The 72,089-nt window shown below is 40.1% G+C and overlaps 1 protein-coding gene and 1 long non-coding RNA gene across 3 annotated transcripts; one reads left to right on the top strand and one right to left on the bottom strand.

Moving 5' to 3' along the window:
* The first annotated feature begins 26,345 nt into the window (after window positions 1-26,345).
* Window positions 26,346-54,358, top strand: TMEM41B (transmembrane protein 41B). Of its 2 annotated transcripts, XM_082683123.1 has the most exons (8): window positions 26,346-26,512; window positions 26,631-26,756; window positions 39,992-40,109; window positions 42,399-42,527; window positions 47,539-47,632; window positions 48,288-48,392; window positions 50,177-50,315; window positions 52,461-54,358. In XM_082683123.1, the coding sequence occupies exons 2-8, from the start codon at window positions 26,636-26,638 to the stop codon at window positions 52,628-52,630; spliced, it is 876 nt and encodes a 291-aa protein (XP_082539249.1). In that variant the 5' UTR covers window positions 26,346-26,512; window positions 26,631-26,635; the 3' UTR covers window positions 52,631-54,358. The 2 variants fall into 2 exon arrangements, with proteins under 2 accessions (XP_082539249.1, XP_082539248.1); XM_082683122.1 differs by having other exon boundaries at window positions 26,346-26,756.
* LOC309840740 lies at window positions 46,129-61,694 on the bottom strand. The gene is made up of 3 exons (XR_014298767.1): window positions 61,669-61,694; window positions 49,079-49,188; window positions 46,129-46,513 (listed from the first exon to the last, which is right to left on the bottom strand). It is a non-coding gene; the product is annotated as an uncharacterized lncRNA (long non-coding RNA).
* Between the last annotated feature and the right edge of the window lie 10,395 nt (window positions 61,695-72,089).

Here is a 72,089-nt window from a genome sequence, read left to right as displayed (position 1 = left end):
CAAGGCCTGTATTGGGCTCCCTGCTTGTGCAGGGAACCTGCTTCTCCCTCTGCCTCTGCTGCTCCCCATGCTTGTGCTCTCTCTCACATGCTCTCTCTCTAATAAATAAATAAAATCTATTAAAAAATATAAATTACTACAATCGTTTGTTTTGGTTTGGTTTGGTTTTGGTTTGAAGCAAAAGGCCTGTGAATTGAGCCTTCCGGGATGGAGAAGATGAAGAAAGATGAGAAGGGGACTGTGGAGCGGTATTCCAGGCAGGAGGAATGGCACAAAAGAGGCATGGAGACAGGAAATCAAGGGACTCTTGATAGGTTGGCTGGACCAGAAGATACCTGACAACAAATAGCAGGAAGTTGGGGTGTCGGTTAAGTGTCTACTCTTGATTTAGGCTCAGGTCATGGTCTGAAGGTCGTGAGATGGAGCCCACATAGAGCCCCTGAGGGAGCCCCTTGGTGGGCTCCACACTCAGCAGGGAATTTACCTCTCTCCCTCTCTCCCTCTGCCCCTTCCCCTGTTTCTACTCTCTCTCTCTCTCTCCATCGGATACATAAATAAATCTTTAAAACAAACAAACAAATAGTAGGAAATGAGGTCTATAAAGTAGTTTCTGCCTCATCTAAAAGGACCCTTCTATGGGAAACCAAAGAATTTCAGTCTGTCCTGTAGATCTTTAAGAGTTTGGAGTTGGGATGACAGGATCAGAACAGGAAGGTTAATCTGATAGTGAAATATAAAATACTTAGAAATGCAGAAGGCCCAGAGGCAGAAAGAACAGCTAGGAGGAAATGCTTGTAGCAGTCCAAGGGACAGACAAATACAGGTCCTCTCCTATATGCCCCCTCCTTTTTTTTCTACAGCTTACTGATCCCTTTTGAGTGCACACAACAGTCTCTGAAATAGTGTGTCTGCTTTTGGGTGGATGTTTCCCAGTCATTTTTCATGTTCCTGCACGTGGCTGAGGATTATAACATGCTTTCTCCTTAGGGGGCCCTGGGTAGCTCAGTGGGTTAAGCCTCTGCCTTTGGCTCAGGTCATGATTTCAGGATCCTGGGATCAAGCCCACATTGGGCTCTCTGCTCAGCTTCCCCCCCCCCCTCTCTCCCTGCCTCTCTGCCTACTTGTGATCTCTGTCAAATAAATACATAAAATCTTTTTTAAAAATGCTCTCCTTGGTTACAGTGGTTCACTGAGGCAGGGTTTCTAGCGACAACTGATAGAAAAGTGCAGTTTGAAAGAAGATCCAAGTGGTTTTTCTGATCCATCAGAACTTTCATCCTGTACAAAGGTTGTCCAAAAATGTTTAAAGTTTCCCATCACCTGATTCTATTCAAAGACTCTAGTCCCTGAGAAGAGGACCGAAACTGCATTCCTCAGCACACCCCACCCCTGGATTGGCAGTAGCTTACTTCTCCAGCTTCAGCAACCTCTCCTATACGGATTCTACAATGCAGCCATGTTGACATGTCCTGTAATCCTGCAGATAGAGCCATTTTCTCACTGCTGTCTTTTATTTAACTGGAATTCTCTTTCTCCCAATCTCTGCTGATCAAAAATTCTGTTCATTCTAGGGGCGCCTAGGTGGCTCAGTCAGTTAAATGTCTTGACTTTGGCTCAGGTCATGATTTCAGGGTACTGGGATCAAGCCTCTAATAGGGCTCTGCAATCAGTGGGGAGTCTGCTTATTTCTCCTCTTCCCCCTGCTCATGCCCCCCCAATAAATACATTAAAAATCTTTTAAAAATTCTGTTCATTCTAGGGCCCAGATTTGACTTCTTCCATGAAGCCTTTATTTCATCACACTGGAGGGAATTATCTTCCTTCCTTCAAGTTATCGAGTCTTCTGCCAGCCACAAGACAGCTTATACTGCCTGTCTCTCTTTAACATTGTGTTTTTCCCTTACTTAGATTTTTTTCTTATTTATTTATTTTTATTATTTTAAAAAATATTTTATTTACTCGAGAGAAAGTGAGCAAAAGAGAGAGACCACAGCAGGGGGGAGGGGCAGAGGGAGAGGAAGAAACAGGCTCTCCACTGAGCAGGGAGCCTGACATGGAGCTCCATCCCAGGACCCTGACATCATGACCTGAGCCAAAGGCAGAGGCTTAAGTGACTGAGCCACCCAGGCGCTCCTACTTTTTTTTTTATATAACTTTTTTTTTAGTAGGCACCACACCTAATTTGGGTTTAAACTCATGACCCTGAGATCAAGAGTCACATACTTTACACAAGCAACTAGGTACCCATTGTTTTTGTTTTTTAAATGCCCTAGCCCGAAGTCCTTGCAGCTCAAGATATTTGATGATTAAAATAAGCATCATCTATTGAAAGCCTTTTAGTGCCAGGCACCATATACATAATTTCTATTCCTCATAATAATCCTATGACATAGGTAATATTATTTCCATTTTACAAAAGAGGAAACAAAGCCTCAGAAGTATTAATTAACATGCCCCATATATACAGCTCGACTACAGAAGGTTTAGGATTTGAACAGGGCTCTGACAGGCTCTGAAGCTTGTGTTGTTTTCATTGCACAATGCTGCTATTCTCATGCAATAGTTGAACGAATGAAAGAATATCTTTTTGAGCACATTTTTCTTCAATTTGCTTTTCTTTGCTGTATTTCCAACCTGGAGGTTTAACCAGCTGGTAAAATGGGAGGAAATAAGCCAGTCTTGTCAGTCAGCCTTGTCAGCTGTATTAATTTAAATTACTTATTTGTTTCTTTGTTTTAAAGATTTTATTTATTTATTTGAGAGTGGGAGAATGAGAGTGGGGAAGACCAGAGGAAGAAGCAGGCTCCCTGCTGAGCAGGGAGCCCTATGTGAAACTCCACCCCGGGACTCCAGGATCATGACCTGAGCCAAAGGCAGTGGCTTAACCAACTGTGCCACCCAGGTGCCCCTGTTTGTTTGTTTGTTTGTTTTAAAAAGACTCCACACCTACGGTGGGACTTGAACTCATGATCTGAGATCCAGAGTTGCGTGCTCTACCGACTGAGCCAGCCAGGTGCTCCACCTGTATTAATTTCAAAGTAATAGAAACAGGGGCGCCTGGGTGGCTCAGTGGGTTAAAGCCTCTGCCTTCGGCTCAGGTCATGATCCGAGGGTCCTGGGATAGAGCCCCTCATCGGGCTCTCTGCTCAGCAGGGAGCCTGTATCCTCCTCTCTCTCTGACTGCCTCTCTGCCTACTTGTGATCTCTGTCTGTCAAATAAATAAATAAAAATCTTAAAAAAAAATGTAATAGAAACAGAAATCCTACTGACTTACACAATAAAAGTAAATATGTCAGTTAATAAACTAAGGAGTCCATTGGTGGATTGTTGGCTTTAGGATTGGATTAGTGTTGTAAGAAACTTGCTTCTCTCTTTAAGTTTTGCTTTCCTTTGAGCTGACTTCATTCCCAGGGAGGCTTCCTTATGTGGGAACAAAGATGGCCACCAGCAGCTCCAGCTTACACTCTACCAACTTAGTAACCCTGGCAGAAAGCATCTCTATCCTCCTCAGGTAAGACTGTCACTGGTCCAGCTTGGGTCATGGGCACATCCCTACACCAATCACTGATTCTGGGTGTGTTGTGTTGCTCTGGTTGACCAGGGCTAATGCTGGAGTAAGTATGGGTCAATTCTGCCAGAACTTTACGGCTTGAGAATGGGGAAGGGAAAATCATGGTATCAGACCAGAAGGGGTGATGGGCAGGCAAAATGGATGTCCACCGAACTGGGACTCAGCAATCCCTGATCCAGGTTGACTGTGCCTGAATAGAGACAATGGGAGATTCTCTGATCCATCCTCAAAGGGCTCATTAACACAGGGCTGTGCTTTTCCTGGTTTGGTCCCAAGGGTTGCACTGCTCTTCCGACCAGCTGTGTAAGAAAACATCCTGCTCAGGGAAATGGTTCATGCCTGGCTTGAGGTCTGTGGTAGTCTAGGACCAGCTGAGAGGGGACACAGTGTCAGCTGCAGAAGCACTGGGCAGGTCAAATCTGCCATTGGGAGGGCACACTTGCCAATAGCAAGCAGTGCCATAGGCAAGCCGGTGGTATCTGAAGCCAAATAGAAAATGGCATGTTGTCTTATTGAGAGACATAGGATTCTATGATAGTAGATAATACTCCATTTCAGACAAACAGGTAAGTCTGGTCAGCAGGTAGTAGGACTCCCCTCACTTAGCTAAAGTTCAGGGACATTCCAATCCCAAGGAGTGGATGATTGAAAGGGGCTGGACTGCCCCAGGGACAGGACTATCGGGATAGGATATGAGGCCCAAGGCTGGAATCCATGGACTGGGTCTGGAGTCCAAAGCAGGGCTGTCTTAAGAATGAGACTGAAGGTCAGCTATCTGATAGAACTTGGGCATAAGTTCAGCCTAGCAACAGCCTCCATAGGAAACCCTAGAGTGAGTGCCATAAATTCCTCCTGCCTCAGTGTAGGACCCAGTGACTGATCAAGACTGAGGCTGCAGGTGCTTGGTGGTCTCAGCTAAAGGAAAGGAAGGAGACAGAGGTTGGTCCCATCACAGGGGCTAACGAATTTCAAAATGTAAGAGGCGTGTGTTCCCTCATTGAAATGCATAACGTAATAAAAAATTAAATTGAAAAATTTCAGCTGGAATGTGTTAAGAAACAGAGAGACCTGGGAAAGAACTTGATGCCCTTGTAGCAGGATGTTAAATGAGATTTCCCTATTTCCTTCATTTCAGAGCTTAGAATAATAGGTGACGAGTGTCCTAATATTATAAGGAGATGTGTCAGATCATTTATGCGTGACTTGCTCAGGGAGCAGTGCCCTAATTGGTTCTGAAACCTGTCGCTTGTCACCCAATTTGGGCCTGAGCAAAGACAAAGAGAAGAGGCTAAAAAAGTGAGGACTTCTCTGAAGAGAACTATCAGAGTGCTGTGTTTCCCTCACTCTCCAGTCAAGGGATGGGAAAGAGTGGGGATCTACCAGGAGGGGAGATTGACTGACATTTTATGGCCATGTGTGCTGAATGGAAGCAATACCCTGAGGTGACTGGAAGAGAGTGCTTGGGACAGTCTGACCTGAGCCCCAGGAGTTGGGGAGTTGCAGGTAGAGAGACTGATGTCTTATCCCACCTGAGGATGGGTCAGAGGCTGGAGGACCAAAGACGGTAAGTTAAGGGGATAGGAAGGGAGAGTTAACAGAGTTTGAAAGGCAGTAGTAAGAAAGAATAAAATTGTTCTTTCCTTTGGATAAAAGAGAAGAAGCCTGAGTTGTCTTTTCAGGTTTTCCACTTATTAGCTGGGCTAGTGTGGAAAGAAGCCACTTGCTCTGCCTGGGTCTCAGCTTTCTTTTCTAGGAAAAGCAAGAACTGGACTAGACTGTCTTTAAGTCACCTTCTGTGACTTTCTAATTCCATGGGGGTATTCGGCTGAACTCTACAGTGACTCCTGGAGTAGAATGGGTTATTACGGTATAACACACTCCGTTACTCTGGATGTTAGAAATTCAGGTCACAAAGGTGCAACAGTATTCCCTTCCCCACTCCCTCTTCTCTTAGCAGGTATTTAAAAGGTGAACTGTTTTAAACATTAAAAAAAAAAGTCACCCATTATACCACTAACCTGACACAGTACTAATTATATTTTTGGCATATTCCTTTCCAGATCTTGACCACTTATATGCGTATTTGCCCTGGATGTAATCACTAGCACCTACTTCCTGTGTTCTTATAGCGTACCAGTTCAATAATAAATTGTGCTTGAAAAAGAGGAAAGCTTGGGGTGCTTCCAATTATTGCACAATAAGAGCAGGCAAGAAGCAAGCTGGTCTTTGATAACACAGTCTTTTGGGGCACAGGACTATTCTGGTGTGGCCTCTCTTCCTCCTTAAGTCCCCTTCCCCCGCTCCCCACTTCCTGATCCTTTAGCAACAACAGGAACCAAGAGGCCCAGTAGAGGTAAGCCACAGCAGCTTGTGATCTACATGACATTCACTTTGAGGTTGTTTCTGAGTTAGAAATACCTGGTGATCCCTTTAACAGACATTGCAATAGTCCCCAGAGAGTTATGTCAAGCCCCTAAAATCACAGAGAAAGCCATTACTAAGGGGACATAGAGATGCACTAGTGTTTCTGCTGTTGTTAAGGTAGGAATGAGGAGATGTTTGCAGATGGTCACCAACGTGATGACACTCCACATGTTTCAGTGCCAACTCAGTCTCCATCCCTATAGCTTCAGTCCTACTCACAGGAGCACACCTGAGTCCAACCCCAACAAAGTCAAGTGTTTGGAGAAGTCTTTGTCCTTCCTCACCTAGGCAGAGAAGGAGATGGTTAGTTTGGACCTTGAGATGCTGTGTCTTATAACTTAGTCTGGTAATTTAAGGAGCAAGGTGAGAGGTAAAGGGCAATGGGGCTAGAGAATCAGGTGGGTAACTAGTTCATGGAGTCTCTGGGGCTTGCAGGGGGAAGAGAACTCTCAGATCATTTGAAGCAGGGATGGGACATGCTCAGATCTATGCTTTAAAAAGATCACTCTGGTAACAGTGTGGGTAATGATTTGAAAAGAGCAAGGCTGGAGGCAGAGACCTGAGGTTATAATTCTCTTAGGACATTAACATTTCTAGAAAAGCACAGGATTTCATCATTAGAAGAGAAAAAGGACAGCATATGCAAGATACTAGACAAAATACTACTCTCCTTGGAGAGCTCCACAGCTGCAAGTTATTTTCTGTGGGTTGCCTTTTATTAGGCATTGAACATGTTAAAGAAATATATGTTCACATTATTTTCTGATTACAAAAGCAATCCATGATCATTGTAAAAATTTCAAACAAGTCAGAAATATTTAATTTAGGATGTAAAGGCCTGCACAACCCCCACCCCCCAACTTCAAGGTAACAGCTATTATACTAGCAAAATACTTTTCTCACAGTGGGAAATCCTACTCTTACCAAAGGACTTGAAATACTCATGACCAGATCTCAAAAGGCAATGCAATGCTCAGATTCCCTGAAGAGTAAATGATGAAAGATTATTCAGAGAAGGAAAACTGTGCAGAAATAACTGGGTGAAAAAGATTAAATGCTAAAGGAGCTAATTCCCAATCATATCTTCTGCTCAAGGGATCATTTGCCTGACTCTACCTAGGGTGTTTGACTAAGGGAGGGGCCAGTGTTTACTTAAGGTGGAATAAATGAGCTCAAGAAGTTTACCTTCCTTCTTGTTAACTGCTGATCTGTTGCAGTTTACTCTTGAAAAGGAAAAAATGTAGTCCTGAGGCTAAAAAGGGGTTTCCACTCTTAGCAGGCCTATTGACAGGTGGATGAAAACAAAATAATTCAGTATCTTTGGGTCAGATTGCGATTTTAATACCTCTTGCCTCCCCAGGGAGATGATGAAGCAATTGAGTGATTTGTTCTTGGTCACTTGCTTTTGAAATGATAGGGAAAAAATCTGGACTTGAGGCCTTTTTAAGAAAAGAATTGTCTATTGTAGACAATTCTTGGAGAGTTTCTTTAGAATGAAAGCTTTTCTCTGAAACCATCCTGGGGTTTAACAACTTTTATCATCAGAAATTCTGAATTCTTTCAATTGCATATAACTCAATTTAAAAATTTTTCAGTGAGGAGCACCTGGATATCTCATTCCGCGAAGCTTCTGATCCTTGATCTCAGCTGAGGTCTTGATCTCAGAATGGGGAGTTCAAGCCCAGTGTGGAGTCCCTTAAAAAACAAACAAACAAACAAAGGAACCTGGGTGGCTCAGTCTGTTAAGTGTCTGCCTTCTGCTTGGGTCATGATCCCAGAGTCCTGGGATAGAGACACGAGTCAGGCTCCCTGTTCAGGGGAAAGCATGCTTCAGCCTCTACCACTCCACCTGCTTGTGTTCCGTCTCTCTCTGTCTGTCAAATAAATAAATAACTTAAAAAAAAAAAAAAAGCCACTCTACCAAATGTACTAGTCAGGTGCCCCTCAATTTCCCTTCTTTGCCATGTTGACTGTCTTTGCCTTCTTGAATTTCTTCTCCCTCAGTCTCTGTGATTTCCCCCATGCATGGATTCTCCTTTTACTTTTCTGACAGCTCTTTCTCCGTATCCTTTACTGTTTTCTTTTCTCCACTTGCCCTATAGAGACCTCTGAGATTCTGTTCTTGGACATCTTGCCCTCTTGCTCTACCCTCTTTGCTGAATAATTTTATCCACTACTACAGTTTTCTGTCTCACTCATAAGCTAATTCCTATGAATCATTTCCTCATTTATTATTCATAGCCTTGAAATTTGCTGAGCTTTAGGTCCTAATTTTTACTTTCTTGATGAATATCTTCACCTACATAATAAGCAAACACTGCAAACATGTCCCAAGCTGAATTTCTCCTTTTCCTAATCTAGTACCAAATTACTTTTCTAGCCAGCAGTAGCTCTTATACAGAACCTCTCTGGCAAGCCACACTCTCTCCATGTTCCTGCCCAGTCTTGCAGGCTTCCTTTCTCAACACCTCTTCTCTCCCCTAGGTTCCCTTTCTCGGTACCCATTCCAATTCTCACTTTCTTGTCTAAATGCTGCCTTGTCCCAACATTTATCCTCCTTCTTTTGCTTTGTTGGGTACCACTTTCCCAGAACATGTCATGCATTTTATGCCTCCGTTCCTCCTTTCCTTCTTTGTGGAATGCTGTTTCCCCACCTTTTCCTACCTAAATCCCACTCATCTTTCAAAATCCAACTCAAATGCTGATTTCTTCCATGGAGCCTCCTGACATATACTCTGTCGGGACCCATCATTCTCTTCTTTGGGTTCCCACAGAACCGCTAGAACAAATACTATAACCCAATTGGAGTTATTGCTAGTTATGTGTTTTCCTTTCTCTCCTGGTAGAGTGTGATTTTTCCTGAGGGAAGAAACTATCATAAGAGTGCACTGTACAGGGAACCTGGGGGGCTCTTGATTTTGGCTCAGGTCCTGATCTCAGTGCTGTGAGATCAGCTCCATGTTGGACTCAGCCCTGGGTGTGGGGCCTGCTTGTGGTTCTCTCTCTCTTCCTCTCCAAAAAGTAAAAAAAATGACAGACACCCAACAACAATGCAATCCAGACACCCAACAACATTTGTCAAATTGAATCATAGAAGAAACTAACAAAAAACTGAAGAGTTCTTTGACAAGAGGCAAAGTAGCTTAAGAAAGACATTAATCCTTTGGGGAGATGTTCTCTTGTATAAATTCTTTGCTGTTAAAAAATGGAATGAGAGGGGCGCCTGGGTGGCTCAGTGGGTTAAAGCCTCTGCCTTCGGCTCAGGTCATGATCCCAGGGTCCTGGGATCAAGCCCCGCATCGGGCTCTCTGCTCAACGGGGAGCCTGCTTCCTCCTCTCTCTCTGCCTGCCTCTCAGCCTACTTGTAATCTCTGCCTGTCAAATAAATAAACAAAATCTTAAAAAAAAAAAAATGGAATGAGAGGGGCACCAGGCTGGATCAGTCAGGTAGATAAAGCATGCAACTCTTGATCTCGGGGTGGTGAGTTCAAGCCCCACATTGGGTGTAGAACTTACTTTAAAAAAAAAAAAAAGGAGTAGAGACAGACAATAGCAGAAAGGGCAGACACCCTCTTAACTCTTCTTGGTAGGTGACAGCATTTGGCCTTGATCCTACAACTCAGGTGGGCCTTACCTTTAAAACCTCTGCTTTGTAGAAGCTGAGATTTCTTGAAATTCATATCATGAGAGATTTTATTCTTTAAGGAAGTGGAAGAGAGAACTCTGAACTCACACATTATGTGGTTTGGATATGGGGTGAGCTGCACATACATGAGTAATTGGCTTATGAGGAAATCTAAACCTATCAGGGGCATAAGAAGCAGTAGAGCATATTAGATGGCTGACTGTGGAGCAGGACTGTTGGGGCTGAAATTAGGCAAATTAACTTCTCCATGCCTCAGTTCCCTCTTGTGTCCGGTGGAGATTGTCATGGACCTAACTCACAAGGTTATTATGAAGGTTAAACAAGTTAATATATGTAAAGTTCTTGAACAGGCTAGGCACCTGGTAAGCATTTGGTAATTATTAGGTGTTATTATTATTTTCAATCACCACTTTCTTTTTTTTAAAGATTTTTTTTTTTTTTTATCTGAGAGAGTGAACTAGAGACAGCAAGCACGAGCAGGGAGAAGGGTAGAGGGAGAGGGAGAAGCAGACTCCTCGCTGAAGAGAGAGCCCCATGTGGGCCTTGATCTCAGGACTCCAGGATCATGACCTGAGCCAAAGGCAGACAATTAAGCAACTGAGCCACCCTGGCGCCCTTCAATCACCACTTTCAACTGAGATGCCAAAGCCCCCTCTCTTGTACCTTAATGACACCCCTGGCAGATTCTATGACTTGACTACTACAGTGCAGATCAATCTGGCTTAAAACATCAGCCTCCTGTTTGGTTCAAAACGTTCTGCCTTGCCCAATACAAGCTAGACATACTCAGGAGGAGACTTTTGACTTTTTCAATCATTTTCCCACTCTAAAGCCCTGGAGGGCGGGTATATCTAGGTCATGCACTTGGGCCAGTTCTTGGGAAGGGATTAGGAAGAGGGATGAGTCAGTCAGAGCTCTCCTCACACAGTTAGCTGCCACTTGTTAGGGAGGTATCCCTGAAATTCACTGCTGGGGTTCAGTTTTGTTCTGCTCCTGATGGGGTCTCTGATAAAGTCTGAATGGGTGCATAGGCTCCTAATGCACACTGTTCAGTCATACCCCAGATACCTTGTTAGTGTTACATTCTTTTTTTTCTTTTTCTAAAAGATTTTATTTATTTATTTGACAGACAGAGATCACAAGTAGGCAGAGAGGCAGGCAGAGAGAGAGAGAGAGAGCAGAGAGCCTGACACGGGGCTCCATCCCAGGACCCCGGGATAATGACTTGAGCCGAAGGCAGAGGCTTTAACCCACTGAGCCACCCAAGCTCCCCTAGTGTTACATTCTGTCATAGGGCTCAATGTGGCTGAAGCAGATCACAGACCAGAAGGCCAGATGCTACTCAAGTACTTTAGACTCAAGTATTGGACCTCAAGTACTTTAGAGAGAGAGACAATCCAAAATAACATTTACTGAATATCTTCTAAAGCAAGGTGCTTACACCTAAAGCTAGGTATACGTCTCTATTCTATGTGATAAAGATTATTAGTTCCATTTAACAGATGAGGAAAGTGAAGGTAAAAGGAACGAAATCAATTGTCATTTTTTCTGAGGGCCCTGCTTCTTAAAGACAAGTTTCTATACCGACCCAGAAATCTAGTTAAGATTTCAGAGAGGCAATATTACCAAAGTTATATTTTGGACATTTAGAATAAAACTGTGTTTGTTAATATGAATTATTTGTGGTGCAAACATAGAGCTTTACTTGGTATCAATTCACCACAAATACAAAGGCCATACAATATCCTTTTTTTTTTTTTAATTTATTTATTTGAGAGAGAGAGCGAGCAGGGGAAAGGGGAGAGGCAGAAGGAGCAACAGACTCTCAAGCAGATTCCCCACTGAGTGTGGAGCCTGACGTGAGATCATGACCTGAGCTGAAACCAACAGTCTGATACTCAACTGAGTGATCCTCCAAGTGCCCCAAGGGCATAAAATATCTTAATTTTTCCATCCTGGTAGTCTTTTTCTCCCCAGCTTTTCTTTCCTTCTTTTAAATTCTAGTATAATGAACATGCAGTATTGTATTAGTTTCAGGTGTACAATATAATGATCCAGGAATCCTATACATTGCTCTGTATAAGTATCCTATACATTGCTCTTCACAATAGGTATACTCTTAATCCCCTTCATCTATATTACCTAACCGCCCCCCTCAGTAACCACTAGTTTGTTCTCTAAATTTAAGAGTCTGTTTTTTGCTTGTCTCTTCCTTCCTTTGTTCATTTGTTTTGTTTCTTAAATTCCACATATGAGTGAAATCATATGATATTTGTCTTTCTCTGACTTTTCTTATTTCACTTAGCATTATACCACCTAGGTCTATCCATGCTGTTGCAAATGTCAAGATTTCATTCCTTTTTAATGGCTGAATAGTAGTTTATTATATACATCTTTATATATTTTTACTTTTATATATTTTTATATTTTATATTTATATATAATACATAATATAATATATATAATATAAAAATATATTATACTTTTTATATATTTTATATTATATAACATCTGTATCACTTCTTTACCCGTTCATTTATGGGTGGACACTTGAGTTGCTTCCATGTCTTGACTATTATATAATGCTGCTATAAACAGCATTTCCCTAGGTCTTACCTAGGGAAACATACAATAAGCAGATCAATAATATAATTTCAGATGATGTGGTGTGAGAACAGTAAGACTAAGTGACATGAAACAGAGAGATGGGAAGAGGGTATTTGTTATTAAATAGGACAGTCAGGGAGGACTGACATTTGACTGAAACCTGAATGATGAGGAGGGAGCCACTCGAAGATTTGGGAAAAGAGTCTCTCAAAACAAGGGACTAGCAGGTGCAAGTGCCTGGGAATTACTTGGCAATTTTAATGTTTTGGATACTGAGAATATGAGTCCTCTCTCCATTCCTCCCAACCCTCACTGACAAGAACCGGGTGACAAGTACAGAGGAAGATGGGAAGATTTTGTTTAACTTCTGGAAGTTAAAAGACCTGATATGAAGATCAGCAGGAGTCAGGAAGAAAGTAAAAGTGAATTGAATCCCATCGTATAGCTTATCCCACTGAGAAGCTTTTCTGTAAAGAAGATGAATTCTAAGATTTGATTGTTTTGTTGATTCAATGATGTTATTAACTAGCAAGGAATACCCTAAGTCACTCTTCTGTGCTTAGTGCATTATTTTATTTCATTTTATTTATAACTAAATGTTTCCTGAAGTAGAAAACAGCTACTTTGCTCTCTGTATTTATGCTCAACAGAGATCTTATAGTATATGACTTTTTTACATTTGTGGTAAACTGCTTCTAACCATGCATCAAGGCAATAAAAATAGTTTTCATGTGATTATGTCCTTGGAAATCTGGCACAAAATGTGATTTCACTTAGTGAGTGCGGTGTGACAGCTGTAAATTGCCACATTACAGCATAATGCTTCAATATTGTATTTTCAGTGTGGCTGAGTTGCTGTTTTTCTCTGGCTTTGACTGCATTTTCCACAGAGAAGCTGGCATTCGGACAAATCCCCTGAGACATCCTCACAAAGAGATGCTGACAGATCTCTGTCTCTGAGGATCTGACTGGGCAGTGTTCCATCCAGACAGGCTGGGCATGAGGACGGGTGTCTGTGTTTGCTGGCCTGTAGGAGGGGCTTCTCATTTTGTCTTGCCAACAGTCAAGAGACATAGCGAGCCCTTGGGATGGGAGTTCTGCCCTGGGGCCAACATGCTCTGATATGAAAGCACTGGACCAATTTAATGGGGCAAAGAGTCGTATGCAAGAAAGCCCAAAGTAGTGTTGCAGGCCAGAGAATCAAATTTCTCTCCATAGTATATGGGTGGGTCATTGAGTAAGTACTTAATAAATAATTGGTAGAGTGTTTAGGCATGCCCCTCAATGCTTGTGATGTATGAAGGAACTCACTCTAACTTGGTTGGGGAAATAGCCTATAGCTGCCAACCCTTTTTTTCCCTCCACCCTTAATCTAAGACCGCTTATAACTCATTCAGTGGATTTTCAGCTAGTTTTTGACCAGTACTTCAGTGCGAGGCACTGTGTTCTGCCTAAGAAGTACAGAAATAAATAAGACAGATTTTTCTAGGATTAGTATCATACACACAGAAGTGTTATTAAGGTTATCTTCGGGAGCTAAATCAGATTGAGATATGGACAAGGTCCCTTAAATTTTTTCCCTTTGAACTGTATTATTTGAACTTTCTGGGACAAGCTTTCGGCCATGATGCTTTTTGTATCTCAACAAAAATCTTCTGAGCCACTGTTTTTGCCACCCTCCTGAGCTTTGAGAACACAGCAATGAATGAGGCAGAATAAGTCCCCTGTCCTCGTGAAACTTCCATTCCAACTGGGGAAGCAACACAAAACAGAACAAAGCAAAATCCATACAGGTATGCCATACAATATAGTAATGATTGATGACATGTCCTATGGGAAAAAATACTTTTTAAAAATAAATAATTAGGGGCGCCTGGGTGGCTCAGTGGATTAAAGCCTATGCCTTCGGCTCAGGTCATGATCCCAGGGTCCTGGGATAGAGCCCCGGCATCAGGGGAAAATCTCTGCTCAGCAGGGAGCCTGCTTCCCCCTCTCTCTCTGCCTGCCTCTCTGCCTACTTGTGATCTCTGTCAAGTAAATAAATAAAATCTTTTAAAAAAAAATTATTCTGATCTGTTCAGATACTCTTGACTCCTTAGAGGCCTGGATTCTTTACTGAGCTAAGCAGATAGCATTGAGGGAAATGGGCCAGAGGGCCAAGCAAGCCTTGAAGCCTGGAACCAACCATTTGAACTCATTCTGCACTCTCTCCACCCAGTAAATATGAAAAGGCAGTCTGAGCTGCCTACATTCTTTGGGCAGAAGAGTGATGTCAGTCCAGAGAGTCTGACCCGGCTGGCTGCTCTTGACCAGAGCCCAGGCCTTTCTCTACCCAGTCTGGGGACAGAACTCACTGCTATGCCAGTATCTGAAGGTGCTGACCCTCCCTACCCCACATTCATTGCCTGCTTCTTCTTTCCAGCTTCACCAACTGGTTTCCAGGGACCTGATCCTGCTGGCTTCTGGCCTGCCCTGTCTGACAGCTGCCTGAACACTGGAACTTAAAAATTAGTTCTAAATGCCCGAGTCCAGTCACCACATTCCAGTCTATTTTTAGGACAATCCTCCTTCTTTTCCCTGAGAAACTACTCTTCTTTTTGTTTCTAAACTGCTTCCATGCCCAGTTCAGACTGAGGTCTCCTCACCTGGGAATGCAAAGCTTGGGGGTTCCAGTTCCTACTCACAGCTAAGCAGAGATGCTGTTTTCACTAAATTCCTCTACTCAAAGAAGTGGTAAGAATTGATATGATAGTAAGTTAAAGAAACAGCCAAAATTATATGCACACTGACATTACAAACATCTAAAAATCGTTTTCATTTCAATCATGAAGGTAACACAAGCTTATTTTAAAATGCTAGAAAAATACAGTACAAGTAATTTATGCTTTATTTTTTTAATTTTTAAAAAAGATTTTATTTATTTATTTGACAGAGACACAGCAAGAGGGGAGCCCAAGCAGAGGGAGTGGGAGAGGGAGAAGCAGATTTTCCACTGAGCAGGGATCCCGATGCGGGGCTCAGTTCCAGGACCCCGTGATCATGACCTGAGCTGAAGGCAGACAATCAAGGACTGAGCTACCCAGGAACCCATAATTTATGCTTTAATATATTATTTTCTTTTTGATCTGTTCTCGTGCTCAGAAGTTTGTTGTTATTAGTTAAATATATTATTCATGTACATAGGACAAATTTCAAATAGTGAAATTTCACTTTTCCTTGCCATCTAGTTCTTTTCCTTGAAGGAAATATTATTGTTCATAATATTCTTTTATAATCCTTTTTATTTCTGTAAAATCTGTAGTAATGTTCTACTTTCTTTCCTGATTTTAGTAATTTCATTTTTCTCACTTTACACTTTAGTAGACCTAGGTAAATTTGGTCAATTTTGTTGGTCTCTTTAAAGAACCAGCTTTTGTTTTGGTGGATTTTCCTTTTATTGTTTTTCTGTTCTCTATTGTTTCTGTCCCCACTCCATTATTCTCTTCCTAATGCTAGCTGTGGATTCAGTTTGCTCCTCTTTTTCTAGTTCCTTAAGGTGTATAATTAGGTTATTAATTTACTCTGCCACTCTTTCTAATATATATGTGTATATACGTATTTTTTAAAAGATTTTATGTATTTATTTGACGGAGAGACAGCGAGAGAGGGAACACAAGCAGCGGTAGAGGGAGAGGGAGAAGCAGGCTTCCCACAGAGCAGGGAGCCTGATGCAGGGCTCGATCCCAGGACCCCAGGATCATGACATGAGCTGAAGGCAGATGCTTAACAACTGAGCCACCCAGGTAACTGTGAATATATTATTTTTATTTTATCTAAAAAATTATCCTACAGTGAGTGCCTGGCTGTCTCCGTCAGTAGAGTGTGTGACTCTTTTTATTTTTTTTAAAGATATTATTTATTTATTCAACAGAGAGAGAGAGAGAGATCACAAGTAGGCAGAGAGGCAGGCAGAGAGAGAGAAGGAAGCAGGCTCCCCACTGTGCAGAGAGCCCGATGTGGGGTTCAATCCCAGGACCCTGAGATCATGACCTGAGCCAAAGGCAGAGGCTTAACCCACTGAGCCACCCAGGCGCCCCGAGTGTGTGACTCTTGATTTCTGGGTTGCGAGTTTGAGCCCCCACATTGAGCATGGAGCCTACTTAAAATTTAAAAAAAAAAATTATCCTACAGTTTAATTGAGTTTTTGCAGTGTTGTTCTATGAATTTTAGCAAAGATACAGACTCACATAACCAATGTCACAATCAGGATCTCCTTGTTTTGTTAACTACTGAGAGACGAGTAATGAAATCGTCAACTATAGCTGTGATTTGTGTATTTATTTCTTTCAAAATTTTTACCAGCAGTTGTTGATATGATAGGTGGAGTTACTTTTTCCTTTTGTAGTTAATCATATTTTATTATTTTTTGAAACTATTATTCTATTTTCATCAGAATTTTAGTTTATTCATTGATTTTATTGATATAAATTCATAATTTCATGTTTTATCTAATGAGCTACTGTCTGTTAATATTTAATATCATTATTTATTTTGCAGCTCACATTATACCTGATTTCATCATTGGAACCTCTTCAAGCTTGTTCTTGAATCCTTTTGATATGTACTTGTCATTCTTTGGCCATTAGTTCTTTTTTTTTTTTTTTTAATTTATGTGACAGACAGAGATCACAAGTAGGCAGACAGGCGGCAGAGAGAGAGGGGGAAGCAGGCTCCCTGCTAAGCAGAGAGCCTGATATGGGGATCGATCCCAGTACCCTGGGATCATGACCTGAGCTGAAGGCAGAGGCCTTAATCCACTGAGCCACCCAGGTACCCCCCAGCCATTAGTTCTTAAAGTACTTCAGGTACCTTATTTTTTCTTCTTTCTGAAGTTCTGATTAGGCTTATGTTAGACTCAGCCTTTTTCTTTCTATGCTATAGTTTGAAGAGATTCTTTTGCCCTGTCTTCAAGGTCACTGTTTTTTTCTTATATGGTGTCTGATCTGATGTTAAATCAATATGTTTTTCATATCAGATAATACACTTTTAGTTCTAGAATTTTTATTTTGTTCTGTTTTATGGGTTACATTTCTTTTTTTTTTTTTTTTTAAGATTTTATTTATTTGTCAGAGAGAGAGAGGGAGAGAGCACAGGCAGACAGAATGGCAGCAGAGGCAGAGGGAGAAGCAGGCTCCCCGCCGAGCAAGGAGCCCGATGTGGGACTCGATCCCAGGACGCTGGGACCATGACTCGAGCCGAAGGCAGCTGCTTAACCCACTGAGCCACCCAGGCCTTCCCTGGGTTACATTTCTTAATTGACATTTCTCATTTGTTCCCTTATTATGCTCATGGTTTCCTTTAAGTCCTTGAACATTTAATGACAGATTTTTAAAAAATATTTTATTTATTTATTTGACAGAGCAAGAGATCACAAGTAGGCAGAGGGGCAGAGAGAGAGAGGGAAGCAGACTCCCCGCTGAACAGAGAGCCCGATGTGGGGCTTGATCCCAGGACCCTGGGATCATGACCCGAGCTGAAGGCAGAGGCTCAACCCACTGAGCCACCGGGTGCCCCTAATGACAGATTTTTTAAAAAGTCATTTTTGGGTCTTTATTTTTTGGGGGGGTCTCTCTCTATTGATTAATTTTTCTTCTGATTATGGATCACCTTTTCCTGCTTCTTTGAGAATGTCTAGTAATTTTATTTTTTAAACAATTTAAAATATATATATATATTTATTTATTTGAGAGAGAAACAGTATGAATATGAGAAGGGACAGAAGAGGGAGAATCACAAGCATATGGTGATTCTCCCTGCTGAGTGTGGGACCCAATGTGGTGCTCCATCTCATGACTCTGAGATCATGACCTGAGCTGAAATTAAGAGGTGGAAACTTAACCAACTGAGCCACCCAGGCACCTGAATGTCTAGTAATGTTAGATTACAGGCTGAACATGATGGATTCCATGCTATAGAATTTGATTTTCTTTTTATTTAATAAATTTTTTTTCAAGATTTATTTATCTTAGAGAGGGAGAGAGAAATTGGAGGGAGGAGCAGTGGAAGAGAGAGAGAGAAAGAATCTTCAAGCAGATTCCATGTTGAATGTGGGGCCAGACTTGGGGCTCTATCCTAGGACACTGAGATCATGACATGAGCTGAAATTGAGAGTCAGTGGCTTAATGGATTGAGCCAGCCAGGCACTCCTATTTTCTTTTTAAATTATTTTATATATTTATTTGTCATAGTGAGAGCAAGCAAGCACAAGCAGGGGGAGCAGAAGGCAGAGGGAGAAGTAGGGAGAGGGAGAAGGAGATTCCCTGATGAACAAAGACCCCCATGTGGACTTGATCCCAGAACCCTGGGATCACGACCTGAGTTGCAGATTTATTCTTTTTTTTTTTAAAGATTTTATTTATTTATTTGACAGAGAGAAATCACAAGTAGATGGAGAGGCAGGCAGAGAGAGAGAGAGAGAGGGAAGCAGGCTCTCTGCTCAGCAGGGAGCCCGAGGCGGGACTCGATCCCAGGACCCTGAGATCATGACCTGAGCCGAAGGCAGCGGCTTAACCCACTGAGCCACCCAGGCGCCCAAGATTTATTCTTAACTGACTGAGCCACCCAGGTGTCTCCCTGTTTTCTCTTTTAAAAAAATTGTACTTTGAGTAATGTTGAGGCTTCTTCTGGTAGGCAATTAATTTATTTGTGCAGCTGGGGTGCCTGGGTGGCTCAATTGTTAAGTGTCTGCCTTTGACTCAGGTCATGATCCCAGGGTCCTGAGATTGAGCCCTGCACTGAACTCCCTGGTCAGCAGGAGGCTGCTTCTCTCTTTCCCACTCCCCCTGTTTGTGTTCTTGCTCTCTCTCTCTGTCAGATAAATACATAAAATCTTTAAAGAAAACTTTACTGTGCATCAAATTAATCCTTTGATTCTTGTTTTTAAACTTTATTAGGGTGTGTCTAAAATAATCCTTTCTCTAGGGTTAGATTATCCCTAATGCCTAGGCTTTGCCTCTTTTGGGGTCTTTTCTGAATGCCCAATATGGTTTTCTCCACTTTGGTGCTTTTTGTTTTTATGGGGTTGTTTTGTTTGTTTTTGGTGGGCAGCAAAGCAATGTTTATTGAATGATAGCAAAATGATAGTACAAAGCTCTTGAGGAGGGAGGGACCCAAAAGGGTTGCCCTTCTCCACTTTGGTTGGTTGATTGGAACTTTAATATCTTCGAGCCCCGGGGCGCCTGGGTGGCTCAGTGGGTTGAGCCACTGCCTTCGGCCCCGGGTCATGATCTCAGGGTCCTGGGATCGAGTCCCGCATCGGGCTCTCTGCTCAGCAGGGAGCCTGCTTCCCTCTCTCTCTGTCTACTGTGATCTCTCTCTGTCAAATAAATAAATAAAATCTTTAAAAAAAAAAAATATCTTCGAGCCCCATGAAAGCTCTGGTATCTCCATTCAGCTCATAGTTCAGCACTTATAATTTCAGCACTTGTAATTTTCCCAGCATTTGTTCTTTGCTCTACCTCATATAAGTCTACACCCTGGCTTGTGTAGATTTTTAACAAAAGATCCAAACAGAGGGTGCCTGTGTGGCTCAATTGGTTAAGTGGCTGCCTTCAGTTCAGGTCATGATCCCGGTGTCCTGGGATGAAGTCCTGTATTGGGCTTCCTGCTCAGTGGGGAGTCTGTTCCTCCCTCTGCCCCTCCTTCCCTCCCCCTCAACTGCTGCACACAGTGGGCTCTCTCTCTTTCCCTCTTGTAAAAATAAATAAATACAATCTTAAAAAAAAAAAAAACCCAAACAGACTCCTATGCAGCTATCTAAACCTTATTCTTTACCCCTCTCTTATATCCTGCCTTGCAAATTCCAGCCATACTGATAGCCTTGAACTGCAATCCTTTTCTCCTTGGTTCAGTAACACCACTGTGCCCTCCCTCTTTAGATTACCTCTCCTTGTATAGTGGTCCAGAAAGTGCTTCTAGGCAGAAAGCCATGGTGATAATGAGATTGGTCTCATTTGTTTCCATTATCCCAAGGACTATAGTTCCTGACGACTGTTTGGTACCTAAAACCAGTATTTCAGAGTTCATATTCTAGTTGTTTGCAGTGGGAAGACTGGTCTGGTACAATTACTTTGTCATAGCTATAAGTGGAAATCTCAAATTGGCTTTATATTACAAATTGGTTTTACATTGTATTTTAAGAGGCCTTTGTAATTTTTTTTTATCATGGGGAGCATGCATAGTGACTTGGAAGGAAATATGGGATCTTCTGTTACCGGTAATGTTCTATTTATTGATTTAGGGGGTCCCATGTTGAGTTAGTGAATATTCAGCAAGCTGTAAACTTATGTCAATTTTTCTTTATGTATAATACACTTAAATGTTTTTCCTAGTCCAATATTAGTTTTAGATTCTCAAAAAGGAAATTTCAACTTTATTAGATAAAGACTTTTTTAAACTTGCAATAAGTTTAAAAGCAAGAAAAAGATGTGAGTCAAGATTAAAAGCAGAAAAAGATGGTTTGTTCTAGAGATTACGAGGGAAGAAAAAAGAGGAAGGAGCTGATAATAAAAGAGAAGAAGAAGAGAAATGTCTAAAGGAATTTATTAACTGTTTCTCTTTCTTCAACTGGCTGGCTCAGTTGGTAGAGCATGCTACTCTTTTTTTTTTTTTTTTTAAGATTTTATTTATTTATTTGTCAGAAAGAGAGGGAGAGCAGCAGTCAGAGGGAGAAGTGGGGCACAAAGCAAGGAGCCTGATGTGGGACTAGATCCGAGGACCCTGAGACTATGCCCTGAAGCCAAAAGCACACACTTAATGACTGAGCCACCCATGTGTCCAAGAGCATGTGACGCTTGACCTCAAGGTCATGATTTCAAGCCCCACTTTGGGCATTGAGCCTACTTAATTAAAAAAACAAAAACAAACAACTCAGTAAACTCTATGCTGCTTGTTATTGTTTATATAGAGTAGATTTTCTTTTGGGTATGTGACGAAGTGTTATATTCTGTTTTTAAGGGTTGCAAGAGGGTAAAATCAGAGGCTTCCCTATTGGATTTACTAAGCAAGGTCTTTTTGCTCAAGGTAACAAAAGCATTCTTTTTTTTTCCCAGTAATTTCATAGTTTTGTTTCTTAAATTCAAAGCTTTAAAATCATTTGATAGGGGCATCTGTGTGGCTCAGTCAGTTGATTGTCGGATTCTTGGTTTTGGTTCAGGTCATGATCTCAGGGTTGTGAGATCTAGCTCCCTGTAGGGCTCTGCACTCACTGAGGAGTCTGCTTGGGATTCTCTCCCTCTGCGGCTCCCCCACCCTGTTCGTGCACACACACACACTCTCTCTAAAATAAATAAATCAATCTTAGAAAAATAAAACTTTTTGATAATTAATTTTGTATATAGTATGACAGGCATCTGACTTTTTAAAAATTGGTTAAATATCCCATACCACTTACTCATTTATTGAATAATTCCTTTTTTAAGATTTTATTTTTAAGTAATCTCCATACCCAGCGCAGGGATCAAACTCACAACCCTAAGATCAAGAGTCTTGTGCTCCACTGAGTGAGCCAGCCAGATGCCCCTGAGTAATTTTTTTCCCCCTGATTTAAAATGCTTCCTTTATCATATACTAATCCTTATAATTATGTAAGCTTATTTGATCTCATTTATTTACTTTTTTTCCTGCCCCAGTATACCCTTGTTTTAATTACTGTAGCTTTATAGTGTTTTTTATATCTGCTGATGCAGGTCTACCATCCTCAGTCTTCCTTTTTTCAAAAAGTATCAATATTTGACTTTGTTTTAATCTCTGCTGAGCAACAGACTTGTACATTTAATTATCTAGTGATAACTGGAGAGTTTTCATGCATCTCAAAAGCATTCATTGTGTAAAAACATACTGAGAAAGACACTGTGGTGATTACCAAAGGGTGCTCATAGTCTGGTGGCAGATAAGTAAACAATTAAAAAATAATTAGATAATTGCTAAAATACAGGAAATCCAGGACAGAAAGTACCTCTCAGGACTGGTATCCTAAGACAAACCCTCCCAAGATAAGCAGTCATTGATCATACAGAAACACTGGGGAGAAGACATGTATGGGAGAGAGATAACTTATGCAGAGGCACAGTAGCACAAATGAGTAAGGTATGTTCAGGGCACGTGTGGTTCAGAATGGCTTATTCACTGATATGTTTATTCATGTTGGATTCAGAGTCAGCTAGAACCATTGAGTTTATTTCAGATTATGAGTGGCTTCAAGATTATCTCTTAGAGACCACTCTACTGGTAATATGGAAGATGGCTTAGAGGCAAATGAGAAGAGGTATCATAGGATTTGAATGAAGTGAGTAAGGAAACGGATATCTGACTAGACCCAAGATTTGACTGGATGTGAGTATGAAAGGAAAAATTCATTCATTCATTCATTCAACAAGTTGAAGGGTGCCTGGGTGGCTCAATCAGTTAAGTGTCTGACTCTTCATCTTGATTTCGGCTCATGTTACGATCTCAGGGTTGTGAGATTGCACCTCTTGTTAGGATGGGTTTGGAGTCTGCTTAAGATTCTTTCTTCCTCTCCCTCTGCCCCTGCCCTGCTCCCTTCCTTCCTCGCTCTCAAAAACAAAACAAACCAAAAACCAAAAACCAAGTTGAATTTAATGAATATGAAATGAGAATTCTTGCGTTTCTGGCTTGAGCAAAAGGGGAATGGATGGTATCATCTCCCAAGGTTGTGAATATAGGGAGTGGAAAAAGTTTGGAGGTAAGATATTGATTTCAGATTTGGATGTTCTGAGTTTGCAGTGTTTGTGTGTAGTACACCCTGGTATAAATAAACTTCATAGGTCTCATTCTGGTTTTAGAGATAAGTATTTATTTGTCTTCTATGTATGTGTTAGCAGTTGCAGAAGTCATGGTCAAGATTGCCTAGAAAAAATTTGTAGACTGTGAAGAGAGTGACTATCTTGGGGGAAATAACTAGCATTTAACAGGTGGGGAAAGAATGACCTTCAAGAGTCTATGAAGGAGTCAGAGTTGTCACGGAAACCATGAAGAAGGAAGCAGTTAATGTGTTAACAACGCAGAAAGGTGGCAAATGACTAAAAACTGACCACTGAATCCTGTGAAAAGAAGCCTACTGGTGACCATTAATGAGAGCAGTTTTAACTGAGAAAAGGTGGAAGAAGTCAGGAAGTAAGGAAATTTAGATTGAGGGTATCCAAAACAAAATTCAGCACCTTTCCTTCCAATCTGACTCCTCTTTTTATCTCTTAGGCACAAGTATTTCCCCCAACCTTCTAAATCAGAAACTCTCTAGTCTCTTCCCTTTCACTTAGTAGGCTTGTCTAATTAGGGCATTAGTACCCTAGGTTCTACTTCCTTAACGTTTCTAATATTCCAGAAGGATAAACTCCAAATATCATGGTTATCTATGGATGACAGGATATGATCTTTGTTTTCCTGATAGCTTGCTTTTTGACTTTTCCGGAATGACTATGTATTTACTCATGTAATTAAAATAATAAAAGGTTAAATGTAGTTTTTCTCATATATCATCTTATATCTGATGTCAGATCTTTGTTTCCAGCCCATTACCCTGGGTCAGGCCAGGATTATAATAATTTCTTACCTTCTTTCTGCTACGAGAGCATTCCTCAAATCTATCACCGAGAAGTCAGAATAAGTTTTGTAAATACAAATCCTAGTCTGTTCCTCTCCAGTTAATGACCAGATATCTCTGAGGATTAAGTTCAAACTTCTAGCATTTAGTGATAAGTCCTTTGTCTTATCTCCCTCATTTCTTTCCATTCTCGTACTCTGCTTCTACTTATTTTTCAAAGATTACCAGTAGCTTCTAGCCTTTGCAAATGTTTCCTTCCCCTTTGTTAATTCCTATTCATCCTTTAAATCACTTTAAGAATCACTCTATGTAGGAGGCCTTCACTGCAACCTGCTCGAATTTAGATACCCCTCTCTATTGCTATTGGATTCTATGAGCCTCTCAGTAAGTGTTATCATACTGTATTAATGAGTTGTTCACCTATTCCTAATTTGTTGGCTATTTAATTTTTTTTTAAAGATTTTATTTATTTATTTGACAGAGAGAGATCACAAGTAGGCAGAGTAGCAGGCAGAGAGGAGGGGTAGCAGGCTCCCCAATGGGCAGAGAGCCCAAAGCAGGGCTAGATCCCAGGACCCTGAGATCATGACCTGAGCTGAAGGCAGAGGCTTAACCCACTGAGCCATGCAGGCACCCCGGTGTATTTAATTTTTTTCAGTGAACTGACTATTCATATCCTTTGTTCGTTTTTCCTGTTGAGTTGTGCTTTTCTTAATGATTTGTAATAATTCTTTTAAAAATTTTTTAAAATTAGTTAATCTCTGCGCCCAGTGTGGGGCTCAAACTCATGATCCCAAGATCAAGAGTCACATACTCCACCGAGCAGCCAGAAGCCCCAGTTTGCAGTAATTCTTATTTACGTGGCAATATCTTTTCAGTCTGTTCCTAGGTTTGGAAGGGTTTCTTAGGGTTTTTTTTTTGGTGTTTTGTTACAGTTACTTTTAATTTATTAATGTAGTAAAATATGTCAAATGTTTAACAATAGTTTTATTTTTAAAAAATAAGTAATATATAATTAAAATAATTAAAATAGTTGTGTTTTCCTGAAGACTTTATCCTGGGGGTGCCTGACTGGCTCAGTTGGTGGAGTATGTGACTTTTCATCTTGGGGTGATGAGTATGAGCCCCAAGTTGGGTATAGAGATTACATTAAAAAAAGATTTTATCCTAAAAATATAAATTTACTTTCTTATGTATTTAATATTTGTTTTTTATACTCTTTGATTTTAATTTTGAATAAGCATTGTCCACATTATTAGTCTCTTCATAAATATAATTATCTATGGTTGAAAATTTAGTCAGTGAATTTATTGAATGTCCACTTAAGGTGTTGGCATTCTGAGTGCTGGGGGTTACAATGGTAAACAAAAAGATCCTTAATTGAGGGGAGCCTAGGTAGCTCAGTGGGTTAAAGTCTCTACCTTCAGTTGAGGTCATGATCCCAGGGTCCTGGGATCCAGCCCCAGCATTGGGCTCTTTGCTCAGCAGAGAGCCTGCTCCCTGCCCCCCCACCCTGCCTGCCACTCTGCCTACTTGTGATCTCTCTGTCAAATAAATGAATAAAATCTTTAAAAATTTAAAAAAAAATCCTTAGTTAAGATCACATTGTAGAGATGGCAGACAATGAACAATTAAAGAATCCAAATAATTACCGCTTTTAATGGCGACAATGAAGGAAATAAAATAGGGAGCTACTTCTTAGAGCGGCCACTGAAGGTCTTAATGTAAGTAGGCAGAGGTTGTGTACATAAAACAGTTCCCTTGAATAATCTCATAATTTACTCAACTATTCTTTAATGTTAGGTTTTTAGATTTCTTCCACATTTACCATTATACTAATAAATAATGCTGTTAGGAATAACTCCCTCTGTATTCTCATTTATTTCCATGGAATAGTTTCCTAGAAATGTAATTACTGGATAGGAACAGAGTATTTTTATACAGACTGCCAAGTTGCTTTCATGAGGGAATTCCAATACATACTCGCCAATGAGGAAGCTAAATACTGCTCTGAGATTTCAGAGTGAAAAAAGTTAAGTAAAAAATGGCACGTTTGGGCTGAGCAAAGGTAAAACTACGTAAGCTGACCTGGCTTTACTAGTGAGGGGCGGCAGGGTGATGTACAGGGAAAGCTTCTAGACCCATTTCTGCCATCCTGTGACCTTCACAGGTTACAGCTCCTCTCTGGGCCTTCACTGTCCTTTAACTCGGTAGGTTCGGCTCAGGCTGTATATTTTCCAGCGTCTTCAGATCAAACATCACCTACATCATCCAAAGCGAAGACAGCAGCTTGGGGAATTGTTTTAGTCAGTAAGCTGAATCAGCATTCGCCAGGAAACGCCAACTAATCACTCGAGAGCACTTCCGGCGGCCGGGACAAAGGGTTTGAAGTCTCAGGGACGGCACTTCCGGATAATTAAGGCTGCGCATTAGGTGCTTGCGTCCTCCAGCCCCACCGAGGGCCGCCGGCACCGCGACTGCGCATGCTCCCTGCAGTCGCGAGGCGGGGCGGGGCAGTGACTGGGGACCCTGACTTGTCTCGCGGTTACTGGGCGAGCGTGAGCGCGCGAGGCTCCGGGATGGTGCGGGGCGGAGCCTAGTCCGAGTGGGCGCTGTAGGTTTCAGCTGAGCGTCCCTGTGCTCGCGGGGCTGAGGTCGGCTCAGGTGAGGTGGTCGCCCCGGAAGTGGCTGTGGCCGTAGCCCCTGGGTGTTGTAAGGAGCCTGCGGCAGAGTTGTTGTTAAGGGGGGCAGCATCACCTCTCTTCCTCCACCTTCCCTGCAGCGGCCATGGCGAAAGGCAGAGTCTCTGAACGATCGCAGACGGCGGCACTCCACACGACCCCCGTGGGGGACAGGTCAGCGGGGACACGGGGTCTCACGGCGCAGAGCAGCGGAGACCACCTGAAGGGTGAGTAAAACCGGAACCAGAGCTGGGGCTGGCCCAGAGGCGAGAGTGTGCCGGGGGGTGATTTGGGGTGGAAAGGACCTCAGTTGGCCCCGGGGATTTGCGAGGGGAAGGAGGCCTGCTGCCACCCAGGGACGCTGGAGCAGAGAGGGTGGGGGACCTGGGCTTGGGCCGCTGCCCACCGCAAGGCCGGACACCTAGGAGGTGCGTCGTAAATGCTGTTGTAGTTGAATTCAATAAAAGAACTAATGACACTGGCTTGTTTGAAGCTCAGGCAGGACGTAAGGTTGACAATATTGAAGCTAGACAGAACGGAAAGGAACTTCAGCACTTTATTTTTACCGATGAAGAAACTGAGGCCCACAATAGATGTGGAACTTGCATAAAGTCACAAAGCCAGATTAGTCAAGTAGTTAAGAGCAAGGTTTTAACTGTATACAGGTGCCTCTTCCAGGTGGCAGGAACACTTGGGTGTGAGTCCCTGCTCTACCACTTATGACTTTGGACTTGTTATCTTTCAGAACTCAGTGTCTAAACTGTACAGTGAGGATGACAATGATTATAGTAAGAGTAGTCTCTGCTTAGCTTGCTATGTGCATTACACAAAATGATGTAAAGCATTTGTTGTAATGGCTTATGTGAAGTGGAAGCTAAATAAATATTAGCGATTACTATTGTAACTGAGATCTCTCATTCTTAATCTTTTTTGCATTACACCATTCTGCCATTTTTCAGGACTTTAAATATTATTTTGAAAGAAAGTATACTTAGAAACTAAATCCTTTTTTTTTTTTTTTAAAGATTTTATTTATTTATTTGACAGAGAGAAATCACAAGTAGATGGAAAGGCAGGCAGAGAGAGAGAGAGGGAGGCAGGCTCCCTGCCGAGCAGAGAGCCCGATGTGGGACTCGATCCCAGGACCCTGAGATCATGACCTGAGCCGAAGGCAGCGGCTTAACCCACTGAGCCACCCAGGCACCCCGAAACTAAATCCTTTTATTCCATCTTGGCATAGAGTTTTTCATTGCTTTTCAACAGTTGAAATGACTAAACTTTTTAAATGCTTTTTATTTTATTTTATTTTATTTACTTATTTATTTTTAAGATTTTATTTATTTGGCAGAGATCACAAGTAGGCAGAGAGGCAGGCAGGGGGTGGGGGGCAGCAGGCTCCCTGCTGAGCAGAGAGCCCAGATGCAGGGCTCGATCCTAGGACCTGGAGATCATGACCGGAGCCTAAAGGCAGAGGCTTAACCCACTGAGCCACCCAGGCGCCCAATATTTTTTTTTTTTATTATTTAATTGACAGAGAGAGAGGCAGCAAGAGAAGGAATACAAGCAGGGGGAGTAGGAGAGGGAGAAGCAGGCTTCCCATTGAAGAGCGAGTCCAATGTGGGGCTCCATACCAGGAATCTGGGATCACAACCCCAGCCAAAGGCAGACACCTAACTACCGAGCCACCCAAGCGCCCCTTAAATGCTTTTTAAAAATCCCATAAACTTGAAGAAATCCTAACAAATGTCCATTCAGTTGTTTTCAGCTTACAGTGATGTGTTCCACTACCAGTGATGGGTAAGGAGAGGGTCTTTTAAAATTGTCTGGCAACATTATAAGTACAGTCAACAATAAAGTATTGCACACTTAAAAATATATATTTATATATATAAAGATCATATGTTTAACATACAGCTCAAGTTTAAAAGAGAATAAATTTTTTAAAAAGTATCCTGCAGAAAATGGTATTTTCTTTTCAAATAATTTAAAATATCCCCAGTGTAATTTGACTTTTTAAGCTTTATGTATTTGGATATTTCTCCATCTTATAGACATAGGGCCACATAACTTCAAAAACTCAGAAATGAATTGTCTAACTATAAATCCACTCTAAATTAAAGGAACATTGTTTTGAAGATGCTGCTGTGGAGAGTAATCCAAGGATTTTCAGAAAAGTATTTTCCAGATGCGGCATCCCTAAAGATTATTATTTAGTTTGTGGTAGCAGTCAGTTGTGTATTTCTGATTTTTGTTGTTGTTTTAACCTAAAGCTATTTAGAAAATAAAACCTTGAAACTTCTGAAGTGCTTTTATAATTGTTTATCTTATTTTATCATTAAGATGACACATTCAGCACAATTTTTTTTTTTTTTAAGATTATTTACTTTATGGGACGCCTGGGTGGCTCAGTTGGTTAAGCAGCTGCCTTTGGCTCGGGTCATGATCCCAGGGTCCTGGGATCAAGTCCCACATCGGGCTCCTTGCTCGGCGGGGAGCCTGCTTCTCCCTCTGCCTCTGCCTGCCTCTTTGTCTGCCTGTGCTTGCTTGCTCTCTCTCCCTCTGTCTCTTACAAATAAATAAAATAAAATCTTAAAAAAAAAAAAAAAGATTATTTACTTTAGAGAGAGAGGGAGCATGGCAGGATGGGGCAGAGGGAGATAAAGAGAGCCCGACATGGGGCTTGATTGCATGACCTGAGATCAGAGTCTGATACTTAACCGACTGTGCCATTTTTTTTTTAATTAAAAAATATATATATATTTTAAAGAATTTTATTTATTTATTTGATAGAGAGAGGGACAGGGGGAGTACAAGCACACAGAGTGGCAGGGGGAGAGGGAGAAGCATGCTTCCCGCTGAGCAGGGAGCCAGATGTGGGACTTGATCCCAGGACCCTGGAATCATGACCTGAGCTGAAGGCAGGTGCTTAACTCATTGAGCCACTCAGGTGCTCCCTTTTTTTTTTTTTTTTTTTTTTTTAAGAAAACTGAGAGAGAGAGAGAAAGAAATAGAGTGCCTGGGAGCGGGGGTGGAGGGCAGAGGGAGAGAGAGAATCCCAAGCAGATTCACTGCTGAGGATGGAGCCCCACATGAGGCTCAATCCCACCAACCTGAGACCATGACCTGAGCTGAAGCCAAGAGTCAAATGCTCAGTGGACTGAGCCACCCAGACGCCCCTATCATACCACTTCTGTGGACTACAAATCTATAGGAAGATAGAGGGAGATGTGAAGGCATGCCTTCATGGAGCAGTAGGTTTTGGACTGTTAGATAGTAAGGGGATTCTGGGGGAAACATTAAGCTGGGAGGTTAGTGTGAATCTTTGTGTCAGTATAGAGATTAATTTGTTGGGAGTGGAGGATTTCTGTTTTTGTAGGAGATAAGATTGGCCATGATCAAAATGGTGTTGGTACAGAAGGATTTAAGTGCTATGCTGAGGAACTTTTTTGATCCATATTGTTAATTAGTGATTCCCAGTGTTTTCTTTTTCTTCTCTGCCTCTCTGTTTCTGTCTCTGTCTCTCTTTAATTAGTGTTAGGAATTCATTTTCTGGGCAAACGATTTTGTAGATCCCTTACGTGATAGGGTTTGCTTACTTGTGATGTGATGCCATTAGTAACTACTTAGCAACCAATATTCCAGATTATGATAAACAGTTTTTGTTAATTGCAGGTGTTATTTAGTTTGGCATTCAGAAAAATTACATGTTTTGGAGTAGAAATAAAAATTTAGTAACTCCAGGGACGTCTGGGTGGCTCAGTTGGTTAAACATCTGCCTTTGGCTCAGGTTATTATCCCAGGGTTCTGGGATCTTGCGCAGTGGGGGGCCTGCTTCTCTTCCTGCCTGCTGCTCCCCCTGCTTGTCCGAGCAGGCTCTCTCTTTGACAAATAAATAAAATATTTTTTAAAATGTAGTAACACTTGATTGAGAAATACATAGTAATAGAATGTTCCTATAAATTCCAAGACTCTTTAAATGAATTTGTATTTTTTTAACTGACATACCTACCCATTTTTGATAAATAGTTGTCATTGTGTGTATGTTTGAAATATTTTACATGCTATATGCAGTGTTTGGTACGTTTAGTAGGTCCCTTACCATGACTGTGGTCTCTATTCTTACATCTTAGCCTTACAGACTGTGAAAACTTGAACAAGGACCCTGAAAGTCTAATTTTTTTTTTTTTAAGATTTTATTTATTTATTTGACAGACAGATCACACATAGGCAGAGAGGCAGGCAGAGAGAGAGGAAGGGAAGCAGTCTCCCTGCCGAGCAGAGAGCCCAACGTGGGGCTCGATCCCAGGACGCTGGGATCATGATTGAGCCAAAGGCAGAGGCTTTAACCCACTGAGCCACCCAGGTGCCGCTGAAAGTCTCATTCTTGAATGATGAGGAAGGACAAGAAACAAGACAAGAGGTAGAAGTACTGAAGAGGCTCATGATCTAATCTATCTGCAAGGGTGCCTGGACCAGGGTATTTATTTTCTTCTGTGTTATTTGTCCTGGCTGATCTATTTACTAACAAGTCATAGAAGTTTCCCATTTTGATTTAAGAAAACTCTGGGATGCCTTGCTGGCTCGGAGAGCTTGCGACTCTTGGTGATCTTGATGATCTTGATGATGATGGTCATGAGTTCAAACCCTACATTGGGTATAGAGATTACTGAAAAAGAATAAATAAACTTAAAAAAAGAAAAGAGCTCATAAGGCTGTGTATTTCCAGTATATAGAGGTCATCATCCTTGTGAGCTGTGTGAAATCAATTTGATGGGTAATGATGAGACATTTTTAAAAATGGAAGAGAAGATAGAGTACTTTGCATGTGGTAAGGCATAAGTGTTCTTTGAATTTTATATTATAATTTTGTAGATTTTGTATGTACCAAATCATGATATAAAGTTGCTTATTGTGATTCAGCCAAAAATGTTTGAGAAACATTGTCTCAAAGTTGATCTTACTGCTTTTAGAAGACAATATTGTTCAAACTTGGATAACAAACCCCTCTTAGATGTCTGTTCTAAATCCTGCCTTGCTCATTTGGTTTTTCTGTAAATATTATTTGAGCATCTACTATGGGCAAGGTACTAGCTTAGAGGAAGAAGGAAGCTCTTACTGATAACTGGGAACTAAGACTAAAATTGACAACTAGGCATCAGCCAAGCTATTACTATAATTTGTTGATGCCAGTCCCAACCCAAATATGAATGTATCAGGCTTCTTGTGCTTGTCATCAATAGAAAATACAATTGAAACTCTTGCTGAGGGGCGCCTGGGTGGTTCAGTGGGTTAAAGCCTCTGCCTTCAGCCCAGTTCATGGTCTCAGGGTCCTGGGATCAAGCCCCGCATTGGGCTCTTTGCTCAGTGGGGAGACTGCTTCCCCCTCTCTCTGCCTGCCTCTCTGCCTATTTGTGATCTCTCTCTCTGTCAAAATAAAATCTTAAAAAAAAGAGAAAAAAAAAGAAAGAAACTTGCTGAAAAGAAGTTGATTGACTTATATAACTAAAAAATTGAGAGATTCAGTGGGATTCACTGGCTTCAGTCTGGAACCGTGGCCTAATGATATCATCAGGATCTGATTTCTTTCATATCTTTAATGTCAGCTTTTTAAAAAAATTAACATATAGGGACGCCTGGGTGGCTCAGTTTGTTAAGTGGCTGCCTTCGGCTCAGGTCATGATCCCAGCGTCCTGGGATCGAGTCCCACATCGGGCTCCTTGCTTGGCGGGGAGCCTGCTTCTCCCTCTACCTCTGCCTGCCACTCTCTCTGCCTGTGCTTGCTCTCGCTTCTCTATGACAAATAAATAAATAAAATCTTAAAAAAAAAAAATTAACATATAATGTATTATTTGCCCTAGGGTACAGGTTTGTGAATCATCAGGCTTACACATTTTCACAGCATTCACCAAAGCACATGTCCTCCCCAGTGTCCATAACCCAGTTTAATGTCAACTTAACCTTAAGGTTGATTTCTCTTGATGGTCCAGGTGAGCTAAATCCTCCCATAACTTTGAGAACCTTTTTCCTAGCATTACCAATAGAAGTTTAGATATTCATTCTGATTAGATTGTCTCAGTAATGCTTGTCCCTGAACCTATCCCTATTATCCAATTAGCTCAACCTGATTCATGTTTGACATCTAAAAAAATGGGAGTAGGAATGAGGCCAAGTCAGTTTTCCCAAAGACAGATCGCTGTGATGGATCACTCATGATTTTTCTCTATTTGTGGTCAACCATCTTAGTGAAGAAGGATTCCAATCAAAGGTGCTGCTTCAGATACACAGTGAAATTGAGGCTGGGCATGGAAGGAAGAAAAGTGAGGGGCCCAACGGAAGGGAGGAAATGGAGGGAGTAAGCTCAGGAAAGAATAAAGGTGATCGAAGAATGGCATATTGGGATTTAAAATGTTCAAGGTAGAGCAGTCTCGGGATGTGAGAACTTAGTTTATCATTGGAAGTAGGTGGTTAAAGTTGAATAGAAATGAAGGTCTAGGGGCGCCTGGGTGGCTCAGTGGGTTAAGGCCTCTGCCTTCGGCTCAGGTCATAATTCCAGGATCCTGGCATCCAGTCCCACATCAGGCTCTCTGCACAGCAGGGAGCCTGCTTCCTCCTCTCTCTGCCTGCTTCTCTGCCTACTTGCGTGTGATCTCTGTCTGTCAAATAAGTAAATAAATAAAATCTTAAAAATAAAATGAAGGTCTAAGAATTTTGAGGCTGGTGGATCGTCTAAATGGATGATGGATCTTTTAGGATTATGAAGTTTACTATAAGCTTGATCTCAGTCTTTTTAGTGAATGGGGGGGACACATGCGAAAGTGGTTAGATGAGAGTGAGGGTGTGTGGATTGAGTGGCAGCACAGTTGTAGGGCATAAGCCTTAGAGAATGAGCCTTTATACAAAATTGGTAGTCTTATTTCTTCTACCTACAAACATGCTTTCTCTCTGTGTCTGTTCTTAATAGTTAATTATTTGTATTTTATATTTATCTTAGTTGTTTGAATTTATACTTGATGATACTGCTACCATTTTTAATTTTTTTTAAAGATTTTATTTATTTATTTGACAGAGATTACAAGTAGGCAGAGAGACAGAGAGGCAGAGAGAGAGGAGAAAGCAGGCTCCCTGCTGAGCAGAGAGCCCAATGTGGGGCTCCATCCCAGGACCCTGGGATCATGACCTGAGCCGAAGGCCGATGCTTAACAACTGAGCCACCCAAGCACCGCCCAACCTCTGCTTTTTTTTTTTTTTTTTTTTTTTTTTTGACATTTTATTTATTTGTCAGAGAGAGCGAGCATAAGCAGGAGAGTGGCAGGCAGAGGGAGAAGTGGACTCCTCCATGATCTCCTCGCTCAGCGAGGAGCCCAATTTGGGACTTGATCCCAGGACCCTGGGATCATGATCTGAGCTGAAGGTGAACGGTTAACTAACTGAGCCACCCAGTTGCCCCAGATTTTGCTTTTCAAAAGGTTTTGATATGAAAATAATAAGAAATAGGGAGCTATTATAGGGCCATTAAGGTTATGATTTTTCAGAAAGGATAAATGCATATTAGGAGTTAGAGAAAAGGTGCTCTTAAGAGGAAGAATTGGAGATACAGGGTGAATGGAGAAGAGACAGTTCTTGGAGCAAAATCTGAAAGGAAATGTGTTAGCATTTAATGCAGAGATAAGGGGCAAGGGAAGATAATTTGTGGAACAGATCTTAAGGTAGAGATTGGGGAGCTTACTGAAGTGTGGAAGCAGAGTCATTGTTTGAGAAAAGACGAAGATAGAATTAAAGGCTTGAGGAGACTTGAAATAGCCTTTTTAGAGAATGCTGTGAAAAGATTATTATCTGCCCGTGATAACTGTAATTGAAGATAGAAAAGCATGTGGCCTTGGAGGCCAAGAGAACATAATCTTGACTCTTTCTAACAGTATCTTTGGCCTGGAGGAGGTTGGAAAGCAGATAATGGGATAATTCAGATTGAGAATTACTATGATGGAAGATTTGAAGGTTAATGAATATATAAAGTACTATTGTGGGTAACTTCAAATGCTAAATGACATACATCTAATGCAACCAAGAGGAGATACATTATAAATTATGCATGCTATACATTTCAATGTAGAATTATCATTAAAGCAAGATTTTCAATTTTTTTTTAAAATTTTTTTTAATGTATTTGACAGACAGAGGTCACAAGCAGGCAGAGAGGCAGGCAGAGAGAGAGGAGGAATCTGGCTCCTTGCGGAGTAGGGCTCGATCCCAGGATCCTGGAATCATGACCTGAGCCGAAGGCAGAGACTTTAACCCACTGAGCCAGCCAGGCGCCCCAAGATTTTCAACTTTTATCTGTTTAGAACTCTAAATCAATTACATGCTAGTCTCTGGACTTGATAGAATGCTACTCAAGAAGAATTGTTGAGTCATAGTAACTAACAAACCCCTAGTTACCAGTTAATGTCAATGAAAGGAGAGCTTCAATTTTGAATGTCACTTTATTTTTTACATTCTTGTTTTCTGTGTTACTGTTAAACATAGTGCTTGAAAAAGTTTGCCTTATTTTAAAGAGTGCAGAAAATTGATATCAGGTTAAATGTGGCAGTTAATTTTATTCAGTTGTCTATATATTTCATCAGTCAACCGTAAGACAACAAGCAGGAGTCAGAGAAATGTGTACTCAGGGAACACTCAGATGGTGTTCTGTAGTCCAGCTAAATGTTCCCTGACACCTTTCTTCCCTGTGACCCCTTACTTAGGACTGGTAAATTAATAATGGGAAGAAAAGGGCGCCTGGGTGGCTCAGTGGGTTAAGCCGCTGCCTTTGGCTCAGGTCATGATCTCAGGGTCCTGGGATCGAGGCCCGCAACGGGCGCTCTGCTCAGCAGGGAGCCTGCTTCCCTATCTCTCTCTCTGCCTGCCTCTCCATCTACTTGTGATTTCTCTCTGTCAAATAAATAAATAAAATCTTTAAAAAAAAAATAATGGGAAGAAAAATATTATAGTTTAATTTTAGAGCTAACACGCTAAATGACTTTTTAAATTTTTTTCAAAGACTTTATTTTTAAGTAATCTCTATGCCCAGTATGGGTCTCAAACTCACAACCCTGAGATCAAGAGTTGCACGTTGTATGAACTGAGCCAGCCAGGCGCCCCTAATTTTTAATTTAAGAGAATGATATAATCTGTTGAAATCTTTAAAAATGTATTTAGCTACAGGTTATAGTTTATAAGGCTGGAAGCTCTTCTCATCTTTCAGTCTTCAACCAAATTTCTCCCTGCTCTGGGAATCTTGTCTCCATTACTCTAGCCCAGTAATCTTGCTTCTGTATACTCAAAACCTCTTTCTGCCATTCTTTGGGAAATTATCTACTGGTGGTATCTACTTCTACTTCTTAAAATGGTGGTATCTACTTCTTAAAAGCAGAGGCTGAGCAGAACATTTTGTACATAATAGATGTTCAGCAGATAGTTCTGAGTAACTCTGCATTTGAGTGCATACTTTGCAGAGTAGAAATCCTAAAGAAAAGTACAAAGAAAGGGGTGGGGTGGTGGTGGTGGGGAATGATCCATTTATTTTTAGGAGTAATTCTGGGTCTGCAAATATCTTCTGGATGAAAAACAAAAAAGCAGTGGTTTTGAAGAATTTAAAAGATGCCCAAGATATTAAACTATTTGTATCAATCCGTTTTGTACTCTGGACTTCAAGCAGGGAAGTTAGTGAAAAATGAAGGGTGAGCAAGGTAATTCCAGGTAGATTTAAAAGGAACACGCCTTTAAGAAGTAGCAGACCGGGTGGCTCAGTGGGTTAAGCCACTGCCTGCGGCTCAGGTCATGATCTCAGGGTCATGGGATCGAGCCCTGCATCGGACTCTCTGCTCGGCAGCCTGCTTCCTCCCCTCTCTCTGCCTGCCTCTCTGCCTGCTTGTGATCTCTCTCTGTCAAATAAATAAATAAAATCTTAAAAAAAAAAAAAAGAAGTAGCAGACCTTTGAAAAAGTTGTACAGACTATATATATGTTAATATGTCTTTGTTTTGTTATCAGCACATAGAAAACTATGCCCAAAACCTCAGTGTTTATATATTACTCTAATTTCTTTCCAGTAGATCACTTCTTTATTTAATAAAGTAGGAAAATAACATTTTAGCCTTATGAGAAGTTTGTGTTTCAGTGAATTTTCTATTTAAAACTACATTTTTGGGGCGCCTGGGTGGCTCAGTGGGTTAAGCCGCTGCCTTCGGCTCGGGTCATGATCTCAGGGTCCTGGGATCGAGCCCCGCATCGGGCTCTCTGCTCAGCAGGGAGCCTGCTTCCTCCTCTCTCTCTGCCTGCCTCTCTGCCTGCTTGTCATCTCTCTCTGTCAAGTAAATAAATAAAATCTTTAAAAAAAAAAAAAAAACTACATTTTTGGCTGAATTAGTTTTAGTGCACACTGATATTTTTGTAACTTTTGGCTGATTGCTCATTTCTTTTTAGGGTGAATAGATATGATATCTTAAATTCTCAAGACATGCATTGAGTTAGATATCATAACCACGGCAAAGATATGAACAATTAGGCATTTGTTATTATAAGATTCTGGAGAAACCTTTTCACATTTGACCCACCTCGGATGTTTAAAGTCTCTGTTTAATTTTCTGTGCTGCAAAAGAGCATGTATATAAATACTTTAGTGGGTTAATTAACTGGAGTATTCAGTGGCAGGCATGCCTGGTTTATTACTGCATTGAAGGCATATTTTATATTATTTTATGATCCTATTCCTTCCTGCATTAAATTTTAGAAGTATGAAATGAAAAAGTAAGTTTCTACTTGTGACTTGGTTTTTGAAGTAAAGTCCCTTTTTTAGAGTCAGATGATAACAAAGTAAATTAATGTTTAGATTACAGAAAATTGGAAAAGTAAAATTTTTTGTCTTTAGTGTTCACAAAATACTAGAACTTGATAAACCTAGTATTGTCTTTTAGGAAATCTGCTTTAATGACCTGCTAAGAATAATTTATATCTAGTATATCAAAGCACTAATCTAAGCAACTTGTATTTCCACAGAAATTATGAGTTGATTATAAATGGCTATTAAAAGGCTTTAGAGATATACTTTACGCTATTTGGTTGCTTATGATTTATTTATTTATTTATATTTTATTTATTTACTTGACAGAGAGAGACAACTAGGCAGAGGAGCAGGCAGAGACAGGGGGCGGGAAGCAGGCTCCCTGCTGAGCAGAGAGCCCGATGAAGGGCTCCAACCCGGGACCCTGGGATCATGACTTGAGCCGAAGGCAGAGGCTTTAACCCACTGAGCCACCCAGGTGCCCCTGATTTTTTTTTTAATTTTTAAAAATTTTTAAGGATTTAGTTTTTTTTAATAGTACAACCTCCTTAGGGCTTCTGTTTACTCACTTATGATAAGTACTTAACCATGTTGTTTCTTCTTAAGCTTTAATGTACATGGTTACCCTATTGTTTCCTCTTAAGCTTTAATGTACATGCAGATCACCTGGGTATCTTGTTAAAATACAGATTCTGGTTTAGTAATTCTGGGATGTTGACCTGAGAATCTGCATTTCCAGCAAACTTTCTGGTGATGCTGATTCAAGTGGCCCATGCAGTATGTCTTGTGTAGCACTGAGCTAGATGGTTTCTGTTGCTCCATGTTCAACATAGAATTGAGCAAAATCTTACTAATTCAGTTGTAAAATATATAAAGCTGCCATAATGAGATAGGGAATAATATGAAGTTTATTTTTTAATTAATTAAGGCTTTTTGGTTGAAAGGAGCAGAAATAAGTTTAAGCCAGCACCAATAAAAAGGAGAATATAGGAAAAAGAATATAAGAGACAACCTCACTGGCATTTATGAACAAGAAATGAAATATAGCCAGGCTTCAAGGAGAGTGAGAAAGTTAGAAATCAGTCAGTTTCTCTGGATTTATGTTTCAGTCTCCTCTCTTATATTTTCTGATACATGTTTTTGGCTTGCCACAGTTGTTATCTGTGGCTTTTACTGCTTGACCTTTCAGCCTCAAGACCTACCACCCCTTGGGACACCTGACTTATGGCTCAGATAATTAAGCATCTGCCTTCTGGTCATGATCTCCAGGTCCTGTGATCAAGCCCCATGTCAGGCTCCCAGCTCAGTGGGGAGTCTGCTTCTCCCTCTCCCTCTGCTACTCGTACCCTGTTCATGCTCTCTCTCTCTCTCCCTGTCTCTGTTGCTGTATCTCTCTCAAATGAATAAATAAAATCTTAATAACAAAAACGAAAACAAAAACCTAGCATCTCTTGACAAGAGCATCTCTTTGTTTTAGTCCAGCTTTTCATCAGCCATTAATGAAGTGTTTCTACTTGACTCAGGTGTCCAATCTTGGGCAACTTAGCCTTCTGTGTTTGGGTGGGTAGAGGGTTGGAATCACACTGTAATAGGGCCAGTGAGATTAGTCTCTTTGGAGGGAGGGGGAACATGGGAAAGTTTCCTAGAGAAAGAGGGTGTTCTACTATGTTCTACTATGCATATTTGTGAAATTAATGAATAGAGTGCGGGCATTTGATTAGGATACTTTTATAAAAGTGTGTATAAAAGTTACATAGACAGTAGTTAGGGAATGGGCATTGTAAATCCATCCATTTAGTTCTCAGAGAACTAAAAATAATCCTTATCATAGCATACATATATTTTTTTTAAATCTGAGTGTTATCTGTATATACATGGGATAATGGCAAATGTAGGCAGTAAAACTTGAGCCCCCCCCCCCACACACACTTCTGCCTTTTCCCAGTAAGCACTACTAAGATACCTTAACCTCCCCACTATTGACCATTTCCTGGTAGAAACAGCCTTGCCCATTCTTCTGCTTGCTGTCTCCTGGATCTCATTCATACTTTTATTTTGCATATAATTTTTTAGATAACACTAAGATTACCTTGTGAGGGAATGTAAACAAATTCTGCCATTCTTTGGGTCTCAGAGAGCCACTGAAAACATGCAAAACTCAACTATATTCTGAAGCCCTCAGTGTAAAAAAGGAACTATAATATTTACCAGATGTATTAGTCAATCTCTGGGTTCTTATGACAGTTGAAGTAATTGCCAAATTACTTCATTTTTCCTAAGAGGCCATTTGTCTGTGCTGTCAGCTCCCAATATAGATAAATAAATTTGAAAGTCAGTGGTAGTATTTAGAGCGATGCCCCCTTTCCTCTTTGCCTTATCAACAAATCAAGGCTACAAATTCTGTGGTTCTGTTTTTCATGCTTCTGAAATGGATATATCCCCCCCCCCCAAAAGTAGTATGCCTGATTAATAAATGTCAAATACAATAGTAGTAAAAATTTTATGTTAAAACAGTGTTTTGGACAAAAGTGTGAACAGTTTTTTGGGAGAGGAAATTCTTTAAGGAAATTATTTGTTGATTTGGAATACTTCTCTTTTTAAAATATTTATCTTAATTACAGCCTCTTTTTTTTCCCCCTTTCAGAAAAAGCCTGTGCAGAAGCTGGGTCAGCAAGAATGTCACTTCTTATATTGGTGTCCATTTTCTTATCTGCAGCTTTTGTTATGTTTCTGGTATATAAAAATTTTCCTCAGCTTAGTGAGTAAGTATACAGAAAGAAACTGAAAATGCTAGACATTTATAGATGGATTAAAAGTTAAACTAATCTTAAGCAACAGAATGTCATGGTGATTGTATATCAACTCTCATGGTTTGTAGCAAGTCCATATTGACACTGTTATTTAAACACTCCTTTCCAAATTTGCCTCTTGCTTTTCTGCGCGGGGGTTTCCTAGCACTGCTCCTCTAGTTAGTCTCATTTTTCTAATGGCTTTCAAATGTTTTAAAAAAATACAACTACATTAAGAAATATGTTTTTATATCACGATCCTGCATGCATGTGCCTGTCCATTTTCTCTTGCTCACTTGCATACATCTATACATATAAAATTAACTTAAAGTTTCATGAAACAGGTCATGTTCTCTTATATTTTCGAAATTATTCAATTTATTTCTTAATGCCATAAGTGAGGAAGCAAACTTATTTTAAAATCCATGAAAGATACTGATCTGCAGTTTGAAACATATTGATGCTCTTCTTCTCTGCCTCCTCCCTTCCCTCACCCGTCCATCCATGTCTTCTCCCTTCCTTCTTGTGATCAATTTCTGTCTGCTTCTATTCATCCGTTTCCAATCCCACCACATCTCTCTCTCCTCGCTCTTTTTCTTTTCTGCATTTTATGAAAATGATATGGTCTGGAAAGGTAGTTTTCACAGTGAAATGGACTCTGTGTAAACCTTGTATACCTTATCTAGTATACGTCCAAAATTTCTTAGCCAAAACCTTGGAGGTGAAATGTGTTTCAGAATTTAGAATTTTTCCATTTGGGGAAGACTACATGGAATACATACTGTATATTACGTAGTATCTCCAGCGGGATCTGGGGCCATAATCAAATACATTAATATTTTTGCACAGAAAAGGGCATCATAAAAGACTATATGAATAATTATGTAAGTGTGGGTCAACTTTTGCTGACAAGGTATGAAGAACTTTTGGTTTTTAGAGGTTTTTGAATTTTAGGGAAGAGATTATGGACCTGAAACACACTTTAAGAAGGCAAAATACCCCAGGGCTGTGTGTGGTTTTTTTGTCATCCCCCACCCCAGGGCTGTTTAAACAGTAATATATAATCATATATTACTTGTATAATCATAGATTACATAAAGGACTATTAAAATGTAGTTAGACTTTCAGCCAGGGTCAGACTGGTGTAGTAATGGATGACTATGAAATATTTCAAGGTGTTCGGAAGTTCCTGTTTTGCCCTACATTCCTTTCATTAACAATTCCTTATGCTTGAAATTTTATAGTTAAACTTATCTTTATTTTAGTACTTTGATTTCTTACATCAGTATAAGTGCCTTTGGGAGGCTAACATTCCTATTGATGGTTAACATTAGCATGATTGAATTTTAGATCCTTTCTGATTTTGATCAAGGAGAGGAAGTAAAGAACTGACTGAAGAGGGCAAGAATATAGAGTATAGATTGACGTTGTCTTTGCTCTCAGTCTGCTGTAAGAATGATAACAAGACTTGTATATAAGTATGCTATTATAAATCTGTTATGTTCTGCTTATTTCTGTGTGTGTGCATGCGGATACAGATGCATGCGCACACCCCTATAATGAGTTTTTAAAGTTTTTAAATTTATAAATGAGAAAACACAGTTTACCTGCTATTTTTATAGAATTTAAGCAGCAGCCTGTCATTGTTATGCAAGATCAGTTAAATTGTATCATGTAAACAAATGGGCACAATATGCATTAAACACGAAGGTAATTATTTGAGGCTTTTATAATCAAGAAATCATTCAGTTCCAAATAAGGCACCAAATAGAAAGTAAAATGAATAGAAAAAGAAAAATGTTTCCGTTTTTATCTGAACTTTGGGCTGGGATATTCCAGAAAAATGTGAACTGTAATTTCACCAAAAATTTTACTTAATTTTAGTTGTAATTAATTATTGACCTTTGTTTATCATGAGGATTACCCAAAATGATGCTGAATATGTTTTAAATATGCTAATATCAGTAGTTCACTAATTAATTCAAAATTTGTACCAGTGTTGGAGTAAATGCTTTTAACCTAATTGAGTTTGGATCATCCTTACTTTCATATATAGATTACAGGTCTCATGAAATCATAATAAAGCATGAAAAACAAATAATTTATAGGCTTTTGAACTTAAAACTTACAAATTTATGGTTACTATTTTACAGATCAAGGTATCAAATCATTTTGGATAAAATTTCATGTTTTGAACTTTGATAAAATTATCTTGGCAAATTTTCTGCTTTAAAATTTTTCACTTTAATTTTATTTCTTTAGAGAAGAAAGAGTGAATATGAAGGTTCCCAGAGATATGGATGATGCCAAGGCTCTAGGAAAAGTTTTATCCAAATATAAGGACACCTTTTATGTACAAGTACTTGTAGCTTATTTTGCTACATATATTTTGTATCCTTTTTACTGAAAAAAAGTTTCCTAGTTTTATTCAAGAAAGAAGTTTTAAAAGTTCTGTTTAGTTATGCATAACTTTTTTCTTTTAGAAATTGTTAATTCAGTGTAATTTAATAAAATATAGAAAAGTTAAAATGGAAAATATTCTCACTTTAAAACTATCACAACTCAGTTACTATTTCTGAATATTTATTGCCAGTTCTTTTGTTTTCTGCTTATTTCACTTATCATAAACATCTTCCTTTCCTCTGTATTATTCAAGATAATTATTTTATTTATCTATTTAATTTATGATTATATTACTTAATTGATTATTATAATTTAGTTTAGTTTATGTTGAATTAATAACCACTACAGCATAATTTTAAAAAATATTCCCTTGGGTTTGAAGATATAATTTGTATTTAATTTTTTATTTTTCTACTTGTCCAGTTAGAAATCTTTTTGTTCATGATTTTTCCCTTCCATTTAATGGTTTCTTTGTAAAAAGATCTTAAGAGGTTAATTAGTCAATTCAAAGAATATGAATTTTTAAAATAATGACTGGTATGTATTTCATTTTATAGAAACATGTGTTAACTAGTCAGGAAAATATCTTTATTCTTCCTACATATTTTCAAATGGCTTATGCTACTGGTCAATAATCTTCTAATTTATGGACTTTAATGTCAGTCTGATTTTTTGTATTTTTTATTTTAATCCAACCTATTTTCAGATCTTCTCCATTAATGGAAGACATTATTGGGGTGCCTGGGTGGCTCAGTCGGTTAAGTATCTGTCTTCAGCTCAGGTCATGATCCTAGGGTTCTGGTGTTGAACTCCATGTCAGGTTCCCTGCTTAGCAGGGAGCTTGCTTCTCCCACTCCCTCTGCCACTCCCCCCTGCTTGTGTTTCCTTGCTCTCTCTGTGCCAAATAAATAAATGAAATCTTAAAAAAAAAAAAAGACATTTTCTCTTGATTTTGGAAAGGTAATCATTATCCAGTGCTCATGATGGAGCAGGGAGGGGCGTGGGGGCGGGGGAGGCAGGCAGAAGGAGATAGGTGGAGTCTTAAGCAGACAACCTGCTGAGCGCAGAGCTAGGTGCAGGGCTTGATCTCATGACTCCGAGATCATGACCTGGGCTGGAGTCAGAGGCTTAACTGAGCTACCCAGTCATCCTCCCAACCAGCATTTATTTTTAAAATTTGAATTAGTGGGGCGCCTGGGTGGCTCAGCAGGTTAAAGCCTCTGCCTTCAGCTCAGGTCATGATCCCAGGGTCCTGGGATGGAGCCCTGCATTGGGCTCTCTGCTCAGCAGGGTGCCTGCTTCCTCCTCTCTCTCTGCTTGCCTGTCTGCCTACTTGTGATCTCTGTCTGTCAAATAAATAAATAAAATCTTTAAAAATAAATAAATAAAATTTAAATTAGTTACTTTGTTAATTCTCTCAAACTTTTTTTTCCTTTCAAACTATTTCTGTTTGGCATCTTTTATTTCCTGAATTTTTGGTTATTGGACTTGTCAATGTAAACTTTTTCTCTTAAAATTCAGTATATATATTTAACAAATATATTTATTATATATTTATATATAAGTGCTATATATTTAAAAATTTGGCTGTATACTTAAGCGCACTGCACCAGTTATTCCTAGCATAAGCAGTTTGTTACAGGTACATTTACAAAATCTGATGATGATATAAACATGACTCTTATCCATCTAGTGAGAATACATTTTTATATAGGTAGTGTGCTGTATGTAGGAACTTTGTCATTATTTATTTACTGTGAGAAAAAATCAAAGGGAAAATTTAGAGAATTACTATTTTGCACTTATCTTTCAACAAGTTATTTGGCAGCTATTTGTAAAGTAATTTAATAGTAATAAACTGTTTTAAGAAACCCATAACTGCTGCCTTTACCTACTAATTCTATTTTAGAGCCTATCTGGGAAAATCATAGTGTTAGACTTAAGGATTATTTTGCCTTTATACACTTTAACCATAAATTAAAATATTTTTCCTGGGTAAGATAAAAACTTGGTTCATTTTTTTCATTTGACTTTTAAAAGGGTTTTGGGAACAAGACCTATAATTTCTGTTTACTGTGGAAAGTCATCTTGTTTTGCCCTTTTTTGCCTCTTAGCTTTTGGGTTATTAATTATATGCTGTTTACAAATCTAGTGTTTTGGGCGTTCAAAAGTAGAACAACTACTGGAGCAATGAGGCGTGGCACAGTCTCATTCTAGTTGGAGCAAGTCTAGAGCAGAGTTTGCAAGCCCAGGGCATTTGTAAGAAGTGATCGGCCATCCAGTTTAGTTGGAGTTTAGGGTATGAAAAAGGGAGGATAGAGAAATAAGCTAGTAAGATAGGCTAGATATTGCACTCAGTCTGTAGAGGACTAAGGAATTTAGAATATTCAGTTGGAATTGGGTACTCATTGAGGACTTTTGAGCTGTGGATGACGTTAAAAGTGTCGCCATCATCCCTTTTTGTTTATTTCCCTAAGACTAAAATCTTTGAGTAACTTAAAAGTTTATTTTATTATGGAAAATTTGAAATATACACAAAAGTAGAGAAAGTCATATAATGAACTCCTACAGACCCATCACCTAGTTTCAGCAGTTATCAATATTATGCCAGTTTTGTTCTTGCTGGTTACCTTTCTTTGGCTTTTTGAGAAAAAGAGAATAGGTTGGGAAAGGAAGGTAATATTTACTTTAGATGATTTAGGTAATGCAGAATTTTAAATATTCAAATATCAATTAAATATTTAAATATCCATACCCAGTGTTAGTCCATAGGGGACTGGTTGAATAAGCCATAGTAAATGTAAACATTGGAGTGGACTCTATTAAAAGAATGAGAAATGTCTCTCTATGCTGTTACTGTGTTACTTCCAGGCTATCTTGTTAAATGAAAAGAGCAAGGGGCAAAATAGTAAGTCAGTATGCTGTGTTTTATCTATGTGAGTACACACATACAGATGCAGATATTTTGTTAGCTTTTTTTTAAAAGAAAGGATATTTTTAAAAACCAACAACAGGGGCACCTGGATGGCTCAGTGGGTTAAGCTGCTCCTTCAGCTCAGGTCATGATCTCAGGGTCCTGGGATCGAGTTCCGCATCAGGCTCTCTGCTCAGCAGGGAGCCTGCTTCCCTCTCTCTCTCTCTGCCTGCCTCTCTATCTACTTGTGATCTCTGTCTGTCAAATATACAAAATAAAATCTTTTTTTTTTTTTTTAAAGATTATATTTATTTATTTGACAGAGAGAAATCACAAGTAGGCAGAGAGGCAGGCAGAGAGAGAGAGAGGAGGAAGCAGGCTCCCTGCTGAGCAGAGCGCCCGATGCGGGACTCGATCCCAGGACCCTGAGATCATGACCTGAGCGAAGGCAGCGGCTTAACCAACTGAGCCACCCAGGCGCCCCAAAATAAAATCTTAAAAAAAAAAAAAAACAACAACAGTGTTTACCTATGGGGAGCAAATGTGATACAGGGATGGAGGTGAAACCTTTAGATGTACTTCATTGCGTAGATTTGACTTTAGAACCAGGTAAATATTTTACATAATTTTAAAACCAATTAAGTCAGAATGAAAAAAGAAACAGGAAAAAAGTCATTTTTTTTAAAGATTTTATTTATTTATTTGACAGAGATCACAAGTAGGCAGAGAGGGAGGCAGAGAGAGAGGGGGAAGCAGGCTCCCCACTGAGCAGAGAGCCCGAAGTGGGGCTCAATCCCAGGACCCTGGGATCATGACCTGAGCTGAAGGCAGAAGCTCAACCCACTGAGCCACCCAGGTGCCCCCAAAATCATTATTTTTGGCCAGGAGGAAGTGTCAGTAGAGTGGTAGATGGATAAGTCAGGTTGCAAGGGGACAAGGAAGGAATCTTCTATGGGGAAGTAAAGATGAGACGCAGTAGGTGGGGAGAATATCCCAGTCAAGGAAAGCCTAGGTTTTCTTGAGTTCATAGGCATCTGAGTGGTTTTCCATAGGAGGGATCCTGTGGAAGAGCAAGAAGCTGAAGATGAAAGAAGCCAGGAAGAAGAGGAGAGTGAGATGAAAACATGAATAAATTGGGAATTAGAGGAAAAGAAGAGTGGGAGAATGAGGGAAGATAGAAATCTTGAGATAGTGTGCGCCCCGAGGGAGAAGCAGGCTCCCCGCTGAGCAGAGAGCCCTACATAGGGCTTGATCCCAAGACCCTGAGACCTTGACCTGAGTGAAAGGCAGATGCTTAACCGACTGAGCCACCCAGGTGCGCTTGAAGATAGACATTTTAAAGGTAGATGTTGAGGGAATCCACTCAATTCTGACCGACTTATAAGTAAATCATGTTAGGAATTTTTAAAAAGGTGCTGGGGTCAGGGGGTGGGGGGGTGCCTCCACACTAAAACTGGGAACAAGAGGGAAGTAGTAAAAAAGCACAATTCTGTTTTTAAAATATGGTTTGTGATTTTTACTATAGTTTCTAATCCCTATCCTTTTTTAAATGAGTAGTGAATTGAAGTAAATGTTTATAAGTTAAGTTAAAAACAAGTAATTATTATACCCTATATGTACCTAGATTTCCACGGAAATCCTATTTCCTGTACACATTTTAGGAGTATATGCAGTGCATTAGAGAAACATACCGAAGGCCTCCTTTGTTCCTTTTTTTTTTTTTTTTTCTTTTGTTCTTTTCTTTTGCCAAAGGGTTCTTTCCAAAGTTCAAAGTTCTTTTCTTTTGCCAAAGTTCTTTATCTGGTACATGTTGGATATTTGTCCTGGTTTTTTTTTTTAATAACACACTCTTATTAGCATTGTATTTATGATAATGCTAGCAAGTGGTCAGTTTAGAGTTAAAGGCATTATAACTGAATTGTAGGTTTTTTAAACTTCTAGATATAATTTTGCTTTACTAATACTGAAATATGGATATAATCTTAAAATATAACTTCTATATTGATACTTTTTCCTAAGATGTTTGATTTGTCTTTTAAAAATTCCATTTTATTATGTTTTAGTCCTTAACTTAAAAGTTAACAGCTTGCAAACATTCGCTATCCCGGGCTCTATATTTCTCAGTATACTCTCAGGGTTTCTTTATCCTTTTCCGCTAGCCTTATTTCTTGTTTGTTTGGTAAGTATATAAAATGAATTTGGGAGACTAGGGAAAAAAAAGTAGCTTTTGATAGAATGATGAGGGAGAAGGATGGCGTCTAGTCCCACCAGTCTATGTAAGCATAAACTCATTAGTTTTAAGAGGTGATTAATGTTAAAGTAATATCTTTTAAGTCTTCCCATAAGCAGATGTTATAGTTTGTTTTTTTCCTGGAACAGGGGCATCACAGACTTAATTGCATAGGCTCTGTTTTAGCCTTTCCTTCTTACTGTGTTTTTTAATTCAAACAGTCCAAGAGTGTTGGTGCGCACAGTGAGTTAAGTCCAGGATGGCGGGGCGAGGGGGTAGTATTTTCAAGCATAGCAACTGAAAAAAGAATTGGCTCTTTAAGTCTTATTCTTAGGCTAGATGCTGTCCTTAACTATTTGGATATAGTCACTAAGTTTAATCACAAGTGCCAGTTAGTTTCAGCTGGTCTCATTTTAGTCCTGCTTTGGACTGAGAAAGGACTAGATCAAATGGGTTCTTGTTCTCTGCACAGAGAGGAGTCATGCAGAGTATCCTCCCCTAACCCCGAAAAAAGCATACTAGTTGAACTTTTCCTTAAGTGAGTATATCTGTATGACTAAGATGGAAAGGTACATAATGCTTATGGCTTCTTGTTATTTCCTAGTGTTCGGGACTCGGTGCCTCATTCTGCTATATGCTCTCCTATTTAGTTGGGAGGCCAGTTGTATACAAATACCTAACAGAGAAAGCAGTAAAATGGTCACAGCAGGTAAGCATGTATTTTTTAAGTTATTTAATGTAATTCTTTGGCTAATTGGGAGGTCATTGTATCAGTGTATGGTCTCTCTAAGAATTAAGCCAGACCCTGGGCTTTAATAAAAATGATCTTTCCACCTAAGTAAATTAAAGTGGTGGGTAAATAATGAATGTTAATCCTTTCAAATATGAAGTTTCTGTGCTCTAAAAATAGTTTTATTTTGTTTGTTTGTTTTTTTTTAAAGATTTTATTTATTTATTTGACAGAGAAATCACAAGTAAGCAGAGAGGAGGAAGGCAGAAAGAGAGGGGGAAGCAGGCTCCTTGCTGAACCGAGAGCCCGATGCGGGGCTCGATCCCAGGACTCTGAGATCATGACCTGATTCGAAGGCAGAGGCTTAACCCACTGAGCCACCCAGGCGCCCCTGTAACTGTAGTTTTATTTGATACAGACCCAGCGAGAGAGGAACACAAGCAGGGGGAGTGGGAGAGGGAGAAGCAGGCTTCCTGCTGATCAAGGAGCCTGATGCAGGGCTCGATCCCAAGACCCTGGGATCATGACCCGAGCTGAAGCAGACACTTAATGACTGAGCCACCCAGGTTTCCCTGTAACAGGAGTTTTAGTTCTTCATTCCTAGTAAGGTCAGTCAGAGCAGAGAAGTCAACGTGTGAAGGCATTCGCAGTTTTGGGTACCTCACCTGTTTTGGGTTGATGCAGACCACTGTAGTGGGTCACTGAAAAACTTTCATCAGCCAACTCCTTGAATGCATTTCATCAGTAGAAATGACTGTTCTCTTAGGCAGGATCTCTACAAAGACAAGTGATGATAAATAATAGCAGCACTACACAGTAAGGTCTAATACAGTGTTGCTAAGAAAATCTTATTTTTATAAGAATTAGAAGAAACAACCTGTTAAACCCCAGTAGAATTGTAGAAATCATTCTGCCTTACCCTTTTGCTTTACAGACTACGAAATGACAAAGTAAGCATTTTGCTGCAAATCACCATCATTTGTAAAGCAAGATCTAGAAGTATAAACGAATCAGTGCTTTTATTTAACTGGCTAAATATCTCCATATACTTATGCAATCTCATTTATCTAATGAATGAATCACTCATGTAATATATATCAAAATAACAGAAAAATAAAGATTAAATTGGAGGCTAGGTTTAGTGACATGCTGCTGTTCTAGTCCTTTACATTGTAGGAAGTTAAATGCATTAAAATATTAGTCACCTGATGTGCATCTTGTATATAGTTTTAAGTTCAATTTTGCTTTTTTTTTTTTTTTTAAAGATTTTATTTATTTATTTGTCAGAGAGAGAGAGAGAGTGAGTGAGCACGGGCAGACAGAGTGGCAGGCAGAGGCAGAGGGAGAAACAGGCTCCCTGCCAAGCAAGGAGCCCAATGTGGGACTCGATCCCAGGACACCGGGATCATGACCTGAGCTGAAGGCAGCCGCTTAACCAACTAAGCCACCCAGGTGTCCCCAATTTTGCTTTTTGAGGTGTAAAGTGTCATTGTTGAGCCGTATTAGCTAGGCTGATACAGAACCATCTTTAGTAGTATAACATTAAGCTATAAGTACAATTAAAAAAAAAGTCTCATTTAGCTCTGGTAAAGAGCATGTGTTAAGTAGTTCATTGTCATTTTCAAGCTCCATTTTTGATCAGTTCTATTAGATAGATTCTGAACTATCGGGGAATGAGAATTCAAAATAAATATTTTATATTAAGCAACTTATTTTCAATATTGGCCTTATCTTGATCCTAACTGATTTCTTTCTTATGACAGGTTGAACGTCATAGAGAACATCTCATTAACTACATTATATTTTTGAGAATAACACCATTTCTGCCCAATTGGTTTATTAATATTACATCCCCTGTGATAAATGTGCCACTGAAAGTTTTTTTTATTGGCACTTTTCTAGGTAAGGCTTCTGGTTCACAGTGTCTTAGAACTCGTGTATGTACCTAACAGTGTCTGGCTGGGCTAGGTTTCGGATTCTTTGCGCACATGCCAGCACCATATATAACTCTTGGGCACAGAGCCTGTCATACATAAATAGAAATGTTTGTTGAATTGTGTTTAAGTATTTCTGTTTTACTTCTTTTAAAGAAGAGCAATTTCTATTGGATATTTTTATAATCACACAGGTTTGAGCAGAACTTTAACTAACTCTGTTCTCTCCTTGGTGGAGAGAAAAGAAAATCAAGGTGACCTTTTTGAATAATTTACTCCCTTGTCTTTTAATCACATATTGAAATATTGAACTTTAATGTTCAGTAGAAAGTTGATATATTTTTCTTTTTTATTGACATAAGTATTTACTATGGGCATTACCAGAAGTATGGGGCAAGCAGTATTAATAAAATGTTCCTGCTTTCAAGGAGCTGGCACTTAAATTTGAAATTAATTAGTCGACATAAAAATTCATTTGTACATTTTGTGAGTTCTGATGGTTCTTTAGTAAGAGTATTCTGCTTTTCTTTCAAATTTAATTTGAATTGTTTAGATAACAATGAAATGAACAGATTTCTCTTGTACTGTGTGTTAAAGTTTAAGTTAGTATTTATAGATCTTGAAAAGAATAATCAATTTTTTGTTGCTGCTTTAAAAAAACTCATGACAAACTTGAAAATCTTAGCAGGGATAATTTTGGATTTTGTAAAACAATGTTACGTTCATGGAATCAGAATAGAGAATTTATCCCTATCTTCTTATTTTACATGTGGAATGCCTAGAGATTTAGTTAACTTCAACTTGGTCTAAAATTATTTTTCCATTTTGTTCTTTTTTTTTTTTTTTTAAGATTTTATTTATTTGACAGACAGAGATCACAAGTAGGCAGAGAGGCAGTCAGAGAGAGGAGGAAGCAGGGTTCCTGCTGAGCAGAGAGCCCGATGCGGGGCTCGATCTCAGGACCCTGGGATCATGACCTGAGCCGAAGGCAGAGGTTTCAACCCCCTGAGCCACCCAGGCGCCCCTGTTCTGGTTTTTAATAAAACATTGTTCCACCTATGCTGTTGTATAAACTGCTCTTACTCATATTTTGAGTATCTTCTACCACTTCATTTTTAAGTATGTTCTGTCAAGAATGAATAACAAATCCACTCAATCTTATTTTTGAACATCTAGATTATTTCCAGATTTTTTTGTTACTTATAATGCATTGATGAAAATCCTTGAGACTAGATCTTTTTTTTTTTTTTTTTTTTTTTTTTTAAAAGATTTTATTTATTTATTTCACAGACAGAGATCACAAGTAGGCAGAGAGGCAGGCAGAGAGAGAGAGGAGGAAGCAGGCTCCCTGCTGAGCAGAGAGCCGGATGTGGGACTCGATCCCAGGACCCCGAGATCATGACCTGAGCCGAAGGCAGCGGCTTAACCCACTGAGCCACCCAGGTGCCCCTAGATCTTTGCTTATATAAATTAGTATCCCCCCCCCCCCCAAGATTTTATTTATTTATTTATTTGACAGAGAGAGAAACAGTGAGAGAAGGAACACAAGCAGGGAACAGTGGGAGTGGGAGAGGGATAAGGAGGCTTCCTCCCACCAAACAGAGACCTTGATGCGGGACTCCATCCCAGGACCCTGGGATCATGACCTGAGCTGAAGCCAGATGCTTAACGACTGAACCACCCAGGCACCACCCCTACATTAGTATTTTCTAAAGCTGAAATTGCTGAATCAAAGTACATTCTCTTTTTTAAAGCTATTGATAAATGTGGTCAATTATTTTACAGAAATTTTTCTTGAGTTTTTAAGTTCATTATCCTTCAGAGGTATTTATGAAAGATTTAGTTCTTTATATGGAAATAGATGTGAGGGGCTTTAAATTAAGTTACATTTTTCCAAAATGGAGATCAGTATATTCTTATAAGAAATTTTATACAGAGAAAATTTTAATTTTTAAAAATTTGAATATGGATTTATTTGAATCCATTTAAAATATTACATAACAAAGTGTTAGAATAATGTTAGTGCTGTTATAAGTTATGAATAATCTTGTGAATGTAAAGTATATTACAAAATATTATTTTTAAAAATTACTGCTTATGTTTTTCATTTTAGGTGTTGCACCTCCCTCTTTTGTCGCAATTAAAGCTGGAACAACACTTTACCAGCTTACGACAGCCGGGGAGGCTGTTTCCTGGAACTCAGTATTCGTTCTAATGATTTTGGCTTTTCTATCCATTCTGCCAGCCATCTTCCAAAAGAAACTAAAGCAGAAATTTGAGTGAGAAATTATCTGGGTTTTAGTTTTCCTATCATCATCATCATTGTCATCATCGTCATCATCATCATCATCTCAGGATTGGCAGGTTTATGTGTTAAAATCACCTGTTCAGTAATTTGAAATGAGTTTGTAAAATATAATTTCCGATCACACAGTTAAAGTAATGCATGTAAGTGGCAAGGGAGGGAAGAAAGTAAAAATAGAAATTGATGTACCATGAAAAGTACTGTCAATAGTTATGATAGACACCTTCTAAATCACTACTTCAGGGTAGCTATAGATAATTAGTAGCAGCACAGTAGGAAATTCTTGATCCAACTAATTCAATATTTCATGAACTGGCTCCACATACTTACCCTTGACTGGATAATTCAGTGTTTTTCCCTCTTACTCCCTTAATAATAACTGAAATAGGGAAAGCAAACACAAAATAAAAAAAACATAGATTCTAGATTTTTAAAAAGTAGTATTATAGTTCTTGCTAATGTTAGTCTTTGTTAAGAGCATAAACTTGAAAACTAAAGCTCAAAAAGAGATTTACATTTTCCTTTTTTAACTTTGAGGTAATAGATATGTTTAGAAGCTGCATGTTGGTAGATTATTGAATTTGGAAAGGATATCAAGTTATATCTGTTTTCTAAATTTATTTTGTTTTTCCTGTTCTAGATTATCATGGGTTAGTCTGAAATTTAAAATTCTGGCCAGTCTATTTTCACCTTTTTTCTAGCTTTCACAGTATTTCCACTGTGCATATGAAAATGGTGATTACATGATAATTGTATTATATTGGTGTTGATAATTTATATTTGGATAATATTTTGTTAAACAATTCCCTTTACTGTCTCAGAGGGGGATCAAAGTAAACATTCAAAGTATGCAGTTTTTAGGTGATAGATTAATTATATTACTTTATATTTTGAAACTGAAGCAGTGGCAGCATAACACTTAATGTGGTTAAATACAGTTTATTTCAATAACTGAAAATTTTACCTCATTTATTTATTAGTCTGGTCATTAAAGTATATATTATGTAATTATCCTTTTTATGCATGATACACTTACAAGAATGCCTTGTTTCATTTTTATTGATGGGTTTTTTGGTTGGGGATTGCTTTTGATTAATGTAGTTACCCAACTTAGTGTTTTTACTTTTTATAACTCAAAGTAAAATTAAATTCTCACATGGTAACTATTATATTTAAATGGTCCTAGAAAAACTAAACAGCTTTTTGCTGCTTAATGATAATACCCTTGAAGTCTTGATTCTAGGACATAGCTGATCTATAAGGTAAAGTACTCTGTCAGTTTCACCTTCACCCAAGACTGTCACATTGAAAAGTACTTTAGCTGTGGGAGAAATCCTTATATGTTTTTATTGTGAGAGGAATGGTCATCCTCAAAGCTTGTTTCTACTACATAATGTGGACTGATTATTTTTTCTATCACAGTATTAACAAATGGATTTATTGTAAATACAAAGAAAATATATTAATTAATATACTATTCTTATGTCACCTGGCCTTTTGTGTGTAATTATTTATTGTCATTTCTAGCAAGGTTTTTCTTCCTTCCTTATTGACCAGAGATTGAGTGATACAGCTTTTGTTATTTTTACAAATGAACTTAAAACACAAGTCTTTTTGAACAAAGTTCGCTAAATATTACTGTGTAAAATGTAGTTGAGTACATTTTTATCAGACTTTTAAAAATAAAAGTAAGACCTTGGACTCAGGAGAAGCCTACTTACTTCAGTGTGTATATATTGTATTTACTCTATTTTCAGAGTATTATCTCTATCCTTATTATTGATTCTTTCCCTTTGCTGATGATTCTTTTCAGAGTTTCTTAGAAAACTGAGCTGCCATTTAGGTGGGGTGTATTTTCTTCTTCCAAAAGAATAGCCAGTCTTTTTCAGATTCATCATCATTGACTCTACCCTAAACGCAGTCAGTGACCTGTATTCATGGATTTACAGACATGGCCTGATCCCAGATGTAGATTCAAGCTTCAGCCGCATCTTGAAGACAGTTACATAGTAATAACCACCAGAGAGCAAGTATGTATAAAAAGAGTCAAGCATGCTAACTAGGAAGCTGACATGCTGAGACTGTTCACCTTAGTTAGTGGCCTTTCTCTGGAGTTCTATTACTTTGAATATAATATTTCTAAGCTACTTAATAAATGCAAATTAAAATGTAATAAGAATAAATTGTACTGAAAAAACTTTAATGTAGTACTTGGGATTTATTTCGTGGAAGTATTTATGTTAAAAAACATTTTATTGGGCGCCTGGGTGGCTCAGTGGGTTAAGCCACTGCCTTCGGCTCAGGTCATGATCTCAGGGTCCTGGGGTCGAGTCCCACATCGGGCTCTCTGCTCAGCAGGGGGCCTGCTTCCCTTTCTCTCTCTCTGCCTGCCTCTCTGCCTGCTTGTGGTCTCTCTCTGTCAAATAAATAAATAAAATCTTTAAAAACAACAACAACAACAAAAAAAACATTTTATTCATTGAACAAAAATATATTCTAAAATTCTGATGCACATTTTCCCATCTAAGAACAAAAAAAATTTTTTTTTTAAGATTGCATTTATTTGATAGAGAATAAGTGAGTGGAAGCAGGGAGAGTGGCAGAAGGAGAGGGAGAAGCAGGCTCCCAGCAGAGCAGGGGGCCTGATCCCAGGTCCCTGGGATCATGACCTGAGCCTAAGGCAGACGCTTAACCAACTGAGCCACCCAGGCACCCCCAAAGAAATTTTTAAAGACCTTTAATTTTTATACTTGGCTTTTGATAATCTTATATCAATTTTTAAAGTTGTAGAGGTAAAAAAAAATTATAGACGTAAGTAATACAAGTAAAAATCTAAGTTTCTGGGGCGCCTGGGTGGCTCAGCTGTTAAGCGTCTGCCTTTGGCTCAGGTCATGATTACAGGATCCTGGGATCTAGCCCCCCATTGGACTCCCTGGAGCCAGCTTCTTCCTCTTCCACTCCCCCTCCTTGTGTTCCTCTCACTGTTTCTCTCTATATATCAAATAATTAAATAAAATCTTTTAAAAAAAAATCTAAGTTCTAGTTCATTATGATTTCTCTATAAAAATTCTCTTTGATTTTTAAAATTTTATTTGAGAGAGCATGAGCAGGGAGAGGGAGGGGAGTCGAGAAAGGGAGAAGCAGACTCCCCACTGAGCAGGGAGTACAACCCAGGGCTGTCCCAGGATCCTGGGATCATGACCTGAGCCGGAGGCAGATGCTTAACCGACTGAGCCACCCAGGACCCCTCTTTGGTTTTTTTGAAAATGGGTAGAATAAATCAAAAGGGCTGAAGCTTTCCTAGTGTGTAAATGATAATTCAGGGCTTATAGTTCAGATGTTTAGAAAGTGAATCGTAGCGCAATTTCATTTCTTTTCTTTTTTTCCTTATCTAGGAAAACTTTCTAGGCTAGGTGAATTTAGGAGGAATTTGTTTAAGCTCGGCCTCATTTTTCTCATCTGGTACAAGTGAGTTCTAAAGTCCAGGTTCCTTATAGCTCAGATATGATAGAATTCTCTGAAATTGATAAAAAAAGATTAATAAGTCCTTCTTTGTTTATGGTTTATTTATTTATTAGAGAAGGCGTGCATAAGTTGTGGGGAGGGAGAGGGAAAAGCAGACTCCTCGCTGAACCAGGAGCCTAACTTGGCACTCACCTTGGGACTCATCGTGGGGCTGGGTCCCAGGACTCTGGAATCAGGGTCTGAGCTGAAGGCAGATGCATAACCGAGTGAGCCATCCAGTTGCTCCAATTAATAAGCCCTTGTTATTATGTGTCAATCTCAGCTGGGCTTTGGGACATCCAAATAGCTTGTTAACCATTATTTTTAGGTGCGTTTGTGATGGTGTTTTTCAGAAGAGATTAGCGCTTGAATTGGTGGTTGCAATAAAGCAGATAGCTTTATCCGCTCAAGGCCAGAACAAAATGGTTGAATTCACTCCTCCTGACTGATAAGCTGAGACCTTGATCATCTGCACCTTGCATTTCTGTTTCTCAGGCCTTTAGACCTGGACTAGAATTGACATTATTGTCTCTCAAACTTTCCAACTATGCCACTGGCTTTCCTGGGTCTCTAGCTTGCAGACAATAGATGGCAGGCACTCTCAACCTCCATAATCACGAACCACTACCTTCTAACAAATCTCATACACACACGCATGCACACACACACGTTGGTTCTGTTTCTCTGGAGAAACCTAATTCAAGGTTATAGGCAACTGTTACCTGGAGACGTGACATAGCAATAGATACAACAGAGGAAAATTGGAACTTCTGGTTAGAACATATGCCAAAACATTACAGAAGGAGAGGCTTAGGAAATAATGAAGGAATAGTGATAGATACAGAACATTAGACTTTGTCATCATGAATTATATAATGTGGTGTCAAAGGTGCCGGTGCTCATGTAACTAGTGGTATGTGTGACTCCTCATAAAATGTATTTGGGAACATGTAGAATTGTCAGAATTTATATATATAGCTAGCCCCTGGCTACACAAAAATAGGAAGGAAGAATAATCTTTATATGTAAGGCTTGGGAGATTTTCATTAAGTCATGTGATAAGGGCGCTAGGGGATGCACCTTGGAACAGCAGTCTTAGCTAGATTTAAACGCTTATAGGAGTGATTTTTAGTGAAGTATAGAAACTAAAACCCCAAAAGACCTGAGAGGCTCTCTGATCTTTCTTAGGGGTCTAATTTGGATGAGACACTGGTCGTCTTCAGATAACAATTCTAACCAGCCTTGTTGGGAAGGGAGGCCTCAGTTCAGACTTGAGCTAGAATAGAGTTCAGAGGCCTAATGAGTAAGATTCTGGACAATGGAAATAAACACATTCTCTTTTGGTCAAAATGCTGTCTGAAAGCATAATTTACTTCAGCTGTGAATGTATGGGAAGTCTTGATTACAAACAAAACAGAATCCTAGCAGGCCTCAGTATATGGGGACAGTTATGAGAAAACAAAGGGATGCTTGGGAGTGGGAGGATGAGGGTGTGTTAGGGTCAACACTAGCCCATTTTTACTGTTATGGTGAAGCTGGGCATTGGGGCTAGGCTGCACTCATGTCCTAGAACCTAATAAAGTATGTTTATTATTAAGGTTCATTGGTTGCAATCAACAAGAACTCACTCTGGCTTGAGCACAAGGACATTTATTAGCACCTCTGGAGGCCCAGACCCAGAAACACTGGAATGCCCTCAGGAATTCCATCCTGCAGGATGGAAGTCAGGCTACTGCTGATGGAATGAATAAAGTACAGTTGTCTTCACCTTGTCACTTGCTCAGCATTTACATTCCAGGGGTCATATGCCCCCCCCCACTCAGCCAGGGGAGAGCAGAGCACCTGATTACAGTTCCACCAAGCTAAGGCAGAAAGAAATTGGGATGCTGACAGGAAGGGGAAATGGATTCAAGTTAACTAAAAAGCAACAAGTGGGAAAGTGGAAATGAGATACTGCAGTGATTGATCCCAGTGAGAAAAAAGCTTTGATTTTATACATGCCATGTCCTTTCCCCTACACGTGACAGAGACTCTGAAATGAAACCCTGAGATCATCAGGAAGCTTATGTATGATAGGCCTTGCCATGGGACAGAGATAAAAGGAAGATGTGGTTCTGAGAGGGGAGAGTGGCAGAAGACCCTGCCTGGGAACTCACCCAATTTAGGTGTTCTGCTGTTTGTTTATCCAATAAGAATATATGATACAGAACTCTGAAATCAAAAGTCCCTTAATTTTGCCGGTCAGTCTTTATCCTAAAAGTGGCTCCATTTATCGAGCCCCGCATCGGGCTCACTGCTCAGCGGGGAGCCTGCTTCTCCGCCATTATTCTTTCTTCAGCTGAAAACAGTTCATGAGCAAGACTGATTGTACCTCCAGAACTCTCGAATCTAATTTCTTTTATCTTCACTGCTAGCATCCTAGTTCATCCAAGTCCATCATTACCTTTGCCTTGAAGTACCTCAGTAACCTCATTTGTCTGCCTTGTCTCAAGGTCACCCTCCTAAAATCCATTTTCTCCACGGCATTTTCTCTCTTAAAAACTCGTCTCCTATCAAAATGGTGAACTAGCATAACCTACTAGCTTCCTCCCCGAAATCAACCCTAGGGAAACAATGGAAGCAAGAGAGAAGCACAGGTCTGAGAAGTCAGCAACAAACACCAAGAGAAACCCCTGGGGAGAAAAAAAGCTTTAGTTTTGCCTGTGTGTGTGTGTGTGTGTGTGTGTGTGTGTGTGTGTTTGTTAACTAGTATTAGCAGCTATAGTCATGGTGGAGGACTAGAAGACAATAGAAGACAATGAGATGATGGGGCTTTGAAGTTCTGTTTTATCCCTTCCTGTGTTAAATTATAGCCCAGACTCACTGTGTCACCAGAATGACAACATAGTGCAAAAGTCCTGTTGGGGTGAAGAATTGGTGAGTATTACTTCTCTCTCCCCCTGCTCCATCTAGGACCAAGTAATCATAAACTAAGGAGACTACCTCTTAGACTGGAGTTTCTTCCCTAGAGAAGAAGACTTCCCAAGTGAAGTTCCTGGCCAGAGGAGTGGCCTAGTACAGTGGCAGTAAAAAAGAATCTTTAATGATGTGATTTAAATTCACAGAGAAAGACACTATAGCTTTGCCTTCAGCCCCTCCTCAACACATTTAAACAGAGTAACCAGGGATGGCTGGGTAGTTCAGCTGTTAAGCATCTGCCTTTGACTGGGGTCATGATCCTGGGTTCCTGACCCCCATCAGGCTCCCTGCTCAGCAGGAAGCCTGCTTCTCCTTCTCCCTCTCCCACTCCCCCTGCTTGTGTCTCTTTCTGTGTCTCTGTCAAGTGATTTTATTTACTTGACAGAGTATTTATTTATTTGACAGAGATCACAAGTAGGCAGAGAGGCAGGCAGAGAGAGAGGGGAAAGCAGGCTCCCTGCTGAGCAGAGAGCCTGATTCGGGGCTTGATCCCAGGACCCTGAGATCATGACCCAAGCTGAAGGCAGAGGCTTAACTCCCTGAGCCACCCAGGTGCCCCAAAATAAATAAAATCTTAAATAAAATAAACAGTAACTAGTACTAGAACATGAAGTCTTAAAGCAAGATAACATCTAAGAACAATCACTATGAAAGAAAGACAATAAATTGAACAATGTATAATACTTAAAGCAGAATTATTGGATCAGATACATTTAAAAATAACATATTCAAGATGATAAAGATATTAATATGCAAGAACAAGAAATCATAAAGAAGGGGAGCCTGGGTGGCTCAGTGGGTTAGGGCTTCTGCCTTCGGCTCCGGTCATGATCCCAGGGTCCTGGGATCGAGCCCCGCATTGGGCTCTCTGCTTAGCGGGGAGCCTGCTTCTCCCTCTCTCTCTGCCTGCTTCTCTGCCTACTTGTGATCTCTGTCTGTCAAATTAATAAATAAAATATTTTAAAAAAAAGAAATTCTAAAGAACTAGGTAAAAACACTAAGTATGATATATGTAATAATTGAAATAAACAATACAGGGGGTGTGCCTGGGTGGCTCAGTCAGTTAAGTGTCTGCCTTCAGCTCGGGTCATGATCCCAGGGTACTGGGCTCCAGCCCCATGTCTGGGCTCCCTGCTCAGTGGGGAGTCTGCTTCTCCCTCTCCCTTTTCCCCTCCCTCCTCCCTATCTCATCTTGTGTGCGCTCTCTCTCTCTCCCTCTCAAATAAATAAAATCTTTAAAAGAAAAAAAAAAAATACAGGTGTACCCGGCTGGCTCATCAGAGGAGCATGCGATTCTCAATCTCGGGGTTGTGAGTTTGAGCCCCACGTTGGGTGTAGAGATTACTTAAATAATTTTAAAACGGAATACAATAAATGCATACTTAAACAAAAATTTAAAAATGAAAGGATTGGGAGAATATACCAGGAAATCTTTTTAAAAGAATTTTATGTTGCTTCTTAGATCCTGGAAGAAAGATCCTGCTACTTATACCACTAAAACTCTGTCATATCACCAACAAGGCTGGAGATGGACCATGGACATCTCTGCAATCCTTCCTGCCCATGGAACACTGCCAAAAGTAGCAGGAAGATAACATCTGTTTCTCTTTTCCATTCAAATTTCTTGCAAGGGCTTCTAATTTGTGGAAACTATTTTGCATGCAGAATTCCAGTATTGAAAGTTTGTAGTTTTCCAGCCGCTGCAATTCAGAGAATAATAATCAGGGCCAGCTATATAATTTGTAGGTGTCAGTGCAAAATGCAGAGCCCTATATTCAAAAGGCAGGGGGAATAAAGGTGCCATTAAAGACAGAAAAATAAAGAGATTTTTTTCCTTTCTTCCAGAGTCTCCTTCTTGACTTGTTATGGTATTTTATTTTCTATTTAACATTGTTCTAAGTAAAGAAAAAGTTAAAATTGTACATTATTAGTTTACATTATATTGCGCTGTGCCGGTTTTAAATGCAAATACAAGAGTATTTACCCGTGTGTGGACTCTCTGAAATAATACAGTTCTACTCTGAAGCTCATACATGCATATATATTCAATTCTTACACGAATAACAGAAATGCTGCCAAAAGTAACTCAACTGTTTTTATTTCACTTCTTGATATATGCACATTCTACCAACAGTCTCTGCCTTCTTCTGACTGATGAGTAGGGAAGGACTGAAAGGAGAAGGGACTATCGGTTGCCCTAATTTTCCCTTTTCCTTCTATTTCATCATTTTTAGCCAGTGATTGCTACAAGGAAGTCACATATGTAAGAATGTGATAGGGTTCCTTGGTCACTTGTGTTTCTTAGAATTCCAGTGCCGCCTTTCTGTGTTGGAAGCAAGTTCTGGTTTGAAGGGAAAGCATACTCTGTCAGGACAGTCAGCACCCCCGCTGATGGGGTTGTAGACAGATCATGCTAGCTTTGCTGAGCTCCCAGGTATCAAGGGCCCACCAGAATTGTCTGCTCATGGAATATACAAGTGTTCCCTGGGAATGAGGCAGCAAGGAACCCCAGATGTGCAGATTGCTCAAACAGTGTCTGCTTGTGTGCACGCACCTTTGTCCCATAAGACTTCACTTACAAAATACAAGTATCCAACATAAAATTATGAAGGATTTTAAAATGGCAATAGCTGAGCATTAAACCGACTTCTTAGCCCTTCTGAACACAGAGCCCAGGGCATAGGTGAAATACCAGGAATCTGGCCCTGGGTGTAACTGGAGGAGGTAGGGATGGGTGTTGACTGTCTACTACTTTTTAGTTTTGTGAGGCTGAGTCCTACTTCCTGTGTCCTGCTATTTCCTGGCACCACTTTGGGCAACGCAGAGAAAATGCAGCCCTGTGGTTAGCTCATACCATGATTTTGAGTGAACTAGAAAAAGGTGCCCCTTTCTTAAGATGCTTTACTGCCATCTGTTGGAAAACATCATAATCACTTTATAAATTAATGGTGACTACAGTGAATGGTGTCTCTTGGGCAATGGTGAGTCTGTAAAAATGTGAGTGGCAGCCCTGCCTGTTCCCTTCAGGGCCCTGGGGGCCAGAGGCATACACACATAACCTGAGCTTGGCAATCTTAGTGGGCAGCTGGCAGGGGGCCAGGTGGCAGGCCTACGGGTGGCCCAGGCATACCTCCAAATCCCAGCCTCAGAGGCATTCGTTTGAAAATCAAAACCAGTTGTTCCTCTTTTTTACATTGCCTTGTCCCAAGGCAGCCCATGAAGATTGTCATGGTGGGGATTTTTGGCCGTTCCAACATCTGACAAAGCTGAGTAGATGGAAATAGTATTTTTATCTAAAGGAAACCTCTACAGGCAAAAATAAATACAAAATACAAACCTCCAGCTTTTTTTTTTTTTTTTTTTTTTTTTTTTGCTTTTGGTTGGAGTTACATTATCCACATATTTTGTACCAATTAGAAAATCTTGGGGTGCCTGGGTAGCTCAGTCGGTTGGGCATCTGTCTTTGGCTTGGGTCATGGTCCCAGGGCACTGGAATCAAGCCCCGTGTCAGGTACCCAGCTCAATGGGAAGCCTGCTTCTCCCTCTCCCTCTGACCAACCTTCCTCCCCAACCTGCAGTGATCTTGTTCATACACACACACATTTTCTCTCTCAAATGAATAAATTAAAAAATCTTTTTTTAAAAAAAGATTTTATTTATTTGACAGAGAGAGACACAGCGGAAGAGGGAACACAAGCAGGGGGAGTGGGAGAGGGTGAAGCAGATCTCCCACAATAATAGGGAGCCAGATGCAGGTCTCAATCCCAGGACCTTGGGATCATGACCTGAGCCGAAGGCAGATGCTTAATGACTGAACCACCCAGGTGCCCCTAAATAAAACATTTTTTAAAAAAAGTTCTTGGGGCACCTGGGTGGCTCAGTGGGTTAAAGCCTCTGCCTTCAGCTCAGATCATGATCCCAGGGTCCTGGGATCTAGCCCCCCAATGCGCTCTCTGCTCAGCAGGGAGCCTGCTTCCCTTCCTCTCTCTCTGCCTGCCTCTCTTCGTACTTGTGATCTCTGCCTGTCCAAAGAAAAAAAAAATCTTTAAAAAAAAAGTTCTTAACATCAAGGGCACCTGGGTGGCTCAGTCCCTTGATCATCCAACTCTTGGTTTCGGCTCAGGTCACCATCTCCTAGGTGGTGGTATTGAGCCCTGCAATCCGGCCCGGCCCCGGCTCAGCGGGGATTCTGCTTGAAGATTCTTTCCTCCTGCTCCTCCCCCACTTGCCTCCTCTGTCTCTCTCATTCTCTGTCTCTCAAAAACAAATAAACTTTTTTAAAAAGTCTTAACATCAGATGAATGTGTCTTTTATTCATAAAAAATGGGAAAACTGACTATAGATGCAATTTGTTTCGGAGATATCTTTAAAGATTTTACTTATTTATTTGTCAGAGAGAGAGCACAAGCAGGGGTGGAGGACAGCCGGCAGAGGGAGAAGCAGGCTCCCTACTGAGCAGGGTGCCCAATGTGGTCCTCAATTTCAGGATTCTGGGATCGTGACCTGAGCCGAAGGCAGACGCTTCATCGACTGAGCCACCCAGGCGTCCCAGAGACATCTTTCTGATTATAGGGTCCCTGGGGTGGGAAAACAATAAAAGGATTCTCAAAGATGCAGCTACTGGAAACCCTGCTCATGGCCAGGTCCTTCTTCACAGAAGTGGGTAAGCCAAAGACTTGAGAGAGCTAGGGGTTTGCCTGAGGTCACATGATCTGGGTAAATCGCAGAATTAGGATTCTAGCTTGGGTTTCCTGGCCCCTGGGTCAAGCGGCACCCAATCCCCATGAATGAGCATCTGCTTCTCTCTTCATCCTCCTCTTCTTCTTCCTGAAATTTTATGAACCTTTGATCAGATTCAGAAAGGGCCCAAACTACTTCATTAACATTTGCCAAAAGATTACTGGATACTGTGAATACATGGTATTTAATAACAATGGCTAATAAATCTTTTGTGAGCCCCACACTGACTAGTGACCCAGTTATATCTCTTCTTTGTTCACAGAATACATTAAACTGTCCTCTTAAAAGTGGAGCATCCCTTTATGCATGAATAAAGACAAAGTGTTCTCCAAATATGTTCTAGGACATAATGCTCTGAACTTTAGAAATTCAGTTTATTTTGATTACAGTTCATTCTTGATGTGCTGTTTGAATTCTATCAGTATCATTATTATAAATTTAATCATCTAATAATTAAATACCATTTTCTCTACAATAATTCTGGTATGATTTTTCTGTCTGTCACACTAAAGGCAGATTGATAGAACTTGGGGATTGATAGTATGACTCTATGTTTTTGTTTACAATCAGTAGGACAAAATGCTAAAATATTCAATTATCAATTCTATAGACGTTTTCTCATTTTTTATTATGGTATTATCTACAGATAGTAAAATTCACTCTTTTTAGTGTGTGGTTCTGTGAGATATAAAATACAAACAATTGTGTAACCACCACCACAATCAAGATACATTACAGTTCCATCACCCCAAAGAAATTTTTGAGAGTTAAGCCACGGTTAAATATATCTTCCTTTTGGGATCTTGTCCAAGGGCCTTTCATGTCCCTCATTGGGCCATCTGGCCTTTCCCAGGAAGTTCTTGGCCCTCAAGTTGATGGGAATAGTGAGGCCACTACGTTCACAGTCTAAAAGAGAGGGCTGGCAGCAGCACAAATAAGGCCATCCACCCAAACTCTCAAAAGTCTCCTCAACCTAGGAGGATAGAGAAGAAGAGCAGATCATCAGTGAGATACTCCTGGGTTCGTCAAGAGGCAAATGTATCTCTCTGCTTATTTGGTCTCGGCAGTCTGTCCTGTCTTGGCCTCCTCAGGTACACACAACACACACACACACACACACCATGCAGTTATTTGCATGTGCAATTACACATACATCTAATATACATGAATGCACACATACACATGATCAACCCTATACACAAATGCTTCCTCACATATAAACTCCAATACACAGGTACACAGATATACACACGCATGCGCTCATGAACCACTTCTGGGAAAGTTGCATCACTTATGGACCTTATCTGCAATTTGCTTCTCTTGTTGCTCAACTTCATATTTCCCCATGCCATGAGGCATGAGATGCTACTTGATACTGACTCTTCTTTGGGGCTTCTTTGTTACTCTGGGGTGGTGTCTGATTTTATTTATTTATTTACTTACTTACTTATTTATATTAATGTATAATGTATTATTTGCCCCAGGGGTACAGGTCTGTGAATCATCAGGCTTACATATTTCACAGCACTCATGATAGAACATACGCTCCCCAGTGTCCATAACTCAGCCGCCCTATCCCTCCCTGCCCACCCCCCAGCAACCCTCAGTTTGTTTCATGAGATTAAGAGTCTCTAATGGTTTGTCTGGGTGGTATCTAATTTTTAACCAATTTTTAACCTCCCTTGTGTCATTGAGAGACATGAGGAGCCTGATGCCTGTTATGAATGAGGTACTGGAGGCTAGTGAGACAGTTGAGCATGGGAAAGTGAAGCCTGTGTGACTTTTGTGGAGATGGAGTGCTGTCCGGAAGGAGCTGGCTGCCAGAGATGGCTGTGGGTAGATTAGTCTATATCCAGCTGAATATATGTTTCTAGTCTTAAGAAAGCCCATATTGTAAAGCATCCGTTTCTCTGTGTCATCAGTGAGATTCATTTAGTTTTGCACATGGTGAACTCGTCACTGAACATTGGAGAGTAAGGGTTTTGAGCATCTGCAGGGGTTCATCAGCTTTTTCTCGAATGCTGTGCTGTGAACTGGGGACTGGGTGGAGTCAAGTTGATTCCGGTCTTGCTGGAGGAAGTACCCCTGTTAGTATAGGCAGAGACTATCTCTGACATGATAAACAAGGCATTGCTAACATTGATTGCTTTGCGGGAAGGAAACAGCCACTGGTATCAAAGTCCTTTGTGGTAAGATGAAGAGGGCTCTAGGAGTTTTCAGCAGAGGGCCCTTAAAAGATGAGGGGCATGAGCTCAGCCCTGAACGGGGTCAACAGGTGAAGGAGGACAATTAATCTGGCAGTAGCTTGGAATCCAGCCTTCGCTTGGCCCTATCCTCTCTTCAGAGGCTCTATATGGAGTCAAGGTAAGAATGTACAGATGGGAAGGTTAGTGGGAGGGGTATTCTAACCTCCTTGCAAATATAGTATGCCAGGTCAGGTGAGGGTCCTCATAGTTGCCTAATAGTGTCTCACCACTTGCTTGTCCCTCTGGGTCCAAGGCAGGCCTCGCTCAGAAGGACAAGGTGGGACTGCTCCTGCTTCCTGAGTTCTTTAGTGGACACAGGCCATTGTCCTAGGGATTTTTGGACCCACATAGCTCTTCCTTCTGGAATCACAGGTCTGAGTTGGGGCAGCGAGGCCCTATTCTAAGGCACAAGTGAGATGAGGGGCAGAGGGAAAAGACTCCGGGCTGAGCAGGGAGCTGGACGGACATGGGGCTGAATTCCAGGACTCTGGGAACATGACCCAAGCCAAAAGAAAATGCCAACCGACTGAACCACCCAGGTGCTCCTAAAAAGTTTGAATATTATTTATTTATTTTAAAATTTTTCTTTATTTTGCACTAAAATTCAATTAATTAACAAATAATCTACTATTGGCTTCAGAGGTAGAGGTCAGTAATTCATCGTCTTATAGAACATCCAGTGCTCATTACCTCATGCACTTTCCTTAATGTCTATCATTCAGTTACCCCATCCCACTACCTCTCTCCCCTCCCACAACCCTGTTTGTTATTATTTATTTTTGAAGAGATAATACAACATTATGGTTCAAAAAACACAAGATAACATACAATGAAATATTTCCCTTCTATTTCTTAGCCCAGACATTCAGTTGCCTTCCCTAGACTTAATAAGTTTTAACAATGTCTTATTTTTTCCAAAAATAGTACATACTTTTGTATATGTTTTATAATTTTGTATATATACTACACAAAAATAGTATACAATAAAGAAAGTACATAGTTCGGGGGCCTGGGTGGATCAGTTGGTTAAGTGACTACCTTTGGCTCCAGTCATGATCCCAGGGTGCTGGGAGCAAGTCCCACATCGGGCTTCCTCTGCTCCGTGGTGAGCCTGCTTTTCCCTCTCCCTCTGCCTTCCCCTCCCCCTGCTGTTGCTCTCTCTTTCCCTGTCAAGTAAATAAATAAAATCTTTTTTACGAAAGTACATAGTTTTTATTTTCTCTCTTTTTACATAGATAATAACATATTTCATACCCTTGTTTTTTTTTCTTACATGTATCATCTAACTCATACAGCAAACATGTGAGACAGGTAATATTATCTCCATTTAGAGAGGTTAAGAAATTTACCTAACATTACAGGTTTTGTAAATGGTAAATTTGAGATTTGAACCTGGGGAATCTGATTTCAGAGACCCGTATTATTACAGGAATGTCATAATGCCAATCTTTTATTCCACTAAAAATCCCAACAGTAAAATTTATAAATCAGGAAACTGGTCCATTTCACATTAAGTAAGAAGGGCTATCTTTTTTTTTTTTTTTTAAGATTTTATTTATTTGAGAGAGAGAGAGAGAGAGAGATCACAAGTAGGCAGAGAGGCAGGCAGAGGGAGAGGGGAAAGCAGACTCCCTGTTGAGCAGAGAGCCTGATGTGGGGCTCAATCCTAGGACCCTGGGACCATGAACTGAGCCAAAGGCAGACACATTACCAATTGAGCCACCCTGGAACCTCTACCCTTTCCTTTTTAAAAGCTATTATCCAGGGACACCTAGGTTGCTCAGTTGGTTAATTGTCCAACTCTTGATTTTGGCTCAAGTCATGATTCAGGGTCCTAAGATCGAACCCTGCATGGAACCCTGTGTGGGGCTTCACCCTCGGTGGGGCCCCATGCTGGGCTTAGAGACAGCTTAAGATTCTCTCCCTCTACCCCTCCTTCTCGCTCTCTGATTTAAAAAAAAAAAAAAGCTAGTGTCCAAGAAGTAAGTTCAGAACAACTAAGGATTGATGAGTTACCTTGAAATTCAATTATTTTCCTGACTGTGGGTTTTTCCCTCAATTTAAAAATTTGTGGTAAAATAAATGTATATGACATAAAATTTACTATATCAGTCTTATTTAAGTGTACAGTTCAGGGGCACCTGGGTGGCTCAGTGGGTTAAAGCCTCTCTGCCTTCAGCTTGGATCATGATCCCAGGGTCATGGGATCAAGCCCCGCATCGGGCTCTCTGCTCAGTGGGGAGCCTGCTTCCTCCTCTCTGTCTGCCTCTCTGCCTACTTGTGATATCTGTCAAATAAATGAATAAAATCTTTTAAAAAAAAGTATACAGTTCAGTGCTATTAAGTACATTGATAATGTTTATGCAACTCTTTTCATCTTGCAAAATGGAAAGTTTATACCCATCAAATAATGATTCCTCATTCTTCTCTCCCCAACAACCCCTGACAACCACCACTCTACTTTTAGTCACTAGGATTTTTTTTTTTTAAGATTTTATTTATTTGACAGACAGAAATCACAAATAGGCAGAGAGGCAGGCAGAGAGAGAGAGAGAGGAGAAAGCAGGCTCTCTGCTGAGCAGAGAGCCAGATGCGGGGCTCAATCCCAGGACCCTGAGATCATGACCTGAAGGCAGAGGCTTAACCCACTGAGCCACCCAGGCGCCCCTAGTCACTAGGATTTTTTTTTTTTTTTTAAAGATTTTATTTATTTATTTGTCAGAGAGAGAGTGAGCGAGAGCGAGCACAGGCAGACAGAGTGGAAGGCAGAGTCAGAGGGAGAAGCAGGCTCCCTGCGGAGCAAGGAGCCCGATGTGGGACTCGATCCCAGGACGCTGGGATCATGACCTGAGCCGAAGGCAGCTGCTTAACCAACTGAGCCACCCAGGCGTCCCTAGTCACTAGGATTTTGACTAGTCTAGGCAACTCATGTAGGTGGAATCATATACTATTTGTCTTTTTGTGACTGGTTTATTTCATTTAGCAGAATGTCCTCAAGTTTCTTCCATGTTGTAGCATGTGTCTGACCTACCTTTTTTTTTTTTTTAAAGATTTTATTTATTTATTTGACAGAGACAGTGAGAGAGGCAACATAAGCCAGGGGAGAAGGAAAGGGAGAAGCAGGCTTCCGGATGAGCAGGGAGCCTGATGCCGGGCTGGATCCCAGGACCCTGGAATTACGACCTGAGCCAAAGGCAGACACTTAACGACTGAGCCACACAGGCACCCCTGACTGTCCTTCCTTTTTAAGTCTGAATAATATTCAAAGGCTAAATAATATTCCAAGATTCCATTCCATATTACATTTTGCTTATTCATTCATTCATGGATGGACACTTGGGTCGCTTCCATATTTTAACTCTTACACACACTGTCTTGCCCCTTGTTTTTGTTTGTTTGTTTGGTTGGTTGGGTTTTTTTCCCCCTTGTTTTTTACATTAACAATATATCTTGGATATTTTTCCATGTCAGTACACAATGAGTCTCATTTTTGTCTTACAATCTCTCTTGCTTTTTTTTTTTACAAATGCATATTATTTCAAGTCTTGCACAAAATGTAGTTTCTTTGACTTGTCTCCTAAAGCTAGATATTTGAATTGTTACCACTTTGCTTTTCTGTTCGTCTTTGTTATTATATACTACAAAGGATATATGTATATGTATGTATGTGTATACACACACACACACACACACACACACACTTTTCCAGTTAGTTTTGATCCAAGATACACCAATGACCTTTTCCCATCTTTCAAAGCAGGGTTTGGCTCTGCTCTTGGGCAATCTTTTATGATCATATCCTCCTTCCCCTTTACTTTGGTGTTGCTTTTCCAGGGTAGAGACTTGCAAGGTATAGATAGCCCTGCTATTCCTACATTCCTCCAGGGCAGCACTGACATTCCAGAGAGAAATAAAAGGGCAAATAATCTGGTGTCCCTTCAAACCGGTTTTTAAAAAGTACTTGTTAAGGGGTGCCTGGCTGGCTCAGTCAGTAGAGCATGTGACTTGATTTTGGGTTATAAGATCAAGCCCCACACTGGGCATAGAGCTTACTTAAAAAAAACCGAACTTACTGAATATATATCAAGCAAAAGGAAGCTGATTTGCTAATAGAAATTGTATATTTATATTAAAATGAGGGGTTTATTATATGCATTGTATGTGTCATGTTTTACACACTATGAAATTGTTTCTATTTCCCAGTTTTTCCATTATTGATATAGTTATACAGCAACCCTCACTAAAAGGAGAGGAAACTTGCAAAGTTCCAAAATATTTTTCAAACGATGCTTAGTGATTTTCTGGATTTCATACAACCAAAATGTTTCATGCTTTCAGTAGCTTTTTTCAGTTTTCTTATGATTTTAGAGCCAGGTAATTTTAAAGGGATTAAAAGCTGGACAATACTGTGCTATGCTTTGTTCACTGTTTTTCAGAACTAATAGAATTTTTTAAAAAGATTTAATTTACTTATTTGAGAGAGAAAGTGAGTAAGAAGAGAGGGGAGAAGGAGAAGGTAGAAGCAGAGGGAGTGGGAGAAGCAGGCTTTCTGCTGAGCAGGGAGTCAGTCCTACATAGGTTTGATCCTAGGACCCCCGGATACCAACCTGAGCTGAAGGCAAACACTTAACTGACCGAGCCACCCAGGTGCCCCACTAATAGAATTTTTTTAAAGAATATTTTTATTTATTCATTTAACAGATAGAAATCACAAATAGGCAGAGAGAGGAAGGGAAGCAGGCTCCCTGCTGAGCAGAGAGCCTGATGCAGCTAGATCCCAGGACTCTGGGATCATGACCTGAGCTGAAGGCAGAGACTTTAACCCACTGAGCCAGCCATGGGCCCCACTAGTAGAATTTTCTAATGTGTGTGTGTTTGATAAAGAGAGAGAGAGATGAATAGGAGAGAAATCAAGAATGAATGCAAGGTTTTTTGCATGAGTTGAAAGAATGGGGTTGCCATTTATTGAGATGGGGAAGAATGTGGAAGGGCAGCATTATGGCGGCAAATCAGAAATCTGATTTGGGGGGCGCCTGGGTGGCTCAGTGGGTTAAGCCGCTGTCTTCGGCTCAGGTCATGATCTCAGGGTCCTGGGATCGAGTCCCGCCCGCATCAGGCTCCCTGAGAGCCTGCTTCCTCCTCTCTCTCTCTCTCTGCCTGCCTCTCTGCCTACTTGTGATCTCTCTCTATCAAATAAATAAATAAAATCTTAAAAAAAAATAAATCTGATTTGGAACATATTAACCTGGAGATGCCTTTTAGACCTCTAAACTGAGATGATAAGAAGTCAGTTAGATACACAAATCTTAAGTGCAGGGACAGGTTCTAGGCAGAGTTAATATACATAAAGTACTTAAAACAGTGCCTTGGATGTCCTTTTAAGTTAAGTCATGACTCTCTTTTATTCAAAACTCTCTAATGACTCTTCAATTTATTCAGAGACAAAGGCCAAATCTTTACAGTGTGCCTACGGAGCTCCCTGTAATCTGCTTTGCCTCAACCCCAACATCTTCTACTTTGGTGATAGTAACACTAGCTGCTATAACAAATAAACTCCACAGCACCGGGGGCTTAACATAATTGAAGTTTACTTCTTGGTCACAAAACAGTCCAGTGTGGGTATTTTTGGTCAGCTGGAGTCTTTCCTCTATGTGCTTGATTCAGAGATCCAGGCTCCTTCTACTATTCTTTAGAACCTCAGAATCCTCTACTTCTAGCTGGTGGTCAGCATGAAAGAGAGAAAAAAGCCTCATTCGCTTCTTAAATACCCTGACCCAGCAATGACACACATAAATTCCTACACACATTTCATTGGTGAGAACTAGTCACATGGCCACATCTAGATGCAAGTGGGACTGGGAAAAGTTGCCATGACCAGACAGCTGCTTCCTAGGGACAACTCCACACACTGTGGAAGGAGAATATTTTTTGGTGAATTATAAGCCAAATCCACCACACCTTCTACCGTCTTCTACCAGTCCTCCCACCT

The sequence above is a fragment of the Mustela nivalis genome, assembly GCF_964662115.1.
Source record: "Mustela nivalis genome assembly, chromosome: 9".
Lineage (NCBI taxonomy): Eukaryota > Metazoa > Chordata > Mammalia > Carnivora > Mustelidae > Mustela > Mustela nivalis.
Note: the sequence above shows the minus strand (reverse complement) of the source record. Positions and strands in the feature narration are given on the sequence as shown.

Excerpts from the sequence above, each read along its gene's own strand:
- TMEM41B (XM_082683123.1), top strand. The coding sequence starts at position 26,636 with ATGGCGAAAGGCAGAGTCTCTGAACGATCGCAGACGGCGGCACTCCAC. Across the intron at positions 40,110-42,398 it reads AATTTTCCTCAGCTTAGTGA|AGAAGAAAGAGTGAATATGA; the intron begins GTAAGTATACAG and ends TTATTTCTTTAG. Across the intron at positions 50,316-52,460 it reads TTTTATTGGCACTTTTCTAG|GTGTTGCACCTCCCTCTTTT; the intron begins GTAAGGCTTCTG and ends TTTTCATTTTAG.